The sequence below is a fragment of the Punica granatum genome, chromosome 8 (genome assembly GCF_007655135.1).
Source record: "Punica granatum isolate Tunisia-2019 chromosome 8, ASM765513v2, whole genome shotgun sequence".
NCBI classification, from domain to species: Eukaryota; Viridiplantae; Streptophyta; class Magnoliopsida; order Myrtales; family Lythraceae; genus Punica; species Punica granatum.
Genome location: NC_045134.1, coordinates 13,570,798 through 13,642,886, shown reverse-complemented (window position 1 = coordinate 13,642,886; position 72,089 = coordinate 13,570,798). Strand labels below are relative to the sequence as shown.

The following is a 72,089-nucleotide window of genomic DNA, read 5'->3' as shown; positions in this document are numbered from 1 at the left end:
CTCTCCTCTGCTTACCAGCTAAATAGTGATCACAAGTGCTCAAGTGCATACCTTTAAAGGGCAAAGACTGCTTGAATACCTTTCTCGCTGATATGCCCAAGTCTCCTGTGCCATAGCTCGATAGGATAATCCTCAGCAACATTAACCTGACCGAAGTTGTGCCTGGCATGCAGCTTGTAGAGAGTGTCGGTCTTCTGACCTCCTGCCACAATTAACGAACCCTTGGAGAGCTTCCATCTCCCATTGCTAAATTCGTTACTGTGGCCTTCATCATCAAGCTGACCCGTCGAGATTAGGTTAAGGCGAATTTCCGGAACATGCCTCACCTTTTTCAAAAGCAACTTGCAACCAAGCTCGGTCTCTAAACAGACATCACCAATACCGACAATCTTGCATGACTGTCCATTCCCCATTCTCACAGAACCATAGTCCCCGGTAGTGTAAGATGAGAAGAAATCCCGATGAGGAGTGACATGAAATGAGACACCTGTATCTGCAACCCAGGTAGAGTCCTGACACGTGAAATTCACATAGGTTCATCACAAACGATGTAGGTCTTTCCATCAGATGCTACTGCTGTAGTGCCTTCTTCCTTCTTGCTCTCACCGTTGCCATTCTGATTTTTCTTCAGAGCTCTACACTCCCTTTTGTAATGTCTCTCTTTTCCACAGTGATAGCAAGTGACCACTTTCCTCGTCTTCGACTTTGATCTACCCCTCGATTTGTCACGTGAGTTACCATGCTTGGAAGAGGAATTTTTTCTTTGACTTCTCCCCCGTTGTTCAGTAACCAAAGCTTCAAACCGAATGGAAATTCCAAAGCTTTTCTTTATAGTCTCCTCATTAAATGAACTATCTATCACCATGGCTAACGATAACTTCCCATTTGGCGCAGAATTGCTCAATGTAACCACAAGTGTGTCCTAATTATCTGGTAGAGTCCCTAAAAGTGTCCTAATTATCTGGCAGAGTCCCTAAAAGTAGACAAGCTTGCAATTCATCAGGTAGTATTATCTCCAAGTTCGTCAACTGGTTAACAATATCCTAGAAATTACTCATGTGCAAAGCCATATCACCTCCATCCTGGTAACGAAGATGAACCAACGTCTTCAAGAGAAAGGCCTTACTTTGCGGAGTCTTTCTCGCGTAGAGATTTGTCAATTTATCCCACAAAGCTTTAGCATTTGTCTCCTAAGCAACATGATGATAAATACTATTGTCTATCCACTGCTGAATCAAACCAATAGTCTTCCGATTTGTGCGTTCCCAAGCCTTGTCATCCTTATCTTTGGGTTTCGCGGAATCCCCTTCAATGGGATCGTACAAATCCCTGTAAAATAGAAGATCCTCCATCCGAGACTTCCATATAGAGTAGTTGGTCGCATTCAACTTGAACATAGATCCTGTAGACTCCTCCATCTCGAAAACACCGAAAAAACTCAAACTTCTCTGACCCGAGGCTTTGATACCACTTCTTGGGAAGAGATGTGCTCAACCAAACAATAACGCAGCAATTAATCTTCCTCCCCTACTAGTGTAATCGAGATAGGAACTAATCAAATCAACCAACAAGCAGTAAAGAAAAGAACACCAAGAATTTTACGTGGAAAACCCCGATGTGGGGAAAAATCACGGGACCAACTCCGAATCAACGATCCACTATAAATAAGGTTATACAATGTCTTTCATCAAGGGTAAACCCTTGGATCACCAAACTCAAGATAAACACTCTCTTGGATCACCCAAATACTAAATTCATCACCCACACCAGGTGGTTCACAAAGTCAGCTGAAACAGCACCTACAGAGCTCTAATAGAAATTCTGACCGTTCAGAACTTAGCTCCACACGTCGTGAAGCCTCTGTCAAAATTTAGTCCCAATCGGAGTTCATTTACCTTTCCGATCAAGGTTTGATCTCCAGTTGCGTGCTGCCCTCTGTAACCCGAATTTCAGCTATGTTCCTCTCTATTATGTATTGCCTTTTGCTGATCTGATATCCTATTACTGCCGCCTCTTACCTAGCTAATTTAGCTGAAAATTAACTCTAACAAAAGTGGGTCCTTGGGCCTATTAAAGCCCGATAAAAGCCCAACACAATTTGAGCCCAACTTCCTCCAAATTGGAGTGATACCCAACACTCCAAAGTATAGATGTAACTCGGTGTAACTTGCCACGGCAATTCTTAATTCGTTGCAACAAATATGTAAGTCGTTATAGTAAAATCACATTTTGCCACGACAATTTAAACTCCAGAATCAGTTATGAACTTTGCAGCAACGTGCGAACTCTCTTGTTGCCCTCTTCTGATTACTTGGCCTCAAAACATGATCCTTCGAGCTCATCGGATCTCCAAGTGACAATCCTACGGATCAAACACGACATCACTAGCAAAATATTTATAAAAATACTCAAAAATCAATTAGAAATGATTCAAAAAGTACCTAGACCTACTAAATCCGAATTAACACTAAAACTATTAAAAGTAACCTAAGAAACGACTAACTTGAAGTCCTATCATGCAAATATAGCCCAAAATGTGGTCATTTAACTATGTTTTTGCCGAGTTATCAGAGACCACTCCGTTTATTTCTAATCCTGTAATATTTTCTTAGGTGATTTTGTCCTATACTCCTTTTGTATTATGAATGAATCCTCATGATTCCGAGAAAAAAAAAAGAAGAAAAAAGAGTTGCAACATACAACATATAAATACCACGACCATAGATAAACAAGCAAAATATAAACATGAAATAATCCCCCAGCTAATCATTTTATCGTCTAAGTGCAAGGACCTCTTGGCAATATCAAATGTTTCAAAAATCAGAATATAGCGATTAGGGGAGTCTATATTGTACTGTCACCTGCCTGAATAGATCGAACGTGACAGAAATCTACAATAATTTCAGGGTTTCTTCTGGGCTAAGGTCAAGAACATAAAAAGATCCACTAGCTAATTATATATTGCCTTTTTTTTTAATGTTTGGTGAACATTATATATTGCCTTTGAACATTCAGCTTTGTGGCTTGTTTATTTGTACAAAGAATTAATTAGTACATTCAACTCTTTAAATTACTTCGAAAAATAAAAAAATAAAAAAATAAAAGAGAGAAGAACAAGAAAAATATCCATAAATTCCATTAGACATGCATGTAAATTTCACCGAACATCTAAATACAATATTTAGAAACCGAAACAATTCCCATAAAAAAAAACAGGTTGAAACAATTCTTCGGAAGGCGCCACGTAGGATTAACCATCCTTTTTGTTGCATGATCGCTTAATTAAATACCAACAAATCTGAGGCAAATGATGGAAAATCATGATGCCAATAATACAAAAACCAATAAAGTAGCTAAAGGTCTACATAGCGTTTGGTAACAAAATAAAGTTTAATTTAATTTAATTGAGTTTGATTTAAGGAGATGAAAATAAAAGTAGTTAGGAAAACTATGTGAGAGAATTTGAAAAGGGAGATAAAAAAGTAATGATTGTGTTGTTAAAATGAGAAAAAAAGTATTGAAATTGAGAAAAAATGTTGAATAGTTGAGAGAATTTAGTATTAAAAAATTATTTGTAATAATAGATAAGAAATAATATGAGAGAGAATTTGAAGAAAAAGATAAAAAAAATAATGATTGTGTTGTTGAATCAAATGAGCAGTAAAAAGATAAAAAACAATGATTGTGTTTTTAAAATATCATTATAAAGTAATATGTAACTTACTCAAAAGTCTCTTGGTGGTATTCATGGTTGTCAGAATCGCGATTCGAATCATAGAATCGTACGATTCTACGATTCAAGGGCGGTCACCGATTCGATTCTACGGGGTGAGTCGGGATTATGGAATCGTGACCGAATCGCGCGCTGAGCCGTAGAATCGCAAAATTGGGCCAATTCTGTGATTCTAGGTTCAGGCCCAATTCGGCCCAAGCCCGGGCCCGGAAGTGAGCGGAAGCCCATACCCGAAGCCCTCTCTCACCCGCCCTTTCTTCATTCTTTTCAGTCATATGAACCCTAATTTCTCCCCTCTTCCAGTCCGACCTTGGAGCCTTCGACCATTGCCCCTAAATCTTCGAGTCTTCGACGAAATCTTCCATCCACCTACTTGCTTCGACGAGCTTCGATTGACGGTCCACCACCTATTTCTTCCAACAAGCTAGCTTGTCCGAGCTTCCAGTCTTCCATCCACCTTCTCCAGGTGGCAGAGTTACGGTTACTTTCTCGGCTACTCCGAGCTTCGACCGGGGGCATGGCAGGTACGGTCTTCGATTATGAGCTCTAATCTCCCTTCCCCAAACTTCTCGACATCATTGATTGTGATATATCGATGAGGATTCGATTTCTCAAACTCGTGTTCATTCAAATTAGTAGCTCCGCAGCCTTTGCTTTTCTATTTCACTTCAAAATTTTGATCGACTCTTTAGAGGAAAGAGTGGGCTTGGTGGAGTCACGAAACACGAAAGAATGCTGATTGCTGCGAGCCTGCCCAAATTCACAGATGTACTGTGACTGAAAATACTTTTGGGTGTTTTCTACTTGTCTCCACGTCCCATTCTCTTCGACTATTCATCTTTGGAAAGATTCTAGTCACATAACAATAACTAACATAACTCTTTAATATGGTCCGATCTCCCCCGATCACGATGTCTAACTTAACACCTAGACCTGCCTACTCATGCTCGCTGTGCTTTTTGTTTTTCCAAAAGAAAATGGTAGCAGTTTGGTCGTCTTAAGTGATGAGAGCAAAATTGGTCTTTTACTTTCCAAGGTGTTCAAGTTCAATAGTGCTTTTACTGAAAATGGTTGTTAATTGCTGAGCTTCCAGTATTCGACAAAAACCTTGTTAATTGTTTTCTACAATTACCGGAATCCGTTCTTTCCTTATCTTTATCAAACTTAAAGATTGTACAAGATGGATGCTAGCAAAGTTCAATTACATTAGTTCTCCTTTAATTGTGGTCTTTATTTGAATGAACAAAAATTGATTTTTTTGCTCATGAAAGTATGTTACATATATATATATATATGTTATTTTTTTAATTACAGTAGAATTTTACGATTCGCGATTCGAATCGCGATTCACGATTTTACAACTCTCGACCGATTCTGACAACCTTTTTGGGATTAGCTTGGTTGTTGGTCTTGTCTTTTGATGCTCGAGTTGGACCTGGGGAAGTCAAAAGTGCACTAGGACTAAGGGGGACGATTTTTCCGTCCTTTGTCACTATTTTGTTGCATCCACCGGCTGAAGATTGCGACGATATGCTGGCTATCAATTTGTGGAAGCCCTTTAAGACATCACCATTGCACCTCCGCTTCCAAGACTCAAAGTCAGCCATGACATAATCTTTAAGGTCCTTGGAAGCTCTGGCAAGTAAACCTGGAACGGGGTATTAAGGCACGTTGAGTATATCCTCAACTTTAAACCATCCTCGTGGGAGGCAGAATATATTTCCTTCATCAAAGAGTTCGGCGCATCCTGACAAATCTCGAACTGACGACTGAAATAGTGTGAATTGTATGGTTCCACACTGAAGCGACCATCCTCCCTATGGGTCACGTAGCACGAGCAGATGCTAATAAAGAATTGACGCCGCTGGAGTGATAGATCCTCAATATCCACTATAGTACTCGATCTTTTAATATAACTGAAAGGAGACTACTAGGCGCAGAATATTCTGTGTAAGCTATCGCTTCGCCCTCTCCAGAGTACTGACACATTAGCAGACCAGGAACTTTGCTTGGAAGAAGAAAGCGAATTGAGAAATAGTAGGCCATCCATGCATTAACGTAATGGAATGGGAGACAGGCATCATGCTTCTCAGCAACAGGAGCTCAAGCGACAGTTCTCAAGCCACGGTAGATCTGCGCCAATACAGGAATGGCAAGATAGAAATTCTGTCCCTGAGCAAGCATACTAGCAACCTTAAAGGTTACAAGACGGATCATGTTGAGCGATGTCTGAGGGAAGACGAAAACGGAAGGCCAGCAAGCCAGAAACGCAGCAAGGTAAGTTTCTGCTATGATGAACTCTTTGACGTTCAACTCATGAAAAATGGCCTCTTCTTCGGAAGGCCATTTATCCAACTCTGGAAGTTCCCCTTCGGGCGGGATTTCCTCATTCGCCTAGGAGGAGGTTCCTGGTATCTCTTCCTACCTCGAAACCAAAAATGTATACATTTTGCGGCAGAGATCTGTCTGCCCTTATTATTCTACTTGTTAAGAGTGTAAAAGGTAGCAAACAGGTGCTAGCAAGACTCTGGCAAGAACCTTCCCTTTTTGTCTGAACCAGTAAGTTAATGATATGAAGGTATCACCTCCTCGTACAGCTCCCCAGTCAATTGAAGTTTCCCAATGGAGCCTTGCAAAGCCTCTAGGGTGTTCGTATCAGGGATCATGCTTCGCAAAATGCCTGGAGCACATCAATGTGACGGTCGTACGTATATAAAGAGCAAGTGATGTCTGTCGAAGATCGGTATCTTGTAGCTGGTCTTCACATATTTTGAGGACACACTCCACCCATTCCCAGTAATTGGGAATAAAATTAAATTCACCAGTCAGCCTTAACTTGGAGCCACATGATGATTCTCCAGCGAGGATTCTCTGGTCGAGTGTGGTACGAGATTTGCGCCTGTAGACTTGATGATGCAAGGGCGAGTCTAACACCCAACCTGTTGAAGAGCCCTCTCGATTATTTGGTACTTCATAACTCCATTGCTTTGAACGGTTATGAGGGCCGACATTGGGACGAGCACAAGCGAAAATCCCCACCAAAGCTTTATTGATAGCAAAAGTGAGGCCTTCGTCACGATAGCAAGATATCGACCGTCCGCTTTCGACAAATCCTTGAAAACCACCATTTCCTTAAGGAAAAAAAAAATTACACTTGAAAAATTTAAAGTAAGTAGAAGGGGTCTTTGTACAAGGATCATGGCTCATACGACGCCAAGCATGCAGCGGTTGGACCAAGTCAACCAAACATACTATTTTCATGTGCACGCGTTAAAAGGAAAATAAAGAAGGCACGTTTACCTTGGGCCACCGAAGCGCCTTTGACGTGATTATCCGCTCTATGCAGCGCCGGGGTTCACAGAGCCCCGAGGATTAGTCGAGCGAAGTCTGAACACCCTGAGTTAGCAGGGGAAAAATAAAAAAAAAGGTCACGTTTATGCATGGATTCTCATGGTAGTTAATTATACATGCGCATGTATGTCAAAATAAATGTGTATATCTATATACACGTATATCCTTCTCTCTTGAAGATAAGAAGGATCATACGGAAAAGGAACGAAAATTAAACCGTCATTTCCCAATTTCAGTTGTGCTGAGACTCTTCGGTGTACAAAAAGAGAACTGGGGGGGGGGGGAGGAATCCCGCAACTCAGATTTTAATTTTGAAAAAGAGTAATATAAATGGGGTTCATCCTTTGAAATTATTTTGTTTTGTTGTAGAAAAAGAGTTGTATAAATAGAACTCATCATTTAACTTCATTTTATTTTGTTGTGGATAGAATTAAATTAAAGTAAAATTTTAAAATCCTACTTTGAAACTAAACTAGCCATAAAATATATAAGGAAGGTGGTCTCACTGACACCTTTGAGAAATCCTATATCAAATGCTGTGTAAGGTTTCTCGGCAAAGGATGGCTACAAAAAAGGGAGAATTGTCCCGCGCAGTGTACAATCCCTACCAAGAAAGCTTAGAAAGAGAGTTTGATTTAAAAAATAAAAAATAACTCCCCCAATTTACGGTTGATATGAAGAACCACTCACGGCAAAAAGTGATTTTCGAAGGATTCACTGCAAGCTCCCACCGAATGAAGACCACCACGTACCGAAAGGGCTTTATCTTCTTGTACCGGAGAGGTTATTGGCCTCGGGACCACGAATGATTCGATTTATAAAGACCACAGTTACTTGATCTGGAAATCGAGTTAGATTGTGATCGGATTTCATGCACGATTCACTCTTGAGGTTTAGGTTTTAAATCATATTGTTGGTGTTGCCAAATCTAAACCGAAGAGATGTGAAAGATAAGCTTCCTGATTATCTATCAAATCCGGGTAGTTAAGCTGAAATTTGCTTCCAAGATCGAGAAAATACTAGAACCATCTGGGATGTTGGTATTGAAGATCTATATGTTGACATATCGAAGATTGTGCGAGTTATTGAAATAAAATTTGCAAGTCGATTGTGATGCGATTCCCGCCAAGAATGACGAGACCCAACAACTAAAGGAACCCAAGATCGTTCCACAATCAGATTTGAGTGACAAACCTTCGACCCGTTGTTTACGATAAAAATAAGAACCTTGGTATAACTGACCTCAACCCGTTGTTTAATGCTAAACAAGAACCTCGGTATATAGGAAGACGCCACAAACGGTGATGGAAAGCCGTTTGATAAGTCGATGATGAACGCCACGGAAACTTCCGATAAGTTCGAATTAGTTCTTCAAGAGCCAAAGAGAATACTCTCACAATTTTCTGAATGTTCCTTTTTTTATTAAAAATTGACTAAGATGAATATATATAGACATAAACTAATCATAATTTGGCCATATCTCCTCCTAAAGATAAGGAAAATAAAAACTTAAAATATTAATAGAGATATGACTTAATTTATAAAGATATGAAATCTAAATATTTCTAGAATATCTCCATGAAATTTAAAGTTCAAACAAATCTGATGATATCTTCTCTTGATCATCAACTATTCTAGAAGTTTCCTCAAACACTTGCTGAATTTAGCCTTATCCGGAATCTTCTATAACTTGAATCAAATTGATGGATTTTTGTTGATCGCATGATTCATGTCCAATGGGCCTCCACGAATTTGCTTGAGCCCGAACCTTTTGAATCAGGCCGTTGAGTTCATCTTTAAACTTCTTTACTCGTGCTCGCGTAATCGGTTCAATTGGAACTTGAACTGGATCCCTTGAAGTCGTGCTACGATTTGCATCATTCCCCTCCTCTTGAAAAGGATTTGTCCTCGAATCATCACCTACATCAAAAGGAAGCAAATCAGCAACATTAAAAGTAGCATTTACATTGTACTCACCAGGTAAGTCTAGTTTGTAAGCATTGTCATTGATGCGCTCTAGGACTTGAAAAGGACCATCTCCTCTTGGAAGCAATTTCGAACGTCTTTGCGCCGAAAATCTCTCATTCCTCATATGCAACCAAACCCAATCTCCGGGTTCAAAAATCAGCTTATGACGCTCCTTATTGGCGTGTTTTGTATACTGCTCCTTATCATAAGTTGGATAGTTTAAGGCTGCCCCGCTTAGTTTTTTGCTGAAGTAAGCAATTGGTCGTCCTTCCTGCATGAGAATTGCACCTATACCAACACCTGAAGCATCACATTCAATCTCAAAAGTTTTAGAAAAGTTAGGTAAAGATAATAAAGGAGTGTTGGTCAGCTTCTCTTTGATTAGCTAAAACGCCTTGTCTTGTTCTTCTCTCCATCTAAATCCAACGTTTTTCTTGATCACTTCAGTAAGTGGTGCTGCTATACTACTAAAGTCCTTCACGAACCGCCGGTAGAAACTAGCAAGTCCATGAAAACTACGAACATTACTTACACTTGTAGGACTAGGCCACTCTTGGATTGCACGTACCTTCTCCTCATCAACCTGTATACTTTGTGCACTAACAACAAATCCCAAAAGTACAAGCTTATCGGAGCAAAAAGTATACTTCTTCATATTAGCAAATAACCTTTTCTTCCTAAGCACGTCTAAAACAGATTTCAAATGTGTCTTATGATCATCTAAGTTTTTGCTGTAAATGAGTATATCATCAAAGTAGACAACCACAAATCTACCTATAAATGCACGCAAAACATGATTCATAAGTCTCATAAAAGTGCTTGGAGCATTAGTCAAACCAAAAGGCATAACTAACCATTCATACAAGTCGTATTTTGTTTTAAAGACAGTTTTCCATTCATCTCCTTCTTTCATTCTAATCTGATGATAACCACTCTTTAAATCAATTTTAGAAAATACACAAGAACCATGTAGCTCATCTAACATATCATCTAAACAAGGAATAGGATGACGATACTTTACCGTTATGTTGTTGATTGCTCGGCAATCAATGCACATTCTCTATGTCCCATCCTTCTTAGGTACAAGTATTACTGGAACAGCGTATGGGCTCAAGCTCTCCCTCACGTACCCTTTATCTAACAACTCACTTACCTGCCGTTGAAGCTCCTTTGTCTCCTCAGGATTGCTCCTATAGGCTGGTCGGTTTGGAATTGTCGCACCGGAAACAAAATCAATTTGATGTTCAATCCCTCGGATTGGAGGTAACCCATGTGGTGTTTCCTCGGAAAAGACATCATCATACTCCTGCAAAAGAGAAACGATAGAACTAGGCAGAGCGAGATCAAGTTCGTTAGTATTGAAAAATGCCTCTTTGTACAAAAGTACAATCATCGGCTGATTTGAAAACACTGCTTGCCTAATTTCTCCCATTTTTGCATAAAAATTCTTTTGTTTTCTCTTTGATTTTCTCTCAATGGCCGAATTTTGATTTTCTTTTTCTTTCTCATTTTTCTCGGTCTCTCTCTAATTTTCACTCGTTTTCTTCTGTTCACTCTCTTTTTGCAATCTCACTTGATCCTCATATACTTGCTGCGGTATCAATGGTACAAGAGTAATTGATTGTTGATTAAGTACAAATGAGTATTTGTTCGTAAAGCTATTATGCTTCACACACCTATCAAATTGCCATGGACGTCCTAGCAACAAATGTCCCGCTTGCATCGTTACAACATCACACAACACTTCATCTTCGTATTTACCGATTCGAAATGCAACTAACACCTGCTTATCCACCCTTATCTCACCACTATCATTTAACCATTGCAATTTGTATGGCTTGGGGTGCTTCAGCATGGATAGTCCCAATTTTTTCACCATTGTTATGCTTGCGACATTAGTACAACTACCACCATCAATAATCACACTACATACCTTGTCTTTGATGTAGCACCTAGTGTGAAAAATGTTCTCCCGCTGCATTTCTTCAACTCCTTTTATTTGTAAGCTCAATGCTCTCCTTGCCACCAATGTTAATGCATCTGGAGCTAAATATTCCTCCTCGGGAACGTCCTCCAATGGGGGCATGTCATCGGGATCACTCTTTCTTTGGAACGATGGGAATTTCATCTTAATACTACCCAAGTTATTGTCTTCCCGATTCCTATCTTCGATAAACCGCCCTCCATGTTTCCTATTACTAACAATCGAATCTCGATCATCTTCTTCATCAAAACCAGCCCCATAATTCTCTTCATCTTCAACCCTCACTTCCCTCGGTTGAACTCGTTCTCTCCTATGTGCATTAGGAGCGTTTCGTGGCTGCTCTACACGTTTATTCTCTATCAGATCAATTCGTTCATGAAACTGCTCAAACTCGAACCTCATTACATGCCTCATCTCACTCATCATGGCCTCTATAAGTATTTTCGAATCAGCCAATTCCGTAGCACCTTCAGGAATACTCTTAGCACTGTTGTGAGACATGATTGCTACAAAATAAAGTTAGAAAGAATGGACCTCACAATTCTCTCCCTTACGTGTTTACACTCAAGAATATGAATCACTCTACACTCGTGTTTTCACTCAACAAAATATGTGGCTTTTAACCCTCTAATTTTCTCACCGCTCTTGCCTTTTTCCACTCGACAATTCTCTTTCAGTTCTTTTGGAACTAAACAAACAACTCCAAATTTTCCAACAACAATTCACCAACTCATCAAGGAAAATTAATGGTCAAAGGAAATTTCAGGAAGAAAAGAAACAAGAGAAAAAGGCAACCAGAATGAAATATATCAGAATGTTATATGAAATTCTGGAATCAGAATCAATGTAGATCACAAGGAAAGGGAAATAACAACTTTAGAATGGTCTGAGGTACAAAATTTGGATGAAATTGACAACGATGTCTTCTTTCTTTTCTTTCGATCTTTTTTTTTTCAGCTCTGTATTTTTTTTTCCCGAATTTTTTTTCAGCTCTTTTTTTTGTTGCTAACAATCCACAAAGAACAAACTCAATGAAGTGAAACTCGGCAAATTGAAACAAAAAAAGGATAGGATAAACCCGATTTGGAGCCTGATGCTTTGATACAAAATGATGCGATTCCCGCCAATAATGACGAGACCCAACAACTAAAGGAACCCAAGATCATTCCACAATCAGATTTGAGTGACAAACCTTCGACCCGTTGTTTACGACAAAAACAAGAACCTTGGTATAATTGACCTCAACCCGTTGTTTAATGCGAAACAAGAACCTCGGTATATAGGAAGACGCCACAAACGGTGATGGAAAGCCGTTTGATAAGTCGATGATGAACACCACGGAAACTTCCGATAAGTTCGAATTAGTTCTTCAAGAACCAAAGAGAATACTCTCACAATTTTCTGAATGTTCCTTTTTTTTTATTAAAAATTGACTAAGATGAATATATATAGACATAAACTAATCCTAATCTGGCCATATCTCCTCCTAAAGATAAGGAAAATAAAAACTTAAAATATTGATAGAGATATGACTTAATCTATAAAGATATGAAATCTAAATATTTCTAGAATATCTCCATGAAATTTAAAGTTCAAACAAATCTGATGATATCTTCTCTTGATCATCAACTATTCTAGAAGCTTCCTCAAACACTTGCTAAATTTAGCATTGTCCGGAATCTTCTATAACTTGAATCAAATTGATGGATTTTTGTTGATCACGTGATTCATGTCCAATGGGCCTCCACGAATTTGCTTGAGCCCGAACCTCTTGAATCAGGCCGTTGAGTTCATCTTTAAACTTCTTTGCTCGTGCTCGCGTAATCGGTCCAATTGGAACTTGAACTGGATCCCTTGTAATCGTGCTACGATTTGCATCAGATTGGAGATTCAATATGATTTGGTGCTCAATAAATCTCACCAAAGAAAACATATAAATATAGATATTATATATTTATATGAAGAGCTCCAAAATATTTGGAGATAAAAAAAATAGAGAGAGAATGGCGAGCCACATTGAAGTTCGAGCAGGATTTAGATGCACATATATGAAACAAGTTCGAGACGTGTATACTTTCACACTTGAACTAAGATATTAAATAGTTAAATTGAAAATAAAAGTAATAAACACTTATACTAATCATGAATATTGAAAGTACTAGACATTTGAACTGAATCACTAAACAATTAAACTAAAAATACGAATACTACCATGAGGTCGAGTCATGCTTCACAGACCCCATATTTTTATTATGAGTTTTGCTATTTCTGTCGATTCGGCGCAGCCGAATCAGATACATAGTGCAAATCTATAATTATGTCAAAATCTAGGGGCAGTTTCACAAGCATACACATTCGGAGGTTTTTCATCCAAAATTTTCGCAGGAAATATAATTTCCCTTTTATTATTCTCCTAATCTTCTTCATATATCCACTTTAGAAAAAGAATAATACCGATTACAGTTGCAACCATGTACATTCAATACATCCATCATCCATGTGCAACACCGGTGGACTTCTAAGTATCGATATAGATGACTGGCTCATGACAAAATATTAAATGGTCCTACTTCACAATGAAGTGTTTAGAAAAAATCAATAAGATTGTTTCAATTAAGAATATTTATCACAATTAATCGAGTGATTAACACTCATTATTCTGTTTGTTATAATTTTATTAGTGTTTCCTTACATCACGTGGCAAATAGGATGACAAAAAAAAATCCCTCTCAGCTTAGATAAACAAGTGGGTTTGATTTCCCCGAATTAATTAAAGCTTTACCCTCTCCACAATTATCGCTCTATGGTCTTGACATTCCTAACTTGACTCGGAATTAAATATAGTGATTATGCTTCAAAGAATGTTTCGTTAATCAAAAAGCCACAAATCAAGCTATCCATTGCAAATTAGCTATAATTAACTTCACTTCTTAATCAGATTAATTAAAAATGCATGTACTATATATATAAGAAATCAAAAATTAAGGGAAAGTCCAATGACTTACCTGTCGGACGAGCATTTTCTATAACTACCCCCAACTTCATGCGCAACTCTTCACCATTTCCCCTCTCTAATTATTTCAATCCTCTCTCTTACTCAAATATCGTCCTAGCAATGGGCATTCGCAAGATCACCTTGCTTCTTATTATTTTTCTCATGACCCTAACCCTAACCAGGCCATCCCTCGGCCAGGACTCGCCCCAGGACTTTGTGAATGCCCACAACGCAGCTCGAGCTCAAGTGGGTGTGGGCCCGATTTCTTGGAACGAGACTATAGCTGCCTACGCCCATGACTATGCTAGCAAGCGTGCTGGGGACTGTCGTCTAGTCCACTCCGGTGGGCCCTACGGGGAAAACCTGGCTTGGAGTAGCGGTGACTTGTCGGGCACCGATGCAGTGAACTTATGGGTCGCAGAGAAGAGCGGCTAAGACTACAATTCCAATTCCTACGCTCCAGGTAAGGTCTGCGGGCACTATACCCAGGTTGTTTGGCGCAACTCGGTTAGGCTTGGTTGCGCGAAGATCCGGTGCATCACCGGAGGTACATTCATCGGGTGCAACTATGACCCTCCAGGCAACTTCATCGGTCAACAGCCTTATCCATCTCTCTCTGCTTTGACCTACTATTTTAGATCTATGCACATGATGCTGATCGGCTGCCTCATATGTTTGCTGTATTAAAAATTAAATAAAGCATATATATGACGAACATAGGATGTGTTGCGGTTGAAGACTAATTAATTCAGTGTCAACGAATCAAAATTAGTTGTGTAATATGAAAGAACACAAATTAATCAATATTTATAACATGACACTTTTTTTACGATAGATAAAATTGTGGGAGACATGGCTTTCGAAATTTCAGGAAATTGAGCATTAAAGATCATTCAATTTGTTGACGAGGCCAATTGAATATTAACAATTTGACATTCTGCTTTTGGCCGAATCAAATCGATTCATTTTGGTGATTATTAATCCTATTTATTGAATGGTTAACATAAAATCGAAGAGTTACCTCTATCCATCTCTAGTTTCCTCTCTAGATTACACTTTATATATATAAATATATATATATATATATTTATTTATTTATTTTTATTTTTGTGTGAGAAAATGATCTCGGTCCATATGTTTGTCTACCTATGACTATAAAACAACGAATCATGCAAAATTAAGAAACATCATCCTAATTATTACAAGTTTCAATGTAGCATTGTTGGCCTTAATACTAAGAAGCGAATCAAGGATCTTGAATTTGATTATGTTGAGTATGTCTCGTATTTAGTGGAGAACCCGAAGACCCGAAGACCAAAAGTGGCAACGAGTTCGGGCAAAAAAGGAAGGGGCGAGATCTCAGATTATTCTGAGATTATATTTTCTATTTTATAGGGATTTTGTTATATCTCTTAAATCTTTAAATAAATAAATTATCTTTAGGAGATGATAGAGATAATTCTAGAATATCTTTAGAACATTTCAAAGGGAAAATATAATAGGATTATATTATAATATCTTTGAGATATTGGGAAGGTATTATATCTATTTAAAGGAGAGATGGTCTTGTATCAATACAATACATTGTGGGCAATCACGAGTAATATTCTTGAAAATTCTCGGATTTACTCTATTGGAGTCTCTAGAGTTCATAAAATGAGAGAGTTGTGAGAATTAAGAGGATTGTGAGCATATTCTCAGTTTAAATCCTATAACAAGAGCTGGGAAACACGAGTGTGATTTCGAGTGTGTAATCTATGATTTATTGATCTAGTGAAATCTCATTGCTTTGTCCATGGATGTTTCCCTTGCCTGATAGTTTTATCACATATATCCCAATGTTAATTCTACTCTCTTATCAGTCTTAATTCCTCAAATTCGGTATCTTTTACAACAAATTGGTATCAGAGCCACGATCTTGAAGCGGGTGAAGATGTTGGGAACAAATGTTAAAGTGAAGAGGTTAAATGGATCGAATGAATTCGGGCTATGGAAGATCAAAATGAAGGCTTTGCTAGGGCAACATGGCCTTGAGGGAGCACTAGAAGGAGAAAAGAAGCTACTCGTGAACCTGTCACCAACAGAGAAGAAGAAGATGATGTTGAAGGCTCAAAGCGCCATTTAATTGAGCCTATCGAATAAAGTTCTATGAGAGGTATGCAATCAGGACTCAGCACCAAAAGTGTGGAAGAAGTTGGAATCGCTATAATAGCAGAAGTCCTTAACGAGCAGATTGTACTTAAAGTAGGGATTCCACCAGTTAAAAATGAGTATGGGGACGTCTTTAGGTGATCACGTAGACCTCTTTAATCAAATCATGATGGATCTAGCAAATGTGGAGGTCAAGATTGAAGACGATGATCCGGCTCTATTGTTGTTGTGATCTCTCCCGAAAGCATATGAGAGTTTCGTGGATACCATGATATATGGTATGGCAAGCATCGCCTTAGAAGATGTCAAGGTATTGTTCAAAGGAGTTGTATAAGAAGGTGATGGAGCACCATAGAGGTAACGGTGAAAGCCTAATAGCAAGGGGTAGATGAAACGAGAAGGGACTCGTGGCAGGAGCAAGTCAAGGGGTAGAAAGCTAATTTGCTGGAATTGCAAGAAGGAAACCCATCTCAAAAGGGATTGTCCAAGGCGAAGAGGCAAGCAAGGCAACCCCTCGGGGAATGCGATAGTAGCAAAGGAAAGGTACGAGGAATGAGATATTCTGACAATAACAGGTGTCGGGAATGCAGGTGCCCAAATTTTCACTACATCTGGCATGTCGAGTATTATGTGGATTTTTTATTCGGGATACACTTTCTATGTTTGCCATGATAGAGGATTAGTTTTTGCTTATCTGTCCATAGAAGGTAGGAAAGTCCGTATGGCTAATGGTAACACGTGTGATGTTGTCGGGATCTGTGAATTGCAGATCAAGTTGCATTTGGTAGTGATATATTGTTGGCGGATGTTAGACATGTCTCGGGGTTAAAGAAAAATTTGATCTCATTGGGTACACTTGACAAGCTTGGCTATAAGTACTGGTGCCAAAGTGGAGTCGTAAGAATCTCGAAGGGCACCTTCGTGGTTGATATGACTCCGGGTCAAACCGACGAGCTTAGGTCGAAAGGACTTCGAACTAGTGATGATGAATTGCACATTTCGACCGGACCGATTACGAGAGCACGTGCCCAACAACTTCAATAGACTATGCAAGGATTGGTACTACGCATTCTCGATGAACTATCGACGGGGATACATGTCAGGAATGTGAACATTATACAAGTCCAGCTTGAAGATGACCAAATCACAAGTTTGAGCCCGAGAATCATAGATGAACAAGTGTTGGTCCCACTACCACACTTAAGTGCATAAATTAGGTGATAAAATACCTGATTTGACTTGAGTGGGTACCTCACTTATTGCCACCTACATTTTGGACGAATTTTGGAGGAATGTGGCAGATTTCTTCTCATGCAAGAACAAGAAGACTCCCAACTACCTTCATTTACTTGTCTTATCTTTTCTATATTGTTTTCTCTTTCCCATGCTTGGAAATTGTTGTTTTGACTTTTATTCTCTAGGATATCTCTGATGGTGGAGAGCTTTACATAAACACCATTAGGTCATTAGGGTGAGGGATGATTATTTTTCAGAATATTGTGAGAATTTTCTCTAAATTGTTCTTCGGCAACTTTTCGAGATTGTAAACTTGGATGCTTGTAATTCTCAACTACTCATAATATTGGTTCTTGGTTTTTTATAACCATTGGGTCAATATTTCATTTCTTTATAATATTGGCTCTTGGTTTTCTATAACCATCGGGTCAGTATTCCATCCCTCTTAACCTCTATTGGTGATCCGGGTTCGATTTCCAGTCTTTGTTGTCGGGTCTTGCGGCAAGTCTCGTGGGGTTCGCATCATTTGGTATCAGAGCTTAGGCTCCAAATCAAGGTTTCATCTATCCTTGTTCTTTCTTTGTTCTTCATTCTAGAATTTTTAGATATAGCTTCCATTTCTATCATTTCCATTAATCTTGTCTGATCTGTTCTTAGCTATCTAAAAAAAAAAATGAAAACGTACTATTGTGTGTTGTTCACAGCACCATTTGTTGTCTTCATGGGCAAAGAATTTATTGCACAATTTGTTGTCTTTGTGTTGTAATCGTCTTGGCCTTAAGCTGATCTTTCATAGTTGTTCTCATATTTACTTTCCTCTGATCGTATTTGTGTCCATTTCATCTTTGTGCGTCCGGTCTCATTTCTTTCACATATATCTTGTTCATCTTCCGTACTTAGTATCTTCTATCATATCCATAAACTACTTCATTAGGTCAGATTATGTCATATCATTTTCTTTGGATCAAAATATAGTCTCTCGGGATCTGATATTATAAGTTGTTCGGGTTGAACTCGTTTTCCGTTTTGCGATCGGATTGATTAGTTGCCCTAGAACTTTGAAGAGGAAATTAAGAGAGGAAAAAGGCAAGAGTGTGTGAGAACATCAGAAGATAAAAGCAATATATGCAGCCAGACACCAGAAAAACAACGCAACAACAAGCTAATTCAAAAAAACTTATAGACTAACCCTATTTAATCCATCTTAGAATGGAACTCCAAGTATATGCCTCATGTAAGACTAAACATCAGATGGACCAAACCGACTAAGAGCCCTCAAACTCAATTATGCAGGTTGGGCTTGAGCATAACGCCTTTCAAGTTCACATCCCTCCATTCCTTCGTGATAAGCAAAAGAGCAGAGGAGTGGCGAAATCAAGAATGAAAGATAAAAATCAATCTGCACTAGCATATTAGTAACGCCATAACCCATTTATCGTTTCTTGCTAGCAATCAAGGTCAACCGACAATTTTCATTTCTACTCCCCGCTACCGCATAATTTACAAGAACTAAAGTCAGCAACAAACAACACATTACTGTGTTTAGACTTGGAGATGAAAACCGAAATTTTTCCCCAGTTGAATCAGCGGGTATTCGGGGTAGATGAAAACCGAATTTTTTTCCCCAAATCAGCCCCTCAGAAGAATCAAAACCGAAGCAATGTCTTCAAGACAACCTAAAACGGCAAAACCGAATCAAAACCTACCGATAATTCGAAAACCATAACCTGAAAATCACTAGCCTAAACTTGAAATTGAAAACCCTAACTTGATAATCGACTAGCAAACCGAATATCTAGAACCTCAGTCACACCAGAATTGGCTTTACAAGCAAAGACTATCGTCGACATACCTCGGAGCTTTCGACGACCACAGAGTAGAGCGGACTAACACGGCGACCTGCGAAGTAACACGGCGACACGGAGGGGAGCGAGAGAGGGAAAAGGGAGCTCGGAGGTGGAAACCCTAGCACTTACGGGCTGATGAGAAGACCTGAGGGAAAGACGTGTTGCGTCGAGTCCGCGAAGGCCAACGAAGAGGGAAAGATGTCCAGTTGCTGCTTTCTCCGGCAATGGAGTGGCGGAGATCTTCCCCGGAGTCCCTTTCCGCTAGTCGAGGGACGAATCGACGCCGGGTTTGGGAGGAATCGAAGACCCAATAGCTCGATTGCTCTGGTTATGGTTTATGCGAAGCCTTCCCGATTCAATTTGGGGCTTTCTGCAGGAAAATAGGACGATGGCATACAATTATAATAATTCAAAGAAGTTGAGGGCATTTTTGACTTTTCGCTTGAAATTCCTGATGGGGAACCGCTAATCCGGACACTCACGGGAGGCTTCACCATTCTTCATGCAATCCGGATAGGTTAGACCGATCGGAATACTTATTCCGCATTTCGGTGAACCAAACACCAGATAACTTATTACGTACGGAATAACTAATCCCTTCCTTACCTAATCCTGCGAACCAAACATGCCCTAAGGGGATCAAGTGGATTGGCAATTGTAGTTACATAGTGAGTTTAGATATTTTGATAGCTTAATTCACCAACATTTTATATAAAGTTCGTCATTTTAATTATATTTGTTTATTTCCTTTATGGAGAATTCTCTACCTTTTTGCACAGTACTTTTCTATGAAAAAGCAAGTATTTTCTTTGTAATTTATAAATACAAGGAGTTTTACCTAAAATGGCACATGGTTTGTCTATTTTGTCAAATCTATCCCATGCTTTTTTTTGTCAAATCTATCTCATGGTTTACTTTTTGCATCAAATCTATCCCGGCGTTATCTTTTCCGTCGACATTTAACGACCGTGTTGACGTGGCACGTGGAGAGATAGTGGGCCACACTTGCCACGTAGGCGCCACGTCAGCACGGCCGTTAGATGTCGACGGAAAAGATAACGCCGGGATAGATTTGATGCAAAAAGTAAACCATGGGATAGATTTGACAAAAAAGTAAATCATGGGATAGATTTAACAAAAAAAAAGTATAGAATAGATTTGACAAAACGGGCAAACCATACGCCATTTTAGGTAAATACCCCTAAATACAAATATGCGTAAGAATGGTACTGATAATGCAATAGGAAGAAGTGCAAAATAATTTCCGTTCTTTCTTAACATTTCTTATATAAGTCAGTATATAAACATAACATATCATTTTTAACTATATGTCCATTCAAGATGTTAATTTTAATGTTTATATTTGTATATTTCAATAATATTAAAAAAAGTTTGTTGCCACTAATATCTGTAACCCGTGCATATTGTTCACTAAAATTGGAATTCGCCAATTGCGTCATACCCCGCTGTCTGAAAATATAAAAGAAAAATCTTTGACTTTTCGATTTTATTAATATCATTGTTATCGTTTTTATAAAAATTCAAAATAATATTTATGATATCTTTGCCATAATATATATAAAATAGTTTTTCTTTTCTTTTTTTAGGGGTGCGCAATAATATAAGGGTAAGGCTATTTCCACCCCATAATGGCTAATCCACCCCCTTTGTCATCCACGGTATGAGAATGCCCTTAATAGCATATTAATTACTCTAATTAAATATGAATTAGCTCCTTAAATCACTCATATTTCTCATCTCCTCCTTTCTTAATCATAGGATTGAACTTCCCATACGAAAAATTTCTCACTTTTCTATATATCCACTTACCCATAATATTACTTAAAATAAGTTTTATATTTTTATATTACGAATATAAGAAAATGATTTTATTCCTGAAAGTCCTAAATATCTTTTTAGCATAATATCCTATATTAATTGGTTAAAAATATTGATGCACAAAAAATTAGAAATACAACCAACATATGTGGGTGACACTACCACAATTGGTTAGTAAAAACAATCACTACGATTGTTTTTTTTTTCTAATTGTTAGATCCCCTTACTTAAAATTATGGCGTACATGTGTTCAAAATTTTTTAAACTTAAGATTCACTCCTCATGTGAATGAGCTGGATATGTTTCAATATTAAATCGAACAGGAATGTATCACTTCTATCAAATAAAAAATAATTTAATTACTTAAAAAGTACTAATTTTTTGGGTGGCCTTCATTTAAATGACATTCATTATACATGCGAAAATCCTGGCCATGAAACATCGACATATATTCAAGAAAACGACAAGAGAAAGAAAACTCAAGTGAGCAAGCTTTACATTACAATCTTGAGAGGGACCATAAAAGCAAATTGAAATACTCCGTAGAGTCTTTGATGAAATACACTCACGGCCTTTGGGGACATAAAAGACCAGCTAGCCTTCATCGCGAGCCCAATACACAAGCATGGCAAGGGCAATTGAATTGCTTTTTATTTAAAGATTTTACCAGATTGAATTTTCTTTCAATTTGGAGGATTTGGTTCTTTTTCAATTGAGAGTGTATGAATAGAAGATGATTTGTAGTTTTCGTTTATTATTTCTTTTTTAAAATAATTAAATTATTTTTTATTTGATTGAATTGGTTTGTTTCGGTTCAATTTAACATTGAAGGGGATCCGGTTCATTAACCGATGAGACCGAGCATCGACGAGAAGATGAGTGCTCGAAAAATTTAATGGTCAAGCTATTAGAGGTGAATCATAAGGTTAAAAAATATTGGACATGTGTATAGCTAGGATCTAACGTTAGGAAAGAAACAACCTTGGTGGTTATTTTTATCAGCCAACTGTGGTAGAATCTACAATTATATATATCTACAAAGGGGTTTTTACCTCAAATGGCCCATATTTTACTCATTTTGTCAAATCTATCATATGTTTTTTTTTGTCAGATATATCTCATGGTTTACTTTTTTGCATCAAATCTATCCCGGCGTTATCTTTTCCATCAACATCTAACGGTTGTACTAACGTGGGGCGTGAAGCGATAGTGGACTATTTGGGGTAAAAATCTAAAAATAAAGATTTAAGAAAATAAATGATTCTCATAAAACAATGTTCTCGCTCCTTGGCCAATTATTCCAAGGGAAACAAGTTTTCAAATGGATTATTCGGAGAAGATAATATATCGACTGCCTTTTTTCTCCATTTACTTTGGTCGTTTTCTTAAGGGCAGTTTATATAATATTAATTTTTTATATAAGAACAAAATAGTTGATTTAATTATGCATATTATTTGAATTCAAAAGATCTAACCAAATGAAGAAAAAACTAAAAATCATGACTACATGAGCAAAAATTTGTAAATCTATTATTTGAAAAAATACGAACTCATCACTTGTATGCATTTTCTAGAAGCAAATAATTAACAATAATAAAAAGTCACAATTAATATAGACTTCAAATAGTTTAAATAATGTTTTATAAATTTAGGTTTTTTTTTTTGCTCATGAAAATCATTCTCTTTGATGGTGAAGATTATTTTACTAGCGTTGAGAACTTTAAATGAGTAATAGAACACTAGACAAATGGGATTTGATTTTCTAGAGCAAGATTATAATTTTTTTTTCTCATTTATTGCACGAAGTTAACAAATATTTTTTTATAATAATTTTGAGTAATTGGATATGTAGAATATAGAGAAAAATTTACAAATGGAAATAAATGGTGTGTTTGATTTAGAAAGGAAGAAATGACAATTGAGTGAGTAATTGAAGGGTTTTACCCATATTAATCGGAGTGTAATTAATATTTATCAAGGGCATTTTTATAAGATGAATAACAATCGGAGTCGATTAGCCAAAGAGGATGGAAATAGCTAGGGTTGTGCGGGTCCTTGTACCCTATATTTCTATGGTATTCGGACCCTACTTTGTAAAAGACAAGTTCCAAGATTTTTGAATCGGACACTACCTTGCTGGGACATGGAATTGTAACCTACCGGAACTTGAATTATAAGACAAGTTTCGGTTATCCTGATTGAACCTATAACTTTTTCTTTTATTTTTCTCTTCAAACACAATAAGTGAAATAAATAAAATCGAAAAAATCTTATTCACAATCACGCAAAACAGATAAATATCGACATAGATTAATAGGATCTCATCCATCCATCCACCCATAGAACTAAAGGATTATGTAGCTCTCCTTAGGATTATGTAGTAGACAAAGTAAATAAACAACTAAAATATTATATAGTTATTTAGCAAAAAAAAGGATAATGTAGCTCTCATTATTAGACAAAGCAAATAAGCTCTCTTAAGTATTATATAACTATTGACATCGCACAAAGAGGATTATGTAAATATAAATTTTTTTTCAAAAAAATTTAAAGACCCTAGTACCGGTTCCGTGAGTACCCTGTATGTTAGAACCGAAACCGCAACATATTTTTACCGGTTCCTTAAATTAATATGGAGACCCTACCCCATTTTTTATTGGAGTTATTTAGACCTTATCCTAATAGGTAGGTTGGTATACCCATTATCTATGCAGACCCCTAGAAATAACCCTAGCCTAATAGAAGGGAAAAATATACTATTAGTCCTGTAAATTTGATTACTTTTCTATTTTCGTCCTTTTTTTTGTCATTTCCATCCTTTATGTTACATTGCTTATCTATTTTAATCAATCCTATTAACTTTTCCATTAAATATGTTAAATTGAATGCCAAGTCAGTGACACGTCATCATTTTTTATTTCATCTTCCACCAATTTGAACCAAATATAGCAATTGCAACTAGCTAGTGAAATTCCTAACGGGTGAGTTGGGACATTCACCTTGTTTCTCTTCCGATTCATCTTTACAATTTCTTAATAAAAAATTTAAAAAGGCAAAAAAAAAATAAATGGAAAAAAAAAGTAAATGAAATAAAATAATCAAAGAAGAACTCCAAAAGTCCACATCTAATGCAAAGAATTTCTACTCCAAAATTATATATTTATGGAAATTCAATTTCACATCACACTCACCAAAATTATATATATATATATATAAAGAAATGGCATAGGAAGATGTTGATTTCAAACATTCCTTCATGCTTCTCGAATTTTTTTCGCGACTACTTTTATGTGGGTTGATTACCGCCTTGTCCTTTGCTCATTCCATATAGTTTTGGTGTTTCTGTTCGAAAAGGAGTTGCGTTCCTATTTTGCTTATGCTATGTCTGATTTTGGACCAAGAAGAAGAAGAGATGTTGCTGCCATTACTGTTCATCTTCTTCCCTGTTTGATTTTCTTTGTTAATTTTAATTTTTCTAAGAATTTTAAGATAAATCTCGAAGGAGACTAATGTAATTGGCTAAAATTTTTTAACTCGGTTCATTTCATGCCTTATGATTGCTAGATTTGGTTTATTGGAGAAAAATGAGATAGAAAAAATTAATAATGTGTCGCTGACATGGCAGACAAGGTAATCCAACTCAACATATTTAACGAAAAAGTTAACGGAAGGATTAAAATAGAAAAGTGAAGTAAGATAAAGAATGCAAACGAAAAAAAAGAAAAAGGAAAAATGACCAAATCTACGGAACTAAAAGTATACTTTTTCCACTAATATAATAATAGCTTTCAAACTATTTTAGATGTCAAAATCCCATCAACTTAAAGGGCCTAACTCAAAGGACGAGGCTCTGATGTAGTGGCACAAAATTCTGTCCTGAATCAAGAGGTTCTGAATTCGATTCTTATAATAAGACTTATGTATAATTTTATTTGACTTTATTTTCTTTTCTTATACTAGACCTTTTTACCTCATTTATTACCGAAAACTTGTACTACGCCTTTGTACCTCTCTTATTATCCAAAAAAAAAAAGAAGGCCCAACTCGGCCTGGACCGAGCTCAAAAGGCCCATTATCCAGTCCACATAATCGTTCCTCTCTGTGGTCTCGTTCTCCATTTCAGAAGAATAGAGCCCTGCCTGCGATGCGTTTCTAAGGTTTGAATTTGAAGCCAGCCTGCCGCGGCACAGACACTGCACTGCTACTCGTGCTCAGCCTCGCAACTCACCATCCCAGGCTCATACTTCACTGTTTCCGTTCGAGCTGCTGCCAGCTCTCCTCGTTCCCAGTTGAAATCGATCTGCCCCTGCTCGAGCCTGAGGCTGGAGCTGAGCTGCTGCTGCTTCTGCTCCCTCCCCTCCCCGGCGGTAAGCTGCACCTTCATTGATTTCCGTTACTCTCTTTAAATAGTGAAATGTTGATGATTCGATTGTTGATTAGCTGATGATAGTGTGGCCTTCAGTGATTGATTGACTAAGAATAGATTAGCTGATTATCAAGATGAGAGGAGAGTTCGAAATGCGTTGAAGAAGTCGATCTCGGATATGTATTTGTAGATGTTTTATTTTGATGGATTGGACATGTGACTTGAAATTTATTGAACTTGTACTTGGATGATGTATGTATTGGCTTTTTCGAACTTTTGGTTTGATGAACATTTTTTCTTTTTGTCTTAATTTTGTCGCAGCAGTAGGAACAAGTCTTCTTCTGAGAGGGAGATATAATAATACGTGCCCGCAGATGGCTTTCAGAGGGAGGGAGAAGATGAAGAAGGTGCTAAAGAGGGTCGGAGGAGACAACCTGGTGATTATTGTGTTAGAACAACCTCATTAAAGCCACCATAACGGGTTGATTCTCTTTTCCCCCCTACTCTTGTCTCCAATACTTTATTATTTTAACAAACATTCTACTTTTCGCATTCAGTAATCCTCTCAGTGGCTATTCTGTCATTCTGCGATGGGTTGGGAACAACATATTTATGTTTGATAGTTAAGGGAGTAAGATTTTAATTTCTAAAGATTAGGAACTGATATTTACAAAAGGATATGGTTTGAGGAGTGGAAGTGATATCTCCAAATGAAAGTATAAAGCATCGATTTTTGGACAGACAGAATTACAAGGTTACATTATGCCGTAATATAGTTTGCAGGCTTCTCAGTTTAATGAAACAGATTATAACTATATAGTCATAATCATAGAATCTCCTCTTTCTGTGCCAGAACTAGATTATACCAGCCGTCCAATCCAGCTCTGCGGTCAAGCCGTAGGGTGGATCAATTGTTTAAGAGGCTATGAAGACCAAGAATCCATTGAAGCAACTCAAGCTCTCCCTTCCTGTTCAAGAAACTCCAATTACTTCCTTTCTGTAAGTCACCTCTGTAAATTGAGTATATCTACATAAACTGAATAATGTTCAAATGTGAAGTGCAATATGTTGTTTTACCCCATAAAACGATGCTCAATCTGAACTGATTGCGTTGGTTCTTGCAATGGGTCATCTTGGGGTTAGTTTCAATCTCCGCTACGGAGCAGCAAAGTTGAGCACTTGATCTTGTAAAGTTAGATATATAGGATCGTTTGATGATCCTGAAAAGGAGAACAAAGAGATAATAAATAAAATTTGCAGTGTTAGCAACAGGGAAAAGGAAATGTTTGTGTGGCATTAACTTCTTGTGGTGAGTGCTTCTTTCTGTGTCTAGATATGTGAATGACCTGGTTGAAATTCAGGACTGCGAGTGGGACGTTCCATGAGGGTGGTTTGTTCTTAAACCAGAAAGGTTTGCGGATCATCTCCGAGGAAGAAGAGTCCCTTGTAAGCTAGTCTTTATGTCACAGTTTGCTCATGCTATTTATGTAACTATGCATTGCAACATATGTTGGTAGACATGTTACTTTTAGTAGCTGACAGCGTTTAGACTGTCACTTCCACCTACTGTTAGTTTGCTGAAACTGACAAATAAGACTGGACAACCCAATGAAAATATACCTTGATGAGCTTAGTTTCACACTGTTCTTTAGTGTTGACCAGCTTTACTGCATCATGGAAAAGAATCATCATTTAGTGCTTCATCTCATGCTTTTAACCCAGCAGATTGAGCTATGAACTGCAGAGAGCAGAAGTTGACAGACTGAAAAATAGGAATGTGATTAGTAAACTCCACCAGAATGTGTTGTCTGAGTCCCTATTAACAATTATGATCATAATTTGTTTCATATTGATTAAAATTCCAGGCTAGTTCGGGTATACTTTGGGAATCAACATTCCAGATATTGTACCAGTTATCATTAAGTGTGCTCTCTACTTTATGTAGTAGTTTCATAGTCTTTTTTGGTGATGAACATCACAGCAATTGCAGTAAAGCACTTTAGTGGTAGTTTTCCCTCCTAAATTCTTGCAGGAGTCTCTAGTTATTTTCATGAGAATGACATGAGTTAATGGAGATGATTGGACTATGTATATGACTTGGCCTTTAACTGCTATTTCCTTCCTGCAAAGAATTTAGGGGTAAAACAGAGTACTTTGTTTGCTACATTAAGAGCACATCTCCATTTATTTTTGGGTAATGATAAGATAAAAATGATGTGTTGATCTCATAAATATCTTACAAATTCCTGGTTTTGCTCATCAGCGCTCTGCAATCCCTAGCGCAACTTCTATTTTTTGGGCCTTGCACATGTTATCGATTTGATGAACCAAAAGGGTGAAACATCAAAATCTTCTTGTGAACCAAAGCGGTGAACCCTTGTAGTCAGTTTTCCTGTCTATTATTGATATATGAGAGTGAGATATCTGATATTTTGAGACATCTCCCCATGTTTTGACTAATTACTGGCGTTTCACTCGCATATGGAGCTTATGCACCTCGTTTCTTTTACTTTTACATGCAGCCATCAAATGGTAAGGACCTGGATCTTGAATTTTCTTTGGAAGATCTTGAGACGATCAAAGTCATTGGTAAGGGAAGTGGTGGAGTGGTACAGCTTGTTCGCCATAAATGGATTGGCAGATTGTTTGCCCTTAAGGTAGTTCTTGCCTCAAGTCTTTTTATCAAGACGCTTAAATGATGCTTTAAGCTTCTGATGCTTTCTTGATATACTTGTCAAATGCCTTTTCCGTGTAAAGACACCTCGAATATGTTTTTGAGCTGGTTAATTGTTCTTTATTTCTCAACTATTGTGGTGGGCACTCAGTTCTGCTGCCTGTAATATTATTATTTCCATAGCAGAGAAGTTTCTGGGAAATCTGAATATAATGACATATTTTTTGCTTGCTGTTTGGTCTGAAAGAGGTCTATGTTTTATCGTAATCTAATGCTCGCTACTACAAAGCTGCTCTTCTTTTTGTGATAATGAGATCTCTGTGTAAGCCGTACTGTCTCTTCTATGCAGATCATCCAGATGAATATACAAGAAGAGATTCGTAAACAGATTGTGCAAGAGCTGAAGATAAATCAAGCTTCCCAGTGCCCACATGTGGTGATTTGCTACCATTCATTTTATCATAATGGAGCTATTTCTCTGGTGCTTGAATACATGGACCGTGGTTCTCTGGTTGATGTGATCAGACAAGTCAAGACAATCCTGGAGCCATATCTAGCAATTGTCTGTAAGCAGGTGCTCCAAGGTCTAGTGTACCTGCACCATGAAAGACATGTCATACACAGGGATATAAAACCATCAAATCTTCTTGTGAACCAAAAGGGTGAAGTTAAAATTACCGACTTTGGTGTCAGTGCAATGCTAGCAAGTTCCATGGGTCAGAGAGATACATTTGTCGGAACTTACAACTACATGTCGGTACGTGAGCTTAACTATTTCTCTAATAACTTCATTACCCTGAATCGATTGGCTTAAAGCTGCATGATTTTTTACTCTCTTTTGTTTGTGAAATTGGTCGTGATTATCCATGCTCCTGGGAGGTTTGGATCACTTCCCTGAAAATGGCTTCTCATTTTAAGTTCTATATTACATGTGCCTATCTTTTTCTATGTATCAATTCACCTGAATTGTCCAAGCCATCTTATAATGGATTATCTGACAGCCCACCTCAGGGTTCTCCAAGCCAAGCTTAGGAGCATTGGTGCTGTGTCTAGTGGTCATTCTGTTCATATTCTGTGTGTGAGGGGTAATTGTGGCATCCCCGAGGAGTAACCTGGCCTTACCAACACTAGGTTGATTCTGAATTCAAAGCGGATGAGGAGAGGACTGGCCTTGGGCCCAGAATTGGGTCTTCTTCTCAATCGGATAAAAACTTATATTTGTTTTCAAGGAAACCCACTGTTCACAAACACATTATCCTTTATCCCTACCTTTTTCTTTAAATGATGCGGGGAACCACCCTGAAGATGTGTGAAATTCCCAGAGTGCAAGGAAACTGAATCGCCTGTCGCGCTGGGTGAATCACATTGTCTCGGGGCATGGCCCTCCAGCCTAACCAGGAGTTCAATACCAACAGGGACATGATGCAGAAATGTGCTAAACCCTTTGGAGTAGTCCTTTCTGGTTCAAATCGATGCTTCACATAAGTTTTGGTGTGAAATAATTAATTTTAACCTTGTGATTCTAGCCGGAGAGGATCAGTGGGAGCACATATGACTACAGCAGTGATATTTGGAGTTTGGGCATCGTCGTACTTGAGTGTGCTATTGGACGGTTTCCTTATTTGCAGTCTGAGGATCAACAAGGTTGGCCTAGCTTTTATGAGCTTTTGGAGGCAATCGTACAACGCCCTCCACCTTGTGCTCCATCGGACCAGTTTTCCCCAGAGTTCTGCTCCTTCATTTCTGCCTGGTAATTTTTGTTCAGTAGCTTGTTTACCTGTAAGACCGGACAAATTCTCCTAATTCAACTACAATTTTTGGTGCTCAATCAAGGTTTATGAGCTCGGGCTTTGTATCATTTACATGTTTTTATATCTGGCATCATAAATTGCATATGTGACTCTGTCAAGTTATAGGTAGTGATGATCTTTTGAATGTCAATTTATCTCTTTTCATAGTGATAAGCCAGAAAACCAGTTGATAGGTTCTGTTTCTTTAGCGTTAATGAGTTCGTTGTAGAACCAGAATTTACAGATCTGTGAAGTGATCTCATTCTTTCCGGCTTTCTATGTTCTCATAGAACTGAAAATAGACCGAGAATACATAATTAGCATCTAATGTTGATTTTTCTTCCCATATCAGCATCCAAAAGGACCCTCGGGACCGTGCTTCATCATTGGACCTCTTGGTAAGCCTTGTCAGCATGAACACTGATGCTATACACAATTTTGTAGCAGAAAAGCTTTTGAAGAAATTGTTTTATATGATGTTTGTGTTTTGCAAAAAGCTACTTTGATGGTGCTTGGGTTAATTCAGTAAATGTGTCGAGGCGGGTGAACACGGGAAACCTTTTGCTGGCTTAGTGTTTAATAAAACAAATGGAGCTCTGGTCTTGTTTAGTAGATGACTGACTAAGTTGATTTGACTGAGGTTTACTTCGATGCTTTCAGAGTCACCCCTTCATCAAGAAGTTCGAAGATAAGGACGTTGATTTGAGGATTCTTGTAGGGAGTTTGGAAGCTCCGGCTAGTTTTCCAAGTTAGTATACATACATGTGTTGTAATATGTATGGAGCGTAAAAACAGACTTTTATTGCCCCTCCTATGAAAATACGAAATGTACTCAGCCTGTTACTTGAAATTAATCTCGTTCGGTTTGGCCTTGGCCATAGGATCATTATTATATTATGTATCACTTTGACATTTGTTGCAATAGAAACAGTGATTCACTTGCAGTGCGACTCATTGTCGCTTGACTTTTTAACAGTCTTTCCTGCTAATCCCTCTTTGGCCTTTACCTTTGGAGCCTCTTCACTCTTCTCAATCTCCTGCCCATCTTCCGCCTCCTTCCAGTCAGCCTCATGCAGAACTACTCCATTAGCATCCATCTCCTCCATCAATCCGATTCTGCATCCTCTCCATTGGCAAAGTGGAGAGACGAGGTAGAGGGGGGCTATGCAGCCACTCTTTGTCGTCAATAATTTGTTCTCCCTCTGGGAGGTTGCGGAGGTGATCAGAGTGAGGTCGGTGGTGGAGGTAATGGGTGACGGGTGCTAAGGTGATGGGAGAGGTGACGGAAATTAAGTTCATTTTTTTTTTAGGTTTATTTCTCCATCAAAAAGTATAAAATATGTTCGTTAAGGTTAAATTAGAAATTTTTATTTTTATTTTTTTTTGTCAACAATAAACTTTTATTGAAGATCAAACACAATTACAGGAAGGCATCCTTATTGGAGAGCAGAATGCCTGAAGAGGCATCTCACCTAACAAGATGTTTGAAAGAACGACCATCCCAGCTAACACGACACATGACACAACAATCAGAGCACACCAAGGTAACATAATCGGGGGATTGACTATAGAGTCGTCCGTTATTGAAAACAAAGACACAACAACACCCTAAACAAAATGAAACAAAAACCAAGGGAATTTGAGCTATTTGGTCGCAAATTCGCCCAATCCAAGACTAAACATACACAATATCTGAACATCGAGAGACCACTAGTCCGTCCATCATAGGAAGTGACAAGCCGAACACCAAAGGTTCTTCGGGCATCGTTGGTAATACGTCGATGACCAAATCCCGAGGAAGTTAAGGTTTTTGTCGTGGGCAGTGGACATGATGTCAGTGTGAGAGGCCAACGGCCTTATTCGGCGGTACGTGTTGAGAAGTCTAGGACTATAATTGAGGCCAATCGACAGCGGGTTCCTATGAATATATCAGATCTTAGTCGAATATGTTCTTATTTGACCAAATTGGGGCCAAATAGAAGCGGGCTGTCTGGATCTAACCAGGATCTGGTATGGTGGAGTAAGTGCCAGCGGAAAGCTATGAAGGATCGAAGATGTTGGTGGCTAGGCTGGGGGGGTAGAGGCATCGGTGAGCAATAGTAGAGGGGAGCGGGTGGAGGATTAGTAGCGGTGGATGGGATCGAGTTAAGGGAGGCGAGGGCGGAAGAAACAATCTAAAAGGAGAGACGAATGTGGGAGGCTGGGAGACCAAAGAGAAAAGAACATAGTGAGAGGAAGGGACCGGCATGGTTGCTAGAGTCGTGATTCGAATCGTAGAATCTTACGATTCTACGATTCAAGGGGTGGCTAGCAAATCCGATTCTATGGCATGAATCGAGAAGGTAGAATCGTGACTGAATCGCGATTCGAATCACAGAATCGTATAATCGGACGGATTCTACGATTCTGGTTTCAACCCAAAGTCATATGCCCCCCTCTCTCCCTTCTCATCTCTCTCATTGTGCGATAATATTGCTTATTGGTTCCCTTATTTTATGAAAAATTTGAAACTTGTCTCCTGGCCGTAAATGATAGGGACCTGGAAAGTTTCAGGAACCACTTTGAATTGGGTTTCGACCGATTCCTGATTGCCGTCTAGTTTGAAATGATTTAGGCTGGAACTTTTCGACTTTTTTAGGTGTAGAGAAAGATGATTTCAAGAAGGGACAGACCAAAAAGAAGTTAGGGAGGAAAAACAGTTTCGCTTACAGGATCAATGACCACGGTACTATATCAATTTTCATTGGAGGTTGTTATAGTGGGAGCGCTCTCTTGTGAAGACTAAGCACCATCTGATTTTGACGAACGAAGCAGGAAGCAGCAAGATTTATCATTTGATGTTTACTTCTACTATTTCTAACATGGGATTTGGTATATATATATATACACTATTTTTTTAATTACAGTTAGAATTTTACGATTCACTATTTCACGACTCTCGACCGATTCTAGGAATAATCGCAATTCTGACAACCTTGGAGACGGGAGAAGGTGTCGCCGTCGGACGCGCTAGTAGCGGTGAAGCTAGTGAGGGTTTCAGTCTTAGGAACGCTAAGAGAAAGAAAGCAGAGAGAGTTTCTCTAAGTGGATTTCCAATATGTTCAAGGAGATGATCAATAGTGTTGGCTCAACGGGCTCGTAATTAGAAAATTTTATGATGTGAGTGAGAATAGTTGGAGTAATCACCATTAAAAGAAGATAAATTATAAATAGAAAAGTCATTAAAAAAGCAATGTCATAAATTATAAAATAAAAAAAGGAATAATGGACTACTAAAAATTTTGAAATTTTTTTATTTTTCTTAATATTTTTCTAAAATATAGAGAAATATATTAATGTGGATTGGTCCAAGCAGTTCAGCACTTGTTTCCTTTAAGCAAGATCTCAGGTTCGAGTCTTGTGAATTTAAAAAATTCACGCTGTGATAGTTTTACCTCTTAGTGGATCAACCTAACTCAACTGGATTAATCGAGATCCAATTGAGCTTGTAAATACCATGGTTCATACTGAAAAATATAGATAAATGGTTAAAAAATATGCTTATCCGAGAAAAAAATCAGTGGCAAAAATCTAGCAAACAATAATAATTTTTGAAGAAAAGTAAGTCACCGACGGGCACAGCCCACAGGGTCGACTGCCAAGACTCAAGAGAAAGTGACTGAGAGAGAGACAGACACGGGCCAGGGCCACACGACAGGCTTCAGCGAGAGCGACGGCCGAGGGAAAGGAATGCAAGGCAGCGGGAGACTAGGAGCGACGGCCACGGACGGGTCGAGAAAGAGTGGGAGACAGACAGAGGCAGCCAGAGTTGAGAGTCTTGAGACTGAGTTCATCTATTCTGCTATGTCTAGTGTCTGCTATGTAACTTTACTCTCTCTCTTTTTTAATTAGTAAGTATCAGCCGGTTCCGGGCGGAACTAATTTTCATTTATTTCTTGATTTTAATACCCGGACCCTACCCTATTTTCAATACGAACTACCTGGATCCTACCTAACGGGTAGGTTCCAACTGGTTTCGGGTATACCCGGTATCCGTGCACACCCCTAGTGAGAATAGTTGGAGTAATCACCATTAAAAAAAGGTAAATTATAAATAAAAAAGTCATTAAAAAAGCAATGTCATAAATTATAAAATAAAAAAAGGAATAATGGACTACTAAAAATTTTGAAATTTTTTTTATTTTTCTTCAATATTTTTCTAAAATATAGAGAAATAGTTCAATGTGGATTGGTACAAGCAGTTCTGCGCTTATTTCCCTTAAGCAAGGTCTCAGGTTCGAGTCTTGTGAATTTAAAAAATCAACGCTGTGATAGTTTTACCCCTTAGTGGGTCAACCTACCTCAACTGGATTAATCGAGATCCAATTGAGCTTGTAGATACCATGGTTCATACCGAAAAATATAGATAAATGGTTAAAAAATATGCTTATCCAACAAAAAAATCAGTGGCAAAAATCTAGCAAACAATAGTAATTTTTGAAGAAAATTAAGTTTTCCACTTTTCCCTCTAGCCTTCTCCACTAATAAAGTGAAGGGAAGGCGCCAGCGGGAAGCCCCTTTCGGCATGCCCAGTGAGACCATGAACTATGGTTATTCATCGTCATCGTCAAATTTTTATAATGATTATTCATCGACTAGTCAATCGTCGTTGATTGCGACCAATGGTTCATTTGCCACCACCACTGCATTGTTTCTAACCACCGCTACCGCTGGATTTTTTCTAGCCATTGCCGACAAATCATCAGTCACCATAATTAGTTGCATCAAAACCCATTGAGAGAATTGTTTGAAGATTTTGAGCCTCATATTCCAGCAAAGCATGACTACCACTACTCACAAAGCAGGGCAAACAACCATCCTCGCTCATGCCTTTGAAGTGTCAAGTAGATGCAGCTGCATCCACCACCACACGAGGAGGAAGTACGAAGTCTCCAGACTTAACCATGAAGGAGCACGCTAGGAGGCTAAGTAGTCGCCTTAACCCTTGCGAGAGGACGCGACTAAATCTTCGGCCACCAATTCCATTAACGTGGCCAAGACATCGACTACCAATTCCACCACACGAGAGAGCGCACAACCTCTCGATACAGCAGCCGCTCATATGATTAGTTACTCCACCGCCTCAACCTAAACTAGTGGCTCCCTCTCCTCTATCGCAAGAGGAAGATGCAACTCAATGTTTTCCACAGCTCCTAAAATCCAACGAGTACGAGGATTTGACAAATGCCGACCCCAAGGTCGACGTAGCTGAAATTGTTATGGAAGCATCTCCATCGGGTTTCTCATCTTTGGAATCAAGTCGCAACGACGAGGAGAAGCCCACGAAGGACAATTCATCCTCACTCTCTTTGGCTCCATCAAATTCTAAGGTAATTTCGCCTAAGGAGAGGCAAAAGATCATGCGCGCAAGGATTCAACGAAGGAGTTCAACGAATTTCTTCGTGAATTGAAGGATGGGTATAAATTATGCTCACCATGCTCAAAACGCATGTTGCAGTTTATGGCCAATTCAAGGGCCACAAATGCTGCAAGCACGACCTCTAAAAAAGCCGGCCACCAATTCAATCAATCCAGCTTCGCTATAGAACAAAAGCTCAGCTAGATCAGCCATCAAGCATAGTAGCTCGGCTAGATTGGAAGTTGTGAGAGTTCATGCGAGGCAAAGGCAAACTAAGTTCCCAGCCTCAACCCTAGAGTACGAATGGCAGAAGGTCATTCATCCCGAAGACTATCGGCCATTGACGCGAACTCAGAAGTGTCGTGAGCAACGACGTAAACTATTTGAAAGAGCTTTAGCTGCACAACTTGCCAATTTCGAGCAAAGGTGTTCCCATTTCAAGAGTGCAGCTGAGTGCTCTAGCATCACCATAAAACGCACCCAGCCCAGCAACCACAAGAACGCTTGGGGTTGCAACTCCTTCAAAGGCCGTGGCTAAACGCTTCCAGTCGAAGAACGCTCGGAGGGTAGAAGCTATCCCATTAGCCTTTACCAAACACAAGCAACCGAGCATAAAAAACGCTCGGCGGGTTGTAGCCGGACCTGTGGTTATTGCCCGACACAATCAGCCAAGGTGGGTCACAGCTAATGTCGTGGCCTCTATCAAAGACAAGAATCCAAGCGGTCAAAGGGCTCAGGGAGTTGAGCCCAACACGAAGATCAAGCCTAAGTAGCCCCAACAAAGTCTCAAGTAGCCGAAGATACATCCCACTTGTTATCCTTTGACTAGAACCTAAAAGCGCCGAGAGCAACGGCGCCAGTGTGATCAAAGATTAGTGGTTACTCAATCAAATGTGCCGGCTAGCTCAGAGGGTCCTATAACCAAGTCTACACCTAGGGTCAAAGCTTCATCTATGGTCAAAACAACTTCAACTAGGGTTGTGTGGCTGCCCAAGTTTCCCAAGGCTACATCTCCTTTGGTAGCCCCCACACAAGGCTATGGCTAGCGAAGGAAGCTTGGTTTTCAACTTGTCAATTACCAAATCTATGGAAGCCGTCGCACAAGGGATTGTGACTCTTAAGAAGCTGATTCGTAATGACTATATCTCAAACATGCTACTCTTCTTGTTACAATCATATGTTAGAAGAGGTGAAACGGGCAGCCAACCGAGTTCCTGTAGGCTGGAGCTGGTGGCTAGCCGAACCGTGACTATTTGAAAGTTACGGCTAGTCAAGCCGTGACAATGTAAGGCTCCTAACCTGCTTAACAGCAGAGTGATGAAAACAACGGCCATTCTGGCCATGCAAAGAAAGAAACTTAGAAGTGGGATTCGTTGCATCAAATTGAAAGAGTTCACTAAAGCTCTACACAATCTCGCTAATCAAATTGTATCTCTCTATAAAAAGCTCAGATTGAGGTTATTCAAAATCCCATGGATAGCTAAGTAGAATCTATGCAACTTTCATGTTTTCGCCTCAATCAAATTCCACTTGGATCAGCTGCAATGAAGAAGCTGTCGCATCTAGTTTTTCCTATTTTGCGCAATTTCAGACTGCTCATATCTTGCTCTACAAAACTCGGATCAAGGTTATTCCAAGTTGTATTGAAAGCCAAGAGGTAGCTCTACAACTTTTGTGTTTTTACCTCGACTTAGTTCAACTTCAAAGATATTCATAATTGAGTAAGAAATCAACTCGAGCTAGTTATTCCTCATATTTCTTACTCAGGGGGTTGCGGCCAAGCTTGAGGTCGTGACCTAGATGCAGCATATCATTCGATAGAGTCTCTAGCTTGAAAGAGCCAAACATCTCAGGACTCTCCATCCACATGAATTTCGGCTTGTTGTCATGATTAGTCGAAAAACACATTTATGTAGCCGATTCACGGCTAGAAGAGCACTAACTGCATTAGTTGGCTACATGGCCACTACTATTATCTTCGAATGGAAGTTCAAGCTAATGGATGACCTACAACCATTGAAAGCAAGATGTCCATGTCATTCAAGCTAGGCTAGTGCAACAAAATATAATCACATATCCAGCCCCACTCGATATTCTCCACGGCTTGACATGCGGGTGGTATTGTTTACACTCATTTTTCGCACTTCGCGGTAATTGCGGGATTAGACGTATAAAGCCTGCGAAGCCCATGCAAGGAGAGTAGTCCGTGATCGAAGTCCATGACAAGATCGGCCCATGCCCGTGGCACAACCCAAATTTGATAGTCGTGGATTGGTTTGATAGTTGAAGGATGGAAATTATGCGAAGATTCCAAGCATAGGCGAAGACGAATGTGGACGAGTTTTTCATTTTAGGGAATTTCCTATGCGTGGCATGTCCAAGATATTACCCAAATATGGAGGATATTGAGTGTGCAACAAGAATACTCTATACAAGGAAGATTATGCACTCTTCCACGCATGGATATTCTCACGGCCAAACAAGGAAGAGACATGGAAGGAAATTCTACAAAGAATATCCATACATTGCCAAATGGATGTGAACGTGCTACATGGAAAATACCATACTCACTTCCTCTATTTCTTAAGGCAGAAGACTCTAAGATGAGAATGAATATTTCCTAGACATGAAAATGAGGATGAACGTTATGGAGTTTCCCTTTTATTTTATTCTCTTTCCTTGCATTTGCTTTGCTTGATTAGAAATAAGTGGAAAATATTTCCCACATAGTCTTAGGGTTAGTTAATTGCTTAGTTTGCTAGGTTAGTTCCCGTTTTCATTGTCTTGGGCGGCACTCATCTGTTAGCCTATAAAACCTAGACCCATCTATTGTATTATCCCCTCGATATTAATCACAAAATAGCTCTACGCCACGCACTTTTCTTTTCTATCTTTAATTATCGCACTTGCACCTTACATATCTACTTTTCATGCACCATTTCCTTATCATCAATAGCATTCCGAGGCAATCCCGCCAATCCGTCAACATATCCTTCTACCCGACTTGGTTTCCGATCAAGGAGGTCTCCATGAGCTAAGGTTCCGAACAAAGCTTACCCATTTCGGCTCTTAGTAGCCGGACCCAGTGCTTCATTCCACTTCCGACTAACTCAGCCGTGAAGCTATCCAAATCCTTCATGAGCCAATCCAGACCATAGACTATTAGATTGAAGATGGACTTCTAGCCGTCTCTCGACATCACCCTATTGTTAGCACTCGAGTTAGGGAGAATCCTAACGGCCAAATCATCGGGCCGCGTAATCGTCTGAACATTGTTATCGATATCTTTCCATGACATCTCTCTTAAACCTAGCTGCAGACTAGACCTAAGGACTTCCGGGCCGCGGCGCTATGTTCTAGCACGGTGAGGTCAACTAGTGATTTCGCCATCAATCTTTGGGACTGCGCCCTGGCATGCCTGGCAGCTCTGATCTCGTAAGAGATTCACCTATTTAGCGTCGAAAGTGGGATTGCGTGATTCTACGCGAAACAACTAGTATCTAATCTCGTCTCCAAATGGGGAACTCAGGTCTCCAATCACCTCTGTGGGCTTCAACAGAATTGTAACTTGTTGACTATGGTTTGGGCCTCTAGACTCATTCTTGCTCCATCACACGCCATAGACCCATAATTCCGTTAAGTGTGAAAAATGAGTATATACCACGTTACAACCAGATTTTATTTCAATAAGTTAAATAGCAAGCAATAGTGAATAAAATTTTCGTATCTGTTCAATTTTTTCGATTATAATAGAAAACAATGAGTCCAGTACAATGATAGGAAAGAAAACGAAATAGAATGGCATATATATCTCACTGGTGTGGATTGAATTGGGGACCTCTTAATTCGAAGTCAACGTTCTGTATCACTGCATTAAGACCTCTTCCTTTCAATAATTATTCAATTGAATCCTAAATTTGTAAAACCTTTTAATTTTTGTATATAAAAAAGGGAATATAATACATATTTCTGTAGAAATGAATCCCTTTTATCTAAAGTCTCGTTGAATCTTGGAATATATTCTTGTAAAAAAATTCAAATACATTCTTAGATTTGCAGCTATAAAATTTTGTGCTCTTGTCAACTGAGTTTTTTTTTTTTCGGTAGGAGTCAATTGAGCTTTTAAATAATGAAAACAGAGACTGCTACTCTGGTGTACCCTTTCCTTCTCATTCACTCGCAGCAGGCTCCCACCCCTGTGAGCAAATCCTGAACCTGACAACCATAATTACATCAGTTTTTTAAAATATATAAAAAAGACTAATTAGAAAATTATCTCGTATATAGTGAACAGAGTGATGATATGAACAAATGTATATGTTATGTATACACGCGCGATGAAATTGAATGACTGTTCAAATGGTCAGAGTTGGGACCCCTCGTGAATTGGGCCTCTTTTGGGGTTGGATTGAGCCAGAAAGGTCGTACTTTCAAATAATTGCTCCCGGTTAGCTCGCCGGGGTGGATCTTGGCCTTTTCTGCCTGATTTAATCAAATAAAAATAACATTCCAATTGAGCACTTCCCACTCCCAATTAAATAATAATAATAATAATAATACACTTAACAGTTGGATGAAAACGACAATTAATTCCCGATTAATTGGCAGCTCCATTAATGTTATTTTGTTTGTGTACACCTAGTTCAGACCATTAAGACAGAAATAAAGACAAAAGTATTTACTTCTCCTTAAAAAATGTGACGAATAATTCTCCTAATTGAAGAAAACAAAAGAGATATTAGCAAAGAACTTATCCTATGTGTTAAAGAGATAGTCAAATAATTTGTGACGGCTTTCCCATAGCTACACTAACTTAAGAAAAGGGAAGGATTGTTCCTGAAATGAATTAGAGAAGCTCTTGGTAAAATACTATTGATTTTATCATAATAGTGGACGTAACAAATATTCATAGTCCTAATAAAATATTTTACTTAACAATGCAGAGCCCCAATTTGATTATTTTAGATGATCTCACCAAAATATATAAAAGATAACCAAATAAAAGAAGCCATAATGCAAAATATGTTCAATGCGCCGTACTTGTGTGTTGCTAGCCTAACCATCAAATTGGCAATTAAAATCGAGTACTAGCTAGTCAAGACATGTAAATGAATGATGGTCCCAATTATATATTCTATATGGAGTTAAAGGAGTATTGATGGGTCATCTTCATCCATGCCTTAACAAGTTGCACAAATTAGGGCACTGAGTTTACTTCGTTGCCCTAAATGCCACAGGGCATTAATTGGAATAACATGGAGATAGTTCACGGCATTCATGAGAGCGTTTCATTAAGGGCTTGTTGGATCCTAGTGGCCGGAGTGCCATCCGAACCAGACAGTTCACATAAAATTTCCGGCAAATTGTGAGTGACATCTTTAGCCGGTCAATTAAAAAGGAGCAGCACGAGATCTACTGGAATGAAGACCCTATAATATGGTTCTTATCATCGCATGGATGATTTTGTTTGAAGAATTAATGTAATCTATTGAACGGTCAGAATTAATGTTTAGTAGTTTGTGTATAAAATACAGTTAATTTAGAAAAATAACTGGCGGTCGCAAAATAAGTACCTTCGTAGATATAATGGATGTAAAAATAGATAGACAGATCGATATAGATAAGATATAATTTCACCCCAAGGAAGTGGATAAGATATAGATATTAATATTACAAAAAATAGTACAAGAAATGTTAAAATGATTAGTTGAGGTTGGTTGAAGCGTAAAAGTATTTGAATTTTTTTAATTAAAGTACTAATTAATTACAACATTATTACTTTTAAAAACTTTACTATATATTCCTAAATATCATGAAGGAGTCTCACTTGTACAGTTTAGATAGAATTGAGTTATTCGGCAAGTGTATTGAGTATTGATGTCCATCGTTGGAATTAGTTGGGGGAAGTGCGTGACACCAATGCGAGCAATCAACTAATCTGTGATCATATATTTTCCAAGCGTATCATAAGAATAAACATTTCAAGGTGTATCGTGCCATCAATAAGGTTAATTTCAATAGTTCAGTACTCGTTCCTCTTAAATAAGTTCTCTAGTTCGAATCTTGTGAATAGATAAAATTCTTGATTATGAGAGTTTTACTCATTAATGAATCGACCTTGCTCGAATTGGATTAATTAAGGCTAATTAAATTTTTGAATATTATGATAGTCAAGAAAAAAAAAAGTTGTATTCTGCCATGTCACAACCTCCAAAGTATGGTTTGCTATCGGTTCAAAAACAGCTCATAGGCCGAATGTAACTTTCTACGAAACTCATGAAAAGCTTTCTAACTAATTTGCGCTTAGGTTTTGAAGATAACGACCAGGTTGTAGCTCAAAAACACAACCTATTGTTTACACTCGTATTCCGCACTTCGCGATAAATGAGGATTAGAAATGTAAAGCCCATGAGATCAGCCTATGTCAAGAGGATAGCTCACGATTGAAGTTCACAACAAACCTCATCCGAATTAGTGGCAATACCCGACCTAGACCGCTTTGAAATGGGTGGACGAATCGAAGATGAAGATTGTGAATTATTCCCAAGCGTAGGCAAGACTGAACGTGGACGAGCTCTTGGGTACATACGAAGATTGGGCTAGCAACAAGTAATTTCCATTCGAATTTGATGTCAAAATGGTGTCCTTTGTGTTGAATTGGAACATGAATATTTCATGGAGCCAATATTGGAAATGAAGATTATTTGGAGTAGAATATTTTGTTGGCTTCATGACTTATCATGGCAGGAGGATTCCTTTCTCTCTTACTTCCATACATGACGTGCTATATATATTGCAATTGCCAAACAAAAAGGAGTGGACTAGCTCGCCATTTACTTTATTTCCTCGTTTTATTAGAAATAATGGAGGACTGTTCTCAAGTATTATTTAGTTTATTTTCTTGCTTTCATTTAGGTAATAAGTGGGAGATATATTTTCACATAGTCCTGGGATTTCCCTTAATTAGCTAGTTGCTTATTTTGCTTAGATGCTTCCCGATTCTAGTGTTAGGCCTATATAAGCCGAATTCAACTATTTTATTTCCCCCGATATCAATCACAAAATGACTTTACGTCACGTACTTTTATCTTTATTTTTACTTTATTGCACTCGTCCCTTACATATCTACTTTTCCGCACCCTCTACTTATCATGTAATAGTCTATTGAGGCAATTTCGCCGATCTTTCAGCATATCCTTCTACCCAACTCGGTTCCAAATCAAGGAAGTCTCCATGAGCTAAGGTTTTGGCCCGAGACACTTTTCGACTCGTAGTGGCCAGACGCAACGCTTTATTCTACCTTCGGCTAACTCAACCATGAAGTTATCCAAGTCTCTCATGAGCCACTAAGCCGTGAGCTAGACCCAAGACCGGCTTCTAGCCGTCTCTCTCGACGTCATCCTATTGTTAGCACTCACCCATATTTGGGGAGAATCCTAGAGGCCAAATCCTCGAGCCGCGTAATCGTCTGATCGGCATCATCAACCACTCCAATGACATCTCTCCTAAACCCAGTTGCCCGACTAGATCTACGGATTTCGGGGCTGTGGCACTACGCCCTAGCATGGTGAGGTCGGTTGGTGGTTTCGCTACCAATCCTTGAGATTGCATCCTGGCACGCGTGGCAACACCGATCTCTTAAGAGATTCAACTAGTCGGCGCCGAAAGTGAAATTGCGTAATTCTACGTGAAACACCTGTAAATTTATTATTGTGTTCGAAATAAATATAGCGGTCTTGTTTTTGGATTTCTAAATGGGAGGACCCATTGCCTTTATATTTCTTGTGGTCGAGTCCCGCTCATCCCTAACTTGTATCATAAACGGGAAGTAGTATGAATTAGAGCAAGATTCATAAGTAGCTCAATCAATTTTCAGATTTTCTGCCAGATCCTTTTCAATGCAGCATCATCGAGGTTTCCTGTTGGCAATCTTACACATGGGACAATAAATTAAACTAGCTAGGTTTCGTTTATGTAATACAATAGATCGACTAGATGTTAATGATTCTTATATGCTGGATCTACAACTGAATAAAATAAGAACACTTTTACATGTACTATTCTCTGATACCGCGGTCTTAAACCGTATCCATCTAGATAAGCCTTGTTCAGATTTATTCTGCAGAAATTCGACCGGAAGTTGAAAATGTCTTAAGGAGGAATTGGAAGATTTGGATGACCTGATCAGAAACCTAATGGGCTTCAACTTATTTAGGTTCGAGCTCGATTAGCTCACTAAAGAATAAATATCTCCCAATTGTGAAGTTTTTTTAATAAAAAAACTCGAATTAAAAACATTTTTTTTACATGCACCATAGTATTCAGAAATTCAATAGGTTCCAACAAATTCAGTTCAAGCTGGATCGGTCTACTAAGATCCCGACATATTCTCAGTATATATTTTTTCTATTTATATGACTCGAATTCAAGACCTTATTTAAGAAGAATAAGCGACGAATTACTTGGATTAATCTTTTAGTTAGATAGTATCTCTTGTAATTGAGAGATGGATCACGGGGATGGATATGTTTAATTAATATAATTTGACAAGAGAATATGGAGGAAGAGGGGAAAAAGAAGGAACAGAGAATCCACCATTTTCATGATGAAGAGATCAGACCATACCATATAGAGATTTGTCTACTAATATGTGTGGCAGAGTGAGGACAGAAGCCAGTGATTCCCCCGTGACTTTTACCACCTGCACCCATACATAAAAATAGATCTCATCAATCATGCACCCATACACGAGAGCCCTAAACCTTCAAATATGATTTAATGGCAAATTGAATTTTCACTTATGAATGTACTTTATTTACAATGTAAGAATTTGAATCCATACTGAAATCACTTTGCAATCAATCGATCATATCCGACGTCATATTTAATAAGTTAAGAATATTCGTGATTCCTTCGGTAAAAAAGTGAAAATCACTTTCGTTGGTCTTCACATTATCCCTCATTTCGCCAAAGTACTTTTACTTTATCCAAACCAGCTCTAAGTACTTTTACTTGATCTCCCTATCCCCATACCTTTTACCCTTTTTACTATTTTCCAAGTGCGTATCATCTCTCCTTGCGACCAAATCTGTCGGTGCAGCCAAAGATATATATATCCTCAATACAATAGCCTGATCAGAAGGGATTATCTCCTCGAATATATGTTGGTATCACTCATTTTTTAAATTTGTCTCATAATTTAAAAATTACCTAAAAAAATTCATAATTTACATTTGTTTTTAAATTTATGACGTTAATTTCTCTATCAACATTTAATGGTGTTACTGACGTGGAATGTAAATGAGTCCATTCTTATCACTGTAGTTCTTTGCCTAGGCTATATTTAAAATTATAGGATAAATTTGAGAAAAATTTAAAATTATGAAATAAGTTTGAAATCCACTTACGTTTAATTGACGGACAAATTGACGGCGCAATAGATTTGAAATGTGATGTAAACAATAATTTTTTTGGATAATGTTTAAAGTATGAAATAAATTTGAGAAAATAGTAAAATCATGAAATATATAACATAAAAATTCTTAATCCAAACGAGACCACATTCGATAAAAAAATAATAAAATAAAGAAATCCACACATATTATATCTCCGTTGCATGATATGTATTTGAATTTGGATAATCGCTTAAAATAATAATGTATGTATAAGAATCTCGTGGGTGTCCTTGACCGCGATCACTTGGCGCTGACCATGGCCGACTTGTAGCCAATACTGTTAAAATCTGGATTCTAACTCTTAGAAGTTTACAATGTAATGTTTTTACTTTTTATGATATGTGAACTCATCAGAAACTGAAATCTGGTAGACTCATACAAAAATGCAAATTTATTCAGTAAAAGTAGGAGAAACTCGATTTTACAGAGTCAAATACTGCATGAAGTTATTATCACTTTCCCAGTTTAAGGGGATTGAATAACATTACCTCTTACCGCATAAAAAAAAACTAAAAATCTAATGTATAATTTCTTGTAACCTCATTTATTTATGCAAAACGGACGTTTAGAAATTATAACAAGAATGAAATATTAAATTTGTCTCGTAAAATGTTAAAATAATTTTCACTGTTACCTCAAATAAAGTTATCATTCATAAATATATATGTATGAAATTGTTTTTGGAACACTATATTCACTATTCATAGTCCCTTACGATTATATGATTTGATTATACATCTCGATTTTGTGAATTAGAAATTGGATTTTGACTGCCCTGTTTGTAACACTGCTATCATAGCTTCATTGAACGCACTTGGGAAGGTCCGAAGCCCCTCGCCATTGTTAGGAACCCCATGACCACGATCACGAGGCGTCACACGCTCTAGACCACAGTATTGGCGCGAATGGTGGCTGTTATTTCCCAAAAAATTATCAGAATTTTTTCAATAATTATAAAGTCCCTCTATTAAATATGTTTCAAATAAGAAACACGTCCAATAAAATATGAAGCTTTTTGCATTAAAACAAATAAATAAGGATTTCAGTGTCATAATTTATCATCAAATACAATCAACTTTGTCAAATATTACGAGCAAGATAGGGAATTGCAAATTTGCTAATTATAATCTCTTTAAAAAGCGAATCTGTATGTTGAGCCTTTCATTGTTCATCAAAGATCATTACTGGCTTCTTTATCGACAGACACCGAAGTTCTTCGTTGAAACCAAATTGGGTTACTAATACTTTGTTTTCGATCCATCTCCAAGGCATTCCCCGACAATCGGAATTCCTAATTTCCCTTTAACTAAACGCCATGTTCGTGAAGGAAAAAAAAAAGGATAACAATTTAAAAATATTCAAATCATTTGTTTATTATAATTTTTTGGTGGAGATTTATTTATTTTATTTTATTTTTTAGTTTATAGGAGAACATTAAGAACTTACCATTTTCTTATAAGTATTATGAACATGACATAATTAAATATATATTGGTTGTGTAAATCCATAACTTCCATGTAATGATAAAGAAAACATATAAATAATAAAAGATAGTGTAATTCAATGACGCATACTTTCAACTGATAATCAAGAGGTTATAAATTCGATAATTGGTAGAACTGTTTGTGTCAATTTACTAGTTATTGGAATTTTTATTTCTTTACACTAAATTTATAGATCTTATTATAATCAGAAAAAAAGAAAAAAAAGAAATTTTTTTATTTTTGTCCTAATATTAATTTTCTAAATGTTTTTTTTTTTATTTTGTTGAATTTTTTTCCTTTTAAAAATTAATTTTTCCCTCTCGAACGCCTCAGTCTCTCTCCCATGACATACACCGACCATCCTCCACTTCCCACACACTATTATCAGTTTCCAACGCAGCACTCTCCCCCCTCCCCTCCCCCCCCTCTCTCTCTCTCTCTCTCTCTCTCTCTCTGCCTCTGTTTCTCTGTGTAAATGTCACGGAGGAGAGAGACTGCGTCAAGTCATTCAGCTCCACAGCAGGGCTACTTTGCCTAGCTGATCTTCCTCTCTCTGTCTCTCTCTCTCTCTCTGACGCCCCTTCCCCTCACGAATCCCTCTACAGTCTCTGTGCAGAAAGCACCCACCCACCCACTGTTCTTCCTCAAAACAACAGAGCAACAAGACAAATGCACACTTCAGCCTCCTTCTTAAGGCAGCTGAGCGGCAAGGAACCCCCCACCAAATCGACCTCCAAGAGGTGGTCCGTCGTCGGCGGCAGCAAACGCTTCAGCTCCTCCAGCACCAACAACCTCCCCTGCGGCTGCGACCAGAGCCTCACCCACATGGAGGGATTCACCCAGTGCGGGCTTTCCTCTTCCCCCATGGTGAGGAAGAGGGTCATGGTGATGGTGGACGACACCTCTCGGTCCAAGCACGCCATGATCTGGGCGCTCACCCACGTCGCTAACAAGGGCGATCTGCTCACTCTGCTCCACGTGATCCCTCCAGGCACCGACTCCTCCTCCTTCTCCTCCTCGCCTTATTTGGCCAACTCCCTCGGCTCCCTCTGCAAGGCCTCCAAGCCCGAGGTATGACAGATTTTCGTTCTTGTTCGGTTTTTCCGGTTTCTGGGTGGCTCGCCGTCTCGGTTTCTGTTAGACATTGTCGTTTGTCATGAAGCATTCATTGTCTGTTGGGTTGATCTGCCTCGACTTGCCCAGTAGCTATTTGATAAAATTCCTGACTTGGAGGTGTTCACTTGAGCAGTGCAAGCAAATTCACTATTGCAGTCCAAGTTATTAGTAATTTATTAGAGTATGGGCAATTTTCTCGAGATCTAAGTCTAATTCATTTGTTTCCGGTTACAATCGAGGCCCATGAGCGTCGGAAAGAGATAGGAGAAAGCTAAATAAATGAGTACGAAAAGTCTGTTCGTATCAAACCAGGAACCTATTGATCCTAGGCCGAGGGCGATAGCACTGTATCACTCCACATCTCTTTCAGATTAAAATTGCTAACCGCAGAAACATTAGATTTGAACTACAAGCTGAATTTATTTTTCTTTAGAGGAGGAAATGTGGGAAATGGGACAGACATAATGATGGCCTGCTTCAGTCTGTTTTAGTGACATGTTCTTGTTCGTACTTTTCCTTTTGCAGAAATTATTTTCCATTTTTCAGAAGAGCGTTTCAGCTTTGTTAATATCGACAGAGAATCTATTATGCATTTCCCTCCCTTTTTTGCACGACAAATTATGAAAAAGCATAAGCACTGATGTACTGAATGGCACTTTAAATTAATTTTAGACAGTATTTTTACTTTTTCCAGAATTATTACTACAATTTATTTCATGCATCCACGAGGATGTAAAGTCACTGGCAAACTGAAATTCCGGCGGCCTGGTGGTGGTGGGTGGACTTTAGCTAGTATCAGGTTTCGAAACTCACTAAAACACCTCATGGCCATGGCTAAGCCTGTGCCTACCTGGATTAGCCTTCTAGCAAATACCCTCAAGATAACTCATCGTCCCACCGGGAAAAAAAAATAGTCCTTTCATTTTTTTAATCTAGAAATTTCTGAGTTTGGTGCAGTGATGGGTGTATGTTTTCCTTCTTCCTCTTGTATGAAAAATGCATCCCATTATAATTTTGGAGAAAAGGATGAAATTTCATCTTTTTAATGGAAAAAAAAAGCATATCTTTTGAAGGAAGTACTTAACAGAGAGCACATGTCCCATGATTTGAAGTTGTTTCTCATTTTGCTTTTCATTTTGTTGGATCATTGGATATAATTAAGGTGGAAGTGGAAGCACTGGTGATTCAAGGTCCAAAACTGGCCACGGTGATGAGCCAAGTGAAGAAACTGGAGGTATCCCTGCTGGTTCTGGGTCAAAAGAAGCCCTCTTCTCTCATCAACTGGTAATCTACTTCCTCTCTATTCGACCCTGCCCATCCTTGCTTCGATGTTGGTCCGTCCGAGATCGCTATTTTGCACAGCTTGGCCTGGCATAGGTCTACATGATGGGGGTAGAATGTACTAGTCTCACCGGGATTTTAGCTAGTTGACGATCGGTGCCTTAGAATCTCGAGTTCGATGAGCATATGACTGGATCATGCAATCCTGATCATTCACCTGATCTTGGTCCCTAATAATCTCTGATAAATAATGTAATGTTGGGGAAACTTTTGCAGCCTTTGCGGGACGAGCGGCTCAGATGAGTTTGTGGAGCAATGCATCAACGGTGCAGATTGCCTGACCATAGGAGTGAGGAAGCAGAGGAGGGGGATGGGTGGGTATTTGATCAGCACCAGATGGCAGAAAAACTTCTGGCTCTTAGCTTAATTAATAATTAATTAATTTCACTGCTATATGCGTAAATTAATTAAATAATTAATTTCTAGTTAGTCCGTAACTTTGCTTTAATTAGACTACGTACTGCATAATTACTAGATGTTGACTTTAGATGTGTGAGATCTTGTTATATGTAATACTTAGATTCTAAGTTCTAATTAAAGCTTAGACCCTTATGTGTCTAGTCTGTATTCACTAAACAGAAGTTCTTTGTATATTTCTCATCAATTTCTTTTTCTCGGCATAATCTGTCCTCTTCAATATATTTTCGGTAAAAAACACTAATTTCAAATGGTAATGCACCAAATGCCGGTGAAATAAATGGACACATCAAATCTGGATACATCAAATCTGAAGTCTCATTGACGAGAATGATATTCGGACTATCTCGATTTCAGATCAGATGTAACTATACTAAATTATTTTATGGACTAAATCAATTTAGTATTTGCTCGAGTCACGAGAAATCATAATCATAAATGGCAAGGCAATGGACCTTTTATTATTTCTTTTTTCATATTTTTACCTGTACAATTAATGGTGAGCTCGGAAAAGCAACATCTCCAATTGAATGTCCTTTATTGAAGTTTGCTGATGAATGGTTGCGCACTGGCAGGACCGTGAAAGGTAGATGATGACGAAATAGCTCCAACGGGGGTAAGTTTAGTTTTTGGTGTCCCATAAGCAGATACGACATGCAAGATGAACTTTTAGAGGTTGCACTTCTGCTCCTCTGAATCTGAATTAGTCGAGATTGAGTTCTCGAATATAAAGTAGATTTCAGCAAATGAAGTTTGATGCAATGACTTCACCCACGAAATGAGATCAAGAGATCATGAGTTTAATTTCAATAGTGAATTTTTATATTCTTTTATTTTCCCTCCTCTATTTATTCCTAAAAAAGGGGTGCTATTAACTAAGAAAAAGGTGCAACTTATGGGAGAGGGGATCTATATATAGGAGCGATCATACGCGATGCCATGAGTTGAAAATTTTTCTTCAATTTTTTGATTCATCATAATGGTTTGTGTAATAATCGACATAGAGCATAACTGAAACTAATAATAAAATTACTTATTTATAAAAATTATGAACTTTCTATTAATAGTAAATAATCTATTGTTTTCCAAAAGATAGTATTATGTTATCATACATGGTATTGTTTTTCTTTTTACTTTATAGAGTGTTTTAGAGTGCGTTTGGATTTAGAGTTGAGTTTTGATTTTAATTGATTTGTAATGATTGTATTGTTGAATTATGAGAAAAAATGTGAAAAAGTAATGAATAGTTGAGAGAAAGTAATGATTGTATTGTTGAATTGTGAAAAAGTAATGAATAATTGAGAAAATTTAATATTAAAAATTGAAGTGAATGATTAAAAAAATTAAAAATTAAAAATAAGTAATGATTGTGTTGTTGAATTAAAAATAAGTAGAGTTGAGTTGAATTGAGTTGAAAATTTTTTAAAAAACAAAGCTTATAGTTGATTCTTTAATATAAAGCTTATAGTTTTGCTCTTAGAAAGAGAGATACGAATAAGATTTAAAGATAATATTAAGTAAAAAAAGATATGATAAACTTTACGAAAATGAAAATGATTGCATTTTATACATTTATGAAAATAAATTAACAACGAAATTAATTTCATCGTTCAGTCTTCCCACATTAATAAAGAGAGAAAAAGTATTACTGTAACTAAAAAAGTATGTGTTTAATTAGTGTAATTTCTTTAGAAAGATACAATATAAACGAAGAAAGTATGTATTTGTAAATGAATATTTATAAAGAAAAATAAAGTATATGATATATATATAACTCTTCACAAAACAAGTAAAATAAATGGAGCGAAAAAAAAAATGCATAGTATAAAATCTTGTAATGATCGTCAGAAAAACTTATACACCATTTGGGCATAAGACATGAATTTTTTTTTGAAGTCTCATTGACGAAAATGATATTCGGACTCTCTTGATTTCAGATAGCATGAGGCAGATGTAACTATACTAAATTATTTTCTGGACTAAATCAATTTTGTATTTGCTTGAGTCACGAGGAATCATAATCATAAATGGCAGGGCAATGGACCTTTTATTATTTCTTTTTTCATATTTTTACCTGTACAATTAATGGTGAGCTCGGAAAAGCACCATCTCCAATTGAATGTCCTTTATTGAAGTTTGCTGATGAATGGTTGGGCACCGGCAGGACCGAGAAAGTTAATCATTGTAATAATAATTTGGACCTAATTATTTCAATAATTATGTGTCATATTTTTAAATAAAAATTATTAATATAGATCTGTTGCATATATTAAGTTTTGTAGTTAGGATAAAAACATTGTTATCAGAACCGGACCGGACCGGCCGTTTCGACCGGTCGGACCGGGAACCGGCACCATGTCCGGTCCGGTTCGCCTAAAAACCGAAATGGCAGTTTTGAACCGCCGGACCCATTGAACCGGCCGGTTCTATGGGTTTTTATGGGTTTCCTATTTAATATAAAAATTGGTTGGTTGTGTAAAGATTTGAACTCATGACCTCTTACTTCTCATATTAGCATACTACCAACCAAGCCACCACCACTTTTTTGTTCTTTTAACTCTACTTTTAAGTACTTATTAAAATAAAATATTTATTTTGAAGTAAGAAATATTAAATATATAGATACTTTCTTATACTATTATTATATTTCTTTAAAATCATCATACTTTTATCTTAATTATCATAATTTTTTTAATAATATGAATATTTATTTTATTTTAAATAAACGAGCGGTCCGACCCATCGAACCCCCGGTTGGACCCATAAACCCATGACCCCGTATCCCTTCCGGTTCATCATCCGGTCCGGTTCTGATAACACTGGATAAAAATTTGTTTCGTCTTTTTGTTAAACATTGTTCAAGAGATTGTTAATTTTAAGTTTTATTTTTATTATGTTTATGACCTTAAATTCATAATGTCATGTAATCATATATACCTGGATAATATTTTTTCTATAAATTTTATATATTACCAGTTAATTTCTTTGTTGTATTTATATCGTTTGCGTTCAATATATGTATATATGTGTTCATTTTAATATACACATATATATAATTTCTTACAATAATTAATCTGAATTTCTAAATATATATTTACTTTTGAACACAATAAAATAATATTAATTTTGAGTTTCATATGACAATCAATTAATAAAATTAGACTAATTTTCAATGGTTCGATAAATATTTTCAACTAAAGTCTCAATTATCGTACATAGTATATTTAATTAATCGTGCTATATTACATACTTAGAACAAATTTGCATACATATTTTTTAATACGGAATTTTATGACATCCTTATTTTAAATTTTTTTTATTTTTTATATTGCAATAAGTTGATATATAATAATAAGACACTATATAAGATATATGAATTATTTTAAATCATCTCATCAATCTTTTACATAATTTATTTTATTAATTAATGAGAAAACATTTATTATTAAAGAAGTCAATAGATTTACCTTTATGATCTTATACAATATGGAAATGACTCTTCTAACCCCATTTATTATGGGCAAATTACCCCATATATCCCATGGTTTCACATTTCTTTCAAATCCATCACATGCTTTAAAAATGATCTAAATTATCCGATGGTTTACATTTTTTTTCTAAATCTATCCCGTCATTATATCTCAGTCAACATTTAACGGTCTTGCCACTGTGGCCCTTTTTACCCGGAATAGATTTGAGAAAAAAATTAAAACTATGGGATAGATTTGAGAAAAAAATTGAAATCATATGTTAGATTTGAGAAAAAATTAAAACTATAGGATATATTTGGAGTCTAATTACGTTTCATTAACGGAAAATATAACTCCGTGATAGATTTGAAAAAAATATAAATCATAGGAGATTTTAAATCATTTTAAAAGCATATGATAGATTTGAAAGTAAGTTGAAATCATGAAATATATGTGGTAAAAACTTCATTTATTATTTGGGTAAAGAAGTTAATGAATTTACGTTTATGACCTTATACAATATGGAAAATTTCTCTTTATTTGGATTACAACGTTATATATATAGATGGTTTCCTTCGTATTGCCTCTGGTTCATTTTTCATGGAGAATCTTGACTAATTACACAATTGAGTTTCATTTTTATGTTGCTTGCCGTCAAATAATATTACCCCTATTCATTTAGTATAAAATGCACACAGTACACCACAGAAAAGTGACCTACAGTGACGTAATCCTAGAGACACGGTAACCATGTATCAGTCACCATATATCTAGTGAAAAAGGCTATGGATACACTTATTTAATGATGTCGCCAAAAATTCTACTATGACGATGAGACAAAGAAGTGTCACCTTAAAACCAAGTCTATGGGGACGCTTATATAGTTACGTCTCCCTAGAATCTACTTTTGGTGACACTGTGAGATTGCGTCACCATAGAACCACACTGACAATGACAGTAGGGAAGGAGATGTCACCTTAGACATAATAAAAGTGACTAGATAATAGAACCAAGTATATGGAGACGCCTATTGATTGACGTCTCTATACAATCTTTCATTTTGGTAACGCAATGATATGGGGTCACCATAGAACCAAGATTATAGTGACAACATGGAAGGGATCGTCGCCTTAAACATAATAAAAGTGACGCTACCTAAGTCTGCATCTCCTTAAATTTATTTGGTAGGCAATGCATAATGTTCGAGTCATCGAAGAGCAAGTTTATGGTCAAGCAAAATTAGTTCGTGTCTCCTAAAACCTAAAAACAAGGTTTATGGTGATGCAACAGGTTTATGGATACAAAATGTCCTTCTGCGTCGCTTAAGATTTTTTTTTTTTTAATTGCTCTTTTTATTTTTCTTTTGCTAACCTCTTTTTATGTGCTAATGTCTTTTTGTTTTTAGCTGTTTTTGCCAACTAGTACATGGTGTGTAAATTTCTCTAATCTTTTTTTGTTCGAATTGTGACACACATTTTAGTTTTTCTCATATGAAAAAGGGCATATTAAATGCATCAAATATTGATCAAGTTATTAAGATATTCATGCTTAGCTGTGATTTTCATTATAAATGAGGCCATGTTTGTCAAAAGTGTTTCAAAATTTATCAATATGAAAGAAATGAATAATAATTTTATATTAAATGTGTTTTGCAGAAATAATAAATTAAATACATTGTAAAAGGAAGAAAAGTGAGATAGATAGTATCAAAAAAAGGTATAAATAATAAATAAATTAAATATTTTTTTATTGATAAAGAAAAAGTGGATATTAATTTAAAAATTAAAATGCTTAATTTATAGAATAACTATAATTAATTGTATAGAGAAGATACAAGCAGGAGAGAAAATATGTGGTACGGAGCAGGACTTCCATGGGAAGTTCATGGTTCGATTCCCCGCTTGAGGCATTTAAAGAATGTGCACTCGCGGGGGCACATGCACTTGCTGGGCCGGCTAGCTTTGGGCCTAAGTGCGGGCTGGCCCATTATACATATGTGTTTTTATATTTAATTTCCAAAAAATAAAAATAAAAAATGCGTGCATCTTTTAGTTACGTGCATATAGTGTCAACATTGATGGCACCTATGGAAACGAGGAGCAAATGTTGCTTATGTCAATCTATGGTGATAAGTGTCAAGTGTCTTATTTGAGAAGCTTTGAGTGTCTCCATATACAAGTTATGAAGATACTATATTTGTCGTGTCGCCTGACCTAAGTGTCAATTGTGATGTTTACATTAGCATCACCGGTGGAGTTACCAAAGGCTAGCGACACCACTAACTCGTCTTTATAAATCCCCGGTTGGGTCACCTTATGTCATTTTTCTCGTAGTGGTAATATGTTTGGCGTCCATCATAATAACACTTCAATTCCATGCGGGGAGATCATCATAAAGGATTTCAATTCGAGTGGATTCCTAAAGCATTTCTTTACAACTTGTTGAAAGTATTGGATCACACAAGCAGGACAACACTCGGGACTTTATGGGGAGTTGACCAAATTGCAAATCGACGTGATTACATGTGATTTAGCATTTGAATAAATTCACACACACACACATATATATATATATATATCATCTTCTCCTTCCTTTATATATATATATATATAGGATGATGATGATGATAGGAATCATGAATGATAATGCTTTGATTTGTAATTAATCACATACAGAGTAATTATAAAGCTATAATTGTAGAGCGTAGAGTACATCTTGCTAAATGCATCATAATGAAGAAAATCTCGCCAAATTTATTATTATATAGAGTAGGCTAGGCGGGATCTCTAACAAGGCCAAAGGCATTTACAAGGAGCATCAGGGCGCCATGACGAGTTGCAATTCCCGGTTGCAGTGAATCCATGGGCTTCCTGGCAGTAGATGGTGCAGGCTTGATCATTGCAATGTGTGCCTTGGCCAGGTATAGGTAGCGGCGCGAGGCACTGAGCTTGGGTCATCACATTTTTACGTTCTGAAAAGAAAAAAAAAGAAAAAAGAAAAAAGAAAAGAGAATCGATCTTCAAATTAGCCGTATATTATAGTTTCTTGCAAGGATAAAGTATGATATCAACCTTAAATTCTGGCGCAATAAAGAAATAAAAGAACATAGATATTAATACACTAGATGAAAAACTAGAGATAAGAAAAAAGTACCATTGCAGGCCACGAGGAGAATGAAAAGAAGCAGTACGATTTTCGTCGACATTTTCACACGGCGAACGCTGTGCTGCGTTTTCTATTGGACCTTCTTGGACTCTCTCTGGCTTCAATCCCTGAGTTGGTCAAATTCAGTGAAGCTCAACTTTCTTCTTAAATAGCAATAAATCCTACAGATAATTAATCGATTCTTCTAAGATCATTGACCAATTTTAGCAACCTATTTATAGTCACATATTTCCTTTCCAAAGTACTTAATCACTCCAATGGTAATCGCGGATTCAATTTGTCTGTGATTACTAATTATTTAACTTTCTTTTTGCTCGTAGGATTTGGGTCCTCTCTATTTTCTTCATGTCCTTTTTCCACTTGTGGTACAGAGTGGGCCAAATTCGTTATGTACTTGTAAAATTCAAACTTCTTCATGGTATAAGGATGGATTCTCTGATATCGACGAAATCCTGGAGGATTAGACGATTAATAAGATATTCAATGCATATTTTTTTTTAATTTTTCTACACCATATATAACTAATTTGGACCATTAAATTCCTCTCAATTTAATATGGACCGTCCATTTTTATATTTTAAAGTTTCAAAAGTACCCCAAAAAAATCACGATATGGTCTCTTTGTTATATAAATGTGATTTTTGTCCACAATTCTTTCCTCCAGATTTCAATCCCATCACAATGGTCACGGCGATAGTGGGTGGCAAAAACGATCAATTTTCTTGGCAGAGCAGCCATGATTTCCCTGAGCTGGTTATATATACAAAATGGACATATGATTCAACATATATACCACAATCTAAAATGAACTGAACTTGTAGAAAGGGCCAATTTAAGCGTAGACTTCGGGCTCAAAGTACCAATAGAGTAAATGCTTCGATGTGTTTCCCACACAAGTTAGTCAAAAAGCCATGAAAGGTCTAAGCACTTCTAGTTGTTTGCAATTGACATTTACTGCAATCATGGTGCATGCGCAATGTATATATTGGCGTTAGGGAGGCGAGTGGTAACAACAATTACCTCTTCGAGAAATTCAGATCGGCATCCTGGATCCATTATCAGTGCATCACTTGAAGCGACAAAACAACCATCTTCGCATTCCTCCGAATCATTTTCAGGAGCAAATACAACCAAATTTGTTGTCATGAAAAGGCTTTGATATCTTACTTCTCATTGGTATAACAACAACACCGGGAGGGTACTCCAGAAAGTATAAAAACAAGCCAAAATATTCAAGATTAAGCCCTTTTGAGTGCAGATTGTATGATTGTGAGTTCAAAGAAAAAAGCACTATTGGAACCAGACCTGAAATCTTAAGGTTGATGGCACTTGAAATTTTGTTGAAGGTTTGTGGAATAAAACTTGGAAAATAAAGAATGCAAATACTTAAAAAAATTATATAAAATAGACTGTACATATTAAATGAGGGTGGATCTAATGGTTTATATTGATTTTGTATGGTGTGAACAAAATCAAAATTATGCACCGTAGAATTTGGGTAAAAGGAAAGCTAAACATGCTATATAGTCAACATAATACAAATGAAATTCCATACATAAATGCAAATCTATTAACTTGGAATGGTATTTTGTATATATGTAAAAATATCTAGTGAAAATCCAAAAAGTAACTTGGACATCGAACTCAAGCAGGTTTAGTATAAGTACAACATAACATACATGTATGGATTTGACCTGCCTTGCACACGAGTAGCCCTTAGAGCAAGTCCAACGACACCAAAATTGACCACGGCCGTTGGACTTGCTCCAGTGTGGCTGCACTGCCTTTGGCAGTACCAAGGGGAGTGTCGCTTGCCCAGCCCTTGGCATCCCCAAGGGAGTGCCGAGCCAATGGGGGCAGGCCGCGTGGCCTGTTGGGTCCACGCGGTCTGCCCTATTATTTATTTTAAAAAAAACTCGAGAGAGAGAGAGGAGGAGGAAAAAAAGAAGAGGTGGCCCAATTGAAGAGAGAAAGAAAGAGAGAGAGAAAATATTAAAGTGATGGCTTCAATGTGAGTGTCAATCATTGGAATGATTTTTTACGGTGAATGTGCTTAACTTTTTTTATGGGCGTTAATGTGTTTTTTTAAAAGTAATTATGGTCCTATAAATAAAGAAATTTATAATGTATCACCATGAACATAATCTCATAAATAAAATAAAATAAAATAAAAATAAAAATTTAAAATTACTGTGATAAGATACCGATTTACAAAGAGGACAAAACAAATTTATATCATAATCACTTAAGTGAACTTAATTCATGTAAGTGACAAATCTATATTAACAATTAAATTAAATATAATTCTTATAACAACTTATTTGACCACATTATGATAATAATCAACTTACTCTAATTTCTAACATAAAAATATCAAAGATAACTATTTGAAAATTAAAATTACTAATTGATATTATTTTTAATAAGAAAGGTGGTGTTTCAAAATGTAATAATTATAATAAGAACTTAAATAGAGATTAACGGAAAAAAAAAGTACTTGTGCAACACATGGGTTAGAAAAAGACTCGTATAGAAGGAAAATTGTACCTTGTAACAGAACGTTTAATGTTTGTCTCCAATCTAGCCCTTCTTTTAAAAAAATAATATAAGAATGCATAATGTTTCATATTTGTTTGAATTTTAGCCCATAATCTCACGCAAATTCTAGGGTTAGCAGGCTAAATTTGCAGCAAAAACGAAACGTTAGCACTATTGGTTTATTATTTCTAAACTAAGAGCTATATTTGAAGCTATTTGCATTGATTATGTAGTGTAGAATGCGTACATGATACAATCTTATAGAGAAAGGAAAAAATCTCTCAAAATAACAGTGCCTAGTGATGTTAAATTGGAAAAAAAGAAGGAAAAAAAAGACTACCAGTAGCGACGAGGATATTAGACAAATATTTTAAAGTGAGCTAACTATCTATATATTATGATATATAAAAGTTGATTAAAGCATGTTAAAGTTGTCTTTTAAAACTTTATGTTTGTGGTTGATTGTCCTCTCAACTACTCGAGCAATTAAAGTTTTTATGAAGATTTATGTAATGTAGCCACACTATTCCCACGTGACGCTCTATCTCCTCTCTTGGCACGTCCCCTTTGGTTTTCTTTCTATCTATGTATCTATGTTCCAAGTATTTAGAAGAGGAGGATCCAACATGTTTTCCAAGGACAAGCTTACAATGGATCACGTTAATTACCAACGATAATGGAATTATCTTATTGACAAACCAATTGAATAAGTAAAATTAGGGGAGAGGAGTAACCGATATAGTGAAAATGTCAACATAAGTAAATATTTTTCATTCTATTTTTCTACCTTGTCTTTCGTCTCACACACGACGGTCCCCATGTTGTTTACCCAAAAAAAAAAAAAAGAGAATTGCATTCTCTAGGTATTGTCTTCTTCCTGGTTTGTCACTTCCTCTTCCGATTTCCAATATTTAAACTCTCTTTGTGTCCCCCCTTTCCGCAAGAGCCTTCTCTTCGCGAGAAAGATGGACTATCATGAAGAACATCTTTTGCACTCGCAACGACTATCAGGTACTGATTCTATTGCCCTAAATTAATTGATTAATCATGACATTCCCTTCGAGTTTTATTCAACATGAGTTCGTGACTGCATTTTCTTATTCAAAGGCTCTATCATTGAAAGAAGAAAACAACAACGTGGATAGGGTTTTCAAGCAACTCCAACCAATATAAGGTCGACTCTAGTTCTCTCTTTCTCCGGTTGTCTATCTTACTTTCCATTCGATATTTTTACTTCATACTATTACACGGTTTGAAATATTATACGCTGATTCGTTTTTCAATTTCTGTTTTCATTGTTTGACGTAATATTAAGTTGCAGATCTTGCCGGTCCTGTCATTCTTAACTATTGACTCTTTCTTTCCAGAGACTTGCTAAAAAGATTAGAAGATTAAAATATATTATCGAGCATAGGGGCGCTGGGGACAATGTGGAAGGTCAATCGATCCAAGATTCTCTTGGTTTTGTGCATCTCATTCAAGTCACATGTGCGATGATGAACTTTTTCACAGAATTATTTTGAACATATCATCAATTTGTGACTGATGAACTCTTCAAGACTTAGCTATTAATTACATATAGATTTTTTAGAATGTCCTATTAATTTGTCCAAGTATTTGGTCCATTTTTTATGCGTATAACCTTTGATTTATAGAACTCCATGCATTGAATTAGGTTGAGTGGTATTGATTTTTTCAGGGGGAGCTTTTCTTCCCAATGACAATACAAAATCTTCACGACAAAATATTCAAAAGCAAAATATGCAAGCGCTCATACAATACGTGAGTTTCATTACTTTTTACTTTCTCTTGTCGAGCAACGTGAATTGGTGTTTGTCGTATTCCGTTAATTTAGAGCTTATCAGAGATGCAGCTGATCAACTTGTGTACCCGGTGACCTGCTCTCTTCCGATCTTCTCAACGATGAGATATTCATTTAGTCAAAAACAAATAATAAAAAATCAATGATGACTTGATGAAATCCATAAAATGAAAATGCTGTAGGATAATATGAATTGTTTTCCTTCTATATGGTGCTTTGTATTTAATCGTTTAATTGTTATTTTTGTGGATAACAAATGATGTCAACTTTTCTGAAGCAAGAATTTACTAGAGATCATCATATGGTTGCTAGCTTCTTTGATGCCGTGATATGTGACATGGAAAATGGTGAGGTGAGGCGACAGTTTCACTGGACTCATTGGACTCGGCCCCTGGCTGGATGGGTGAAACTTAATACTAATGGGGCATCCTCCAGGAATTCCGGAATATCTAGAGCTGGTGGTATATTACGAGATGCGAGTGACAATTGCCTGGCTGGATTTGCACACAAAATTGGCATTTCGACGGCCGTCTATGCCGAACTTTGGGGAGTGCTAATTGGGTTGGAAATAGCATGGGATTTGGGTTACTATCGGGTACTTGTTGAAGTGGACTCTGCAGTGGCTTGTAATCTGATCAGTAGTCGACGCCCCTATGATCTACAGCTTGCTTCTCTGGTGGTTCCTATCCAGAAGTACTTGGATCGGGCTTGGATAGTGGAGGTTCGACACATTTATAGAAAGGAAAATGCATGCACTGACTGGTTGCTCGAAGTGCGATTCATTGCCTTTAGGGATACACTACTTTTAGTCACCACCGATAGGTTTTGGTCGGTTGATGTTTGGCGATATAGTTAGGGCTCCCTTATCCCACCTTGTTTGCTTTTGTAATGGGCTTTTGCCCCTTATCCCATCGGAAAAAAAAAAAAAACTTCTTCCTTGGGACTGTGGGAACTCTACTTTACCAAATTTTAATTTTGTAAATTCTCTCAATTTTTTCTTTTATCATCTTACTCCTAACAATCTTAAGACATTCAATCATTAGAAAAATTACCAATGAACATTAAAAGTCACTTAAAAAAATAAATATACTTTCTCTATGTAGTGAATAAATGTGAGGTTGGGGGAGGGGACCCCACCGGTGGCCATGCCTCCCTCCCCGAGGTTGCCCGTGATCCCATAGGCCGTTGACAACCTCAGAGCAAGAGGGGTGGTCACCAGTGAGGCTCCGATCGATCCCCTCTCCCTCTCCCTTCAACTTCTTCGATCTCCTCCACTTTTTTTTTTTATTTAAATTTCTGGACGGAAAAGAGATTTTATGGAAAATAGACGGTAGGATTTACGGGAACAAAGTGCACAATGTTTTAGGATGAAATTGAACAAACAAAAAGGTCATGAGAAGATGATAAAATAATGAAAGGTTAGGGTCAAAATGGCTTTTTCTTAACCAAAAAAAAAAGACTAAAAGGGCGTGATGCACGTACATGTTGCTATGTATTAGTTGTGGTCATGTTTGTTAGTTAAAAGACTAAAAGGGGCCAATTTCATTTTTCATATGGGCCGCAAGAACCATATCCGAAAATTAATATTGGGGGGGCCCATTACAACCTTGTGTGGCCTATTTACATCCAAATGAATTTTCCTCTTTTTCAATAATTAAAAAAGAATTTTTCTCTTTTTTGTCCCCATTCCAAAAATCAAAGAAATATTTAAAAAAATTCCAGAAAAACATTGAGTGAGGCGGACGGAGACAAAATAATTGTTCTGCGTTTGGTTCTGAGACTCCAACCTCTGCACTCTCGATCTCTCCGCCATTGCTCCCCTCTATTAAACCGACCGGCGTCATCTGATCGACGACTTCATGCAGTGCCGCTGTTCCCATTGATTCCCCTGCCTCTGCATCTTGAAGTTCCTCTTCTCCGACTTCGCTATCGGGAAGGTATCTTTGATCGTCGATGGGCTCCCTCCCTCTGTGCATGGAGTGTCTTATGTTGCTGTGCCATCGAACTTTGATCCTGCAAGCCCTCGAATTGATAGCTATGTTTGTTTTCATGCCGGCTTTTGTTTTTAAAGCTTTCGTCTTTCTATCATTTGCTGCATTGCAAGCTCAAAGAGCTTATTCTATGATATGCTAAGGGGTTTGGGGTAGTGAAAATCAATGCAGTTTGGTGTTTGAGAAAAGTTTAGGTTGGGACTTTGCTGTGCGCCATGTAATTGGGTGAGGAAATTTGGTGCCCTGCTGCTACTACAAGTTCGCTGGATTTTCCAGAGGACCATAAATCATTGGTTGGCTTGTTTTGTTGGGATGAGCAAGTACTGTACTAATGATTTTGGAGGGGATGCTGTTGGATGATCCCTTTTTCATTCTCTGTTTTATGAAACTCTACTTTATGAGTACACGAACTTGGTGCATATTGTAGTTATCTTTTTTATATGCATGAGGCATATATAACGGGCTCAGTCAATGTAAATAGAGGCCATGAGAAAATAATAGCAGAAGCAGGATCAAAGATTATGAAAAACCAAGAAAGAGAAGAAGCAAAGATTCTTGATGATATTTTGATATGGTTGCTTTAAGCAAGCTTCCAATAAATGTGATATACAGGTGAGTGCTTCATTCTTTCGTGCGAAGTAATAACAGATGATCTTGAAGACGTTTCGTGCCACTGCAGCAAGTTTCCAGATTCCCTGACTAGTCAAGAGAGTAGAGTTGTCCTAGAGTCTAAATGAGGACTTCTCCTTGATGACTATATTTGGACTGAGTCTTTTGGCTTAAGATTTCTCGAATGCAACCTGCACCCAATTTGATTTTGTCATAATCATGGCTCTTTTATTTTTATTATCATCTGGTGTGTTTTCTATACATTTTACCTGTTTTTTAGATGCCAGTTTCTGTTATATGAATGAGTTTGATGCTTTTTCATTGGCAAGACTGCCTTATGCTTGTCCTCCTCTTTCGGGATGATAAGTTTTACATTGAACATGTCACGTCCTCTTGTGATTTCACGATTTGAATTCCTTTCGTTGTCTTTGTCATCAACAGATGAATGCATATATTGTGAGTGTCCTTGTTCCACTGGTATTCACTCTCATCCTCCGAAATTCGAAGAAAGAAAAGAAAAGGGGATTACCTGTTGTTGTTGGTGGTGAGCCGGGATATGCGATAAGAAACCTCCGGTTCACAACCCCAGTTACAACAGCCTGGGAAGGAATCTCCACTCTTGCAGAACTCTTTGAGCAGGCATGCAAGCAGCATCCAAATAGACCTTTGCTTGGGACTAGAAAGCTGATCTCAAGAGAGACTGAGGTGAGTCCAGATGGGAGGTCATTCGAGAAGCTCCATCTGGGGGAGTACGGGTGGCTGACCTATAGAAAAACATTTGAAGCTGTATGCAATTTTGCCTCTGGTCTGGCACAACTGGGGCATAAAAGAGGGGAGCGTGCAGCAATCTATGCTGATACTAGAGAAGAATGGTTTATAGCATTGCAGGTGCTTATCTTGTTTCTCTTTAAATATATGAGACAAATTGCAGTGACTACTATTTCCTCATTCATTTAGTTCTGATACTTGTTTCTACTTAATACTGCAGAATTATTGTTAGAATCTTTAGATACAGGTACTTTTTTGGTGTATAAGACTTTCCATGTTACAAACCATTTTACTAGCATTTATTGGTCATAGTGATTCACTAAATTTGCCATGGATGAAACTCATATAATGGCATGTCTTATATGTTTTATTGAAGTTTAGCTTAGCTTGCATGTTATTTCCACCAAATTGCAACTGTTTACCAAAGTCCTGAAGGGATTTCTAAGGTGATTTTCCTTTGCTAGGGTTGCTTTAGGCGAAATGTCTCCGTTGTAACCATATATTCATCTTTGGGAGAGGAAGCGTTATGCCATTCACTTAATGAGGTACGCTGTGTCTTCTCTCTCAGACACTTCCTCTATCAGGTTAATGTATAAATATTTGTACCCTTAATGTACCAACATGTACAAGCATTGCTTTGGAGAAGAAGTATTCTCCTACCCAATTGCTGTTGAACTTTTCAAAAGAAAAGAGCGAACTAAGACACCAAACTGTTTTCCAAAAAAGGTTCATTCTTTTTTTCTTGGTTAAATGGTGATAAAAGGGTAGAACTGAAGAAATTGCTCTGAGATATCAATGCTCACTGCCAATTTTCCGTAATTTTCCCTTGAATTAGCATCATTACCTTCATCACAATCACTTTCTTTTTTCTTCTTAAAAGCTGGGAATCTTTGTCACTAGAAGAACATTTGTTATATATACAACTTCTGCATATGTTACCTTGGAGCAGGACAATATGGGTTGCAACATCTCTAGCAGCATGCTCAGCAAAATGCATGCGATGTTCCTACTCTTGATTATCCATGCTAAGTACAGATTCTGACATTAGATATGGATTTTCTTTTTCAGACAGAGGTAACAACTGTTATTTGTGGGTCCAAAGAACTGAAGAAGCTCGTTGACATTAGCGGACAACTTGATACAGTGGAACGAATAATTTGTATGGATGATGAAATTCCAAGCAATCTGTCGTTGGTTGATAGGAGCCGTATTTGGAATATCACCTCTATGGCTGAAGTGGAAAAACTTGGCCGAGAGAATTCCATTGAGCCCGATTTACCTCTTGCTTCTGATATTGCAGTAATAATGTACACAAGTGGAAGTACTGGTTTGCCTAAGGTGTGTAGCATCAATGGGATCTGTGAGTTCTTCTGACTTTGGTCAAGGGTTGATGGCATCTGAAATAGCCTGCCTTCTTCATTCATCTTGTAGGGTGTTATGATGACACATGCAAATGTTCTGGCTACTGTTTCCGCTGTGATGACAATTGTTCCTGGTCTAGGGAATAAAGATGTTTATCTTGCTTATCTCCCTCTGGCCCACATTCTTGAATTGGCTGCTGAGGTATGTCTATTGTGAATACTTCGAACAAGTTTTCATGAGGATCCTTCTTGATTGTTTTACTTGCAATGAGTTCTGAAAAAATTAATTTCTTGAATCTCATATCGACTTTATGCTACAGAATGTAATTGCTGCTGTAGGAAGTGCAATAGGGTACGGAACACCTTTGACCCTCACAGATACATCTAATAAAATTAAGAAGGGGACAAAAGGTGATGCCACTGCCCTGTCACCAACTGTCATGACAGCTGTACCAGCCATTCTTGACCGTGTACGTGATGGTGTTCGGAAGAAGGTAAGTCTATTACTTTTGACAAACAAATTTTACACATTAGATTATTTTGTTTGGCGAAAACTCGTGCCTTCAATTCCTTGTTCTTATCTTTTCAATTCTTGCAGGTGGATGCAAAGGGGGGTTTGTCCAAACAATTGTTTGATTTGGCATATTCCCGTAGACTGTCAGCTGTAAATGGCAGTTGGTTTGGGGCTTGGGGACTTGAGAAGCTTCTATGGAATTTTCTTGTGTTCAGGAAAATTAGAGCTATTCTAGGAGGTCGTATACGTTTTATACTGTCCGGCGGCGCTCCGCTTTCTGGTGATACACAAAGATTTATCAACATTTGTCTTGGGTTAGTATATCCTTGTAGCAACTTCTGACTTCATTTTATGAATTACCACTCTAGTCTGAATGAATCACCATCCATGATGCTTTCACTCGCCCCTCTAACTTTGAACCAGCAATGGTTTTCAGTGCTCCAATAGGTCAAGGGTATGGTCTCACTGAGACTTGTGCTGGTGGGACATTTTCTGAATTTGATGATACAACAGTTGGTCGTGTTGGAGCTCCACTTCCTTGCTCCTTTGTCAAGGTAAAATTGTTGATGACTGTTGGAATAGTTTTGAAGTATTTGTTTGATTGTCGTTGAAGTTCATGAGGACCAAGTTCTGCTTTATGACTCTATTCCTTTTCCCTGAAGTCCGAAATACCTTCGGTATTGTTGGGGTTAAGAGATCAGATGGGACATGCCAGTGCTTGGGGATGCTCATATTACTGGGGTCTAGAATCTCCCGAAGCTGAACTACTGCTCATATTTATAGCAGAAGTCCCCATGCGGTTACATATTTGATGTGCATGGTTTGACTAGATTGGAATTGTGCTAACAGTACGTCCTTTACATTTCAGTTGATAGATTGGCCTGAAGGTGGATATTTAACAACCGATTCACCAAAGCCTCGTGGAGAAATAGTCATTGGTGGTCCCAATGTCACGCTCGGGTATTTCAAGAATGAGGCAAAAACAAGAGATGTCTACAAGGTGAGAATTCCAAAGACTTTCTAAATCTGTATTTTATTTCTAAAAAATAATCTCAAAAAATGTCATCGTTTATCCGAAGTACAATAATTGGAAAATGACCATTCAATCATCTCTTCTGAGGAAAGGTTGATAAGAGAGGAATGAGATGGTTCTACACGGGGGACATAGGGCAATTCCATGCTGATGGTTGCCTCGAGATCATTGACCGCAAGAAAGACATAGTCAAACTTCAGCATGGAGAATACGTCTCCTTAGGAAAGGTCTGGAGCACTTTACGAAGAAAGCCTTTTTACTTTTATTGGAATCCTTTCGTGGAACTGAATTTTTTCTTTTTCATTTTCCTTCTCATGCAGGTCGAGTCTGCCCTTTTCGTGAGCCCTTATGTTGAAAACATCATGATTCATGCTGACCCTTTCCACAGCTACTGTGTGGCTCTCGTGGTAGTTTCACATCCCGCTTTGGAAGAATGGGCTTCAAAGAAAGGAATTTCTTTCACTGATTATGCAGAACTGTGTGAGAAAGAAGAGACGGTAAAGGAAGTATATTCTTCCCTTGTCAAGGTGCGCAGAACTTTTAAATGCTTAGAAGTTTCTCGCTAAATCTCAAACTCTCGATAATGGATCAGATCTAAAATATGATATGACATAGCTGGTGATTGGCACTTATGTAAGATCAATTTTGTCTTTACCTTCTCTTGATTAACAGGCAGCGAAGGAGGCCCGTCTTGAGAAATTTGAGATCCCTGCCAAGATAAAGCTGCTGCCGGATCCATGGACTCCCGAATCTGGACTAGTCACAGCGGCCCTCAAGCTCAAGAGGGATGTCATCAGAAGGGCATTCTCGGAAGAGCTGTCTAAGTTATACTCTTGATATAGGTTCTATATGTTCGGCAGGCCTTGGCATGATCTAGGAGCTCCTGTTGTAAGATTTCGGAGTTTTCTTTTCCTTTCCCAATTTTGCCCTTTCTATCTGGATTTGTTCTCTGTCGTTAAATATTCGAGTGTCATATGCACTAGAAAAAAGGCTTGTTGCAACGTTGTTGCAGTTAATTTTACTCGAGTTTCATATTCACTAGAAAAAAGGCTTGTTGCAACGTTATTGCAGTTTATTTTACGGTGAAATCATATCTAGAATTCTCATTTAGGTTCCGTTGTATAAAATTCAAAATTACATTGTACCTTTATTCCATTCTTATGAATCTCTATCTTGATGTAATTCAATTTGTAAAATATGTGGACCATATTATGCTATCAACGTTGAATTAGTAAAAACATATTTTGTCGAAACTCGGAAGGACGTCCATGAAGAAGGAAAGTAAGCTGTGAGTAAATTTTTTCTAAGACAGAAGGCACCTCTCAAAAATGATTCACAGTTGAGCCTAGTCATGTTATTAAGACATCGAGAGTTAACCGAACCGTTTTAATGTTTTCCTGACATCAATGAGACATATAAATGAATGAAAATATCATCGAGGATGGCACAATGACGTAAGTCTGTCAGTCGAGCATGATCGGTAATTTAAATTTACATTGTTCTGCGGGAGGCCACATTGTGTTGTTACTTACTATCATACTTCCAATATAAACATTTTATATTTTCTCAATTTTTGAACAATAACAGAGTTCACCATCAATGGGCAAGGAATGGCTGACTAATAAGTTGTTCGGTCCATGTTCAGACTCATTCCTAGTTCGATTTAATTTCATCCCTCGTTCCAAAGACAAAGACGATACGAGAATCATACTTAATATACATCCGCAAATTTTTTTTTTTATTACAAGATTTTGTATTTTTTGTCGATTGCATGCATAGTAGATGACCAGACACTAGCTAGGAGAATGATAAGGAGGACTAGGGCGTGACATTTCCGAAACATATGGATCTATGCCACCCGATTTTTCTTTCTAATTATCTCTTTCCATCAACAAGTAGAATCTCCCTAGTTCCATAGATGGTCCCCTATCTATAAAACCTACAATGAATTATGAACCCTCCATACTCATCTTCGACATTCATTCCTTTCCATTGAAGTCTGTATATACATCGCTATTGCTCGTTTTTAATTCCACAACTATAAAATAGACACGGGAGCCTGATTGGTTACGACTTATTATGGATTTCCCAAGGGCAACACTGGCAAGTGATTTATGGGCTATCAAAGGTGAGTTGACAACCTCTCTACTCAAGAAATAGCGCTCGGATAAATTTAACGGAAGAAAGGGAGACTCTCCAAGATATTATCCAAGTTCAATATATTATCCATTGGGAAGCCTTTTTATGGGCAAAATGTCATGCCAAATCCAAAAAAAGTAGGGGGAAAGAGAAGAAGAAATTTCGAGGGAAAAATGATTTAAAAGTGAAAAGGAGGGAAAAGAAATGAGGTAGCAAAGAGATGTTTGATTGGGGGAAAAGGTAAAGGGCTTAGTAGGTTAGGAGAAGACAATGAGAGAGAGAGAGAGAGAGAGAGAAGAAAAAGAAGGTTTTGGTCCAATTGATGGGAACGAAGAATCGAAGCCAACCAAAATGGGAACAGCCCCCCCTCTCCCCCATGTGACCATTTGTTAGCTTGTTATCACCACTTTTGTCGCCCTTTCTATTTTTTTTGATTCCAAAAAAGACTTATAAATTTAGTACGATGAAATATGAATTTTAATAGCTAATGAAAGATTAAGAGTAATTCCATAACAAATATCAAATTTGAAATTTCTTGATTATCTGACGAAAATTTGCACCACTACACTATATATATATATATATATATATATATATATATATATTTTTTCATTCTTTTTAGTTGTTTCATTCATGGATACGGTCCATGATTTCATCTCCCTTTCCCCATTTCCAATTCATCAATTCAATGACATTTCGTTATCTTCTCACCCCACATGCACATCCAAACATGCAAAAGCGTCGAGTTAACCTATCGGACGCACCGATACAAGGAATCTTGTTGAAACCGCGTGTCTTCGTTCATAACGTGATTGATAGTGGAAGTAGCTTTCAATTTAGATGCGACTTCTAGGTGATGCTTTAACTATGTGGTTGGCTCGTCTAAGATCTCCAACGATCTCATACCAAGCGAACAAGTTTGTAGAAGGGGAAAGGAAATCAAACGTATCCACAATCATATTGCATCGGTGTATCACTTGTGATTATAATTTGTTTAGGCAATGAATCTAGTGTACCTTGTACGGGAGGTTCTGTCCAAATCATTTGGAGCAAATAATTAGAATGGAGAAGTAACAAGAAAGGAGAAAACAATTTTCTTTGTTCTTATACTAAGCCGATAAATTTCCTTATAACTAGAAGAAAAAAATAGAACCAATTCGAATTTGGTTTAATACTAATATGTCATCAATGGGCCATGCGCTCTAATCTTCGATGAAGATAATCGAGCATTTATTAATAATTCATAAGATTATCATACATCCTACAATGACACAAATGCCGATATATATATGTATCAGTCATTTTTTTGTTATATTGCTTTAACTCTATTTTAGCTTAACTTTAAAGGCAAATCCACGTAAACGTGTCCCCTTTAGTTGAAACTAAGCCAACGCAGAGCCAGGCGGAGCCGAGCTGAGACAGAAAGGAGTCCTCGACGTACCGAACAAATGAAATCGATATTGAAGAAGAGGATGCCATATAAAGTGGTAACATTTAGCTGTTAAATGGACCGAGAAAGTAGAAAGAGTAGAAAGGGGAAAAGGGGTAGAAATCCATCATATTCGAGAGTGACAAGGAGGAGGAGTAGGACCCCTAGCTTAGAGGCCATTACTGGTGCTCCAAGCTTCAGACAGGAACTGGCACCTCCATTAATTTGTGAATTGAAAAGGGCCAACCCCAACAAGCAAGACATGCATGAATTGCCCTCCAACCCCATCATTGGTTTTACTCGAACCTTTTATTACCTTATATTTTCAGGCTTTTCCCAATTTTTGGCTAAGCACAAATCTGAGAGGAGGAGACAATACATAAGAGGATGGGAAAAAAGCTACTTTACTAGGAAATATTTATTGACTGTAAGAGAAAAAAGCGATACGATCGAGGTGGCCGGAAAATTCTATGGTGCTATCACAGTAATGTAAACCCTGCTTGACAACTACATATCGGGTTGTACCGGACAAAGAGAACACGAGGTAGAGGACGTCAATGGAATAGGAGCGAGTGGGCACGATTGCCAAATTTCCAAATTTCTAAGTTTTAACTTTGTACTTTAACTCACTCTGTTATGTTATATAAAGACTTCATCTTTTATTGGAACAATCCATCACACCCATTCTTCAGTAGTAAATAATAAAATGCATCTTATCAAATGAGGTTTATCTTTCAGCATATATGTACGAACATCCCAAAATTCTACATGTTATCAGAACACAGCATTAAACTGTTGCGCACATGTAGACGTTTATTTACTAATAACTTAATAAAATTAATATTTTAGAGCAGAAAATTGTGTCATTCTCAGAAAATTTCTGATCTCAAGAGAGAAAATTATCGGGAATGAAAAATAACAAGAAATATTATATTTAGTTATTTACCCGCAAAATCAAAAGGAGGACATAATATATATTTAGACAACGGATAGTGATTCCATCATACTACCTTGACGAATACACTTCCTAAATTCCTTACTTTTTTTGTTATGAAAAAATCTAATGTCTAGTAGAATCAAATATGAGAAAAAGGATCATAAAAAAATTCACTCATGAAAATAAATCTAAAATTTCTTGATTTTTCATGTGAAAGTATGTTTCTATATACTGAGATGTATTTTCTCAAATTCCTACTTTCTTTTTCCTTGTTGCAGGCTTTGTGAAAAATCTGACTACAACTTTCTGAAAAGATAAAGAAAGTTCAACAAAGCTTGAAAAAAAAAAAAAACAAAGAAGTTCAGCAAAGCATACAGAAAAGTCGGCATTTGTTGAAATCATCCCTTTGGAGAAAGATATCGATGTAAACCTTTTTTCATGCTTTTAAGTTTCATCTTTTTATCCCTTCTCTTTTGTCTTCTTTTTTTTTTTCCTCTCCCACCCCTTATAATATAACCTAAAATATTAGTGTTAACTAAAATCTCTTAACTCACATCTCAATTGTACAAATTTCTACCCATGGTATTGACTTGCTTCAGTCTATTTTCTCTAAGATAAGATGACTCCCATTTAATTAATGTTAACCTTTGCTCCTTCATCGCCGTTATTCCAACGTGTGCGAGAGGACGATTATTAAAATAGTACGTAACAGACCACCTATTCATGATCTTAAACCTCAGCATTGTGGTCCTTCTACAATTATTGTTATAAAATGAAAAATCCCATGGCAAATAATGCCTAAAAAGATTGCTTTGCAACACAACTCACACCCCACCACTTCTTCCATGCAACATATATTCCAATGTCCATTCAATGTCCTTTCTCTAGAATATGGTCCAGCACAAGTGGGCTCAGAGTTGAAAATTTTGACCTAATCCAGCTGACCCCTTCCAAGAAAGAAAGAGGTATACCCCATTTCTCATCTAGCTAATTATGAATCGAAATAAGCAAAATAAATAAATAAATTATGAATCGAAATAGCCGAAAATGTTCAGAATATATCAAATGAGTTCGTCAACTAGATCGAAAAGGAAAAAAAAAAAAGAAAAAAGAAAGAAGACCTTGAAGACATACGTAATCTTTGAGCAGTTTTGATCACAAAATTTCT

The 72,089-nt window shown here is 37.4% G+C and overlaps 3 protein-coding genes and 1 pseudogene across 4 annotated transcripts; all 4 read left to right on the top strand.

Moving 5' to 3' along the window:
* The first annotated feature begins 14,151 nt into the window (after positions 1-14,151).
* LOC116188758 lies at positions 14,152-16,156 on the top strand (annotated as a pseudogene).
* A 9,064-nt stretch (positions 16,157-25,220) lies between these two features.
* LOC116189361 (mitogen-activated protein kinase kinase 6) lies at positions 25,221-30,881 on the top strand. Of its 2 annotated transcripts, none has more exons than XM_031518997.1 (9): positions 25,221-25,471; positions 25,795-25,951; positions 26,324-26,469; positions 26,832-26,916; positions 27,993-28,127; positions 28,494-28,901; positions 29,671-29,894; positions 30,287-30,332; positions 30,595-30,881. In XM_031518997.1, the coding sequence occupies exons 3-9, from the start codon at positions 26,396-26,398 to the stop codon at positions 30,685-30,687; spliced, it is 1,065 nt and encodes a 354-aa protein (XP_031374857.1). In that variant the 5' UTR covers positions 25,221-25,471; positions 25,795-25,951; positions 26,324-26,395; the 3' UTR covers positions 30,688-30,881. The 2 variants fall into 2 exon arrangements, with proteins under 2 accessions (XP_031374857.1, XP_031374856.1); XM_031518996.1 differs by having other exon boundaries at positions 25,792-25,951.
* A 15,800-nt stretch (positions 30,882-46,681) lies between these two features.
* On the top strand, positions 46,682-49,351 carry LOC116216069. The gene is made up of 3 exons (XM_031551989.1): positions 46,682-47,342; positions 48,550-48,671; positions 48,945-49,351. The coding sequence occupies exons 1-3, from the start codon at positions 46,941-46,943 to the stop codon at positions 49,093-49,095; spliced, it is 675 nt and encodes a 224-aa protein (XP_031407849.1). The 5' UTR covers positions 46,682-46,940; the 3' UTR covers positions 49,096-49,351.
* Positions 49,352-61,864: 12,513 nt separating this feature from the next.
* On the top strand, positions 61,865-67,575 carry LOC116188565 (long chain acyl-CoA synthetase 9, chloroplastic). The gene is made up of 12 exons (XM_031518012.1): positions 61,865-62,077; positions 63,182-63,628; positions 63,973-64,053; positions 64,577-64,846; positions 64,940-65,071; positions 65,190-65,363; positions 65,468-65,697; positions 65,820-65,937; positions 66,252-66,383; positions 66,509-66,643; positions 66,737-66,943; positions 67,089-67,575. Exons 2-12 carry the CDS (start codon positions 63,182-63,184, stop codon positions 67,251-67,253), a joined length of 2,091 nt encoding a protein of 696 aa, XP_031373872.1. The 5' UTR covers positions 61,865-62,077; the 3' UTR covers positions 67,254-67,575.
* Positions 67,576-72,089: the final 4,514 nt, after the last annotated feature.

Excerpts from the sequence above, each read along its gene's own strand:
- LOC116189361 (XM_031518997.1), top strand. The coding sequence starts at position 26,396 with ATGAAGACCAAGAATCCATTGAAGCAACTCAAGCTCTCCCTTCCTGTT. Across the intron at positions 29,895-30,286 it reads TGCTCCTTCATTTCTGCCTG|CATCCAAAAGGACCCTCGGG; the intron begins GTAATTTTTGTT and ends TTCCCATATCAG. Across the intron at positions 30,333-30,594 it reads CTTCATCATTGGACCTCTTG|AGTCACCCCTTCATCAAGAA; the intron begins GTAAGCCTTGTC and ends CGATGCTTTCAG.
- LOC116216069 (XM_031551989.1), top strand. The coding sequence starts at position 46,941 with ATGCACACTTCAGCCTCCTTCTTAAGGCAGCTGAGCGGCAAGGAACCC. Across the intron at positions 47,343-48,549 it reads GCAAGGCCTCCAAGCCCGAG|GTGGAAGTGGAAGCACTGGT; the intron begins GTATGACAGATT and ends GATATAATTAAG. Across the intron at positions 48,672-48,944 it reads CCCTCTTCTCTCATCAACTG|CCTTTGCGGGACGAGCGGCT; the intron begins GTAATCTACTTC and ends AAACTTTTGCAG.
- LOC116188565 (XM_031518012.1), top strand. The coding sequence starts at position 63,182 with ATGAATGCATATATTGTGAGTGTCCTTGTTCCACTGGTATTCACTCTC. Across the intron at positions 63,629-63,972 it reads AATGGTTTATAGCATTGCAG|GGTTGCTTTAGGCGAAATGT; the intron begins GTGCTTATCTTG and ends TTCCTTTGCTAG. Across the intron at positions 65,938-66,251 it reads TTCCTTGCTCCTTTGTCAAG|TTGATAGATTGGCCTGAAGG; the intron begins GTAAAATTGTTG and ends TTTACATTTCAG.